Source organism: Triticum urartu, chromosome 3A (genome assembly GCF_056163025.1).
Source record: "Triticum urartu cultivar PI428250 chromosome 3A, HENAU_Tu73, whole genome shotgun sequence".
Classification (NCBI taxonomy): domain Eukaryota; kingdom Viridiplantae; phylum Streptophyta; class Magnoliopsida; order Poales; family Poaceae; genus Triticum; species Triticum urartu.
The window spans coordinates 184,097,340-184,169,428 of record NC_141875.1 but is presented as its reverse complement, the minus strand read 5'-3'; the positions used below and the strand labels follow the sequence as shown (position 1 = coordinate 184,169,428).

Sequence of the window (72,089 nt, the reverse complement as noted above, 5' to 3'; positions counted from 1 at the left end):
ACCCGCCTCGCGAGGGAGGCTGGAGGGATCAGCCTCGCGAGGATCGCCCGCAAGGCAATGTAGGCCTCCCATCGCTGCCGCCGCAGCCAAGGAGAAACGAGGACCGCCACCAGGACGAGGAGGCTGGGGGCTTCCAGGAGCCACGCACAATCGCCTGCATCCTGGGCGGGGCTCAAGCCCCAGCCTCTCAACGCATCTTCAAGCAGTTCGCCCGCGAAGTGAACGCAGCCCTCCCCAGGCTCGAAGCCACGCGCCCTCTCAGGTGGTCGGCGTGCGCCATCACGTTCAGCTCAGCAGATCAGCTCAAGTGTGCGGCTACAGCTGGAGTCCACCCGATGCTTTGTTCCCCAATCATCAGCAACATGGTGGTCACCAAGACCCTCATCGATGGAGGGGCAGGGCTCAACGTCCTGTCCGTGGAGACATTCAACAACCTCCAAGTGCCCTACAGCCAGCTTCAGCCAACCAAGCCTTTCTCAGGTATCACCGACGGCTCCACGGTCCCGATTGGGCAGGTCCGCCTCCCTGTCACCTTCGGGGCACGTGACAAGTACCGCACCGAGCTCATCGACTTTGACGTCGCTCACATTCGCCTGCCGTACAACGCCATCCTTGGGTACCCAGCGCTGGCCAAGTTCATGGTCGTAACTCACCACGGCTACAACGTCCTCAAGATGCTAGGAAGTGGCGGAGTCATCACGGTGAAAAGGACGCGCTGTGTTCCCTGGAACGAGCCTTTCAGGCCGCATCACTGGAAGACCCGGATCGCGGAAGCAGGAGGCTTCCCGAGACCGCCCCCAAGAAGAAGAAGACATCGTCCGGCCCGACCACTCAGGAGGCAGGCCCCTCTGGGCCCGTGCCTGCCCAGGGGGAACCTCCTTCCATCGCATAGGAAAGCGCGCCCGGCGCCCTCCTCAGGCAAGGCTTGGGGGCTCTCCCCTGGAGGGCCACCGACCTAGCTAGGGTCACGAGGGAGGCGCTTGGGCACCACATCGAGGTGTGTTTCAAAGAACGTTTCCCTCAAGAAGGAGCAAGGCAAGGAGATCCAGACCCTCAGGAGTTCGTCAGCAAGGCCATCCAGGAGTTACAGGAGTCAAGAATCATGAAAGGCGGCGGCCGCCTACCGGCAGCGGCTCCCCATCCAGGCGAGGATGGCAGGCTGCGCGTCTGCATCGACATACCAGGGCTCAACCGAGTCGCCTCCCTGGAGCGCCTCTGGCCCTCGCGAGTGGGGAGCTGCGGAGGTCCACCCCACAGCTACGTTCGCATGCCTTACGGCTTGCCGAGCGTGGCTGACACGTACCAGCGCCTCACGAGGGGCACCACGGAGGCACAAGAGGCCAGGTGTTCCGCAGCCCTGGCGGAGATGGAGATGGTCCACGAGGAGCCACCAGCGCCTCCGGAGCCTCCCGAGGCCCCTGGGCCTGGGGGCTCATGAGGATCGGCTTCCGCAGCCCACCGAGTCTGCTACACCAACACCCCTTCGTCTTCGGCGTCATCAGGTGACATCCCTCAAGTTTCACTTCCAGTTGGGAGCGCCCCTAGGGCTGCATTATTCCCAGGCCGCGTGGGTCCGTCCCTGCGGCGTGTATCCCTTTTATTTCGTGTTGTTAGCTTACCTTGTTGGGGGCGCCACTCGGGCTGCATCATCCCCAAGCCGCTCGGGCCAGGCCCAGCGGCACGTATCCCATGTGCGTTTATTTCCGGTTATGCGTTAGAACCACCATGCTCGATTATTTGATGCCGGTCCACGGCACCTCTTCTCCTCCATGCCGACCACTTGCACGTTAAAGGGGGGGTACCTGAGCATCGCGACTCAGGGCTCTTACTGGCTCTCCAGCCCTCACCCTCTGGCCTTGACCACGACATCACGACCTGGCATACCAGCGACGGCTGAGACCAGCTCGAGGGCCAGGACCCGAGGACGTAGAGTGCAGGCATCTAACCAAATTTGCAGGGACACATCACAAGATAAGGCCCAGTGCCAGGCGCAACCCGCCTAGAGGTAGGGCCGCGTGAGTCCCGCGCTGACTCACGGGTGCCCAGATACACCTCGCCAGGCCCTACCGTGCCAGCCACGTGTCAGGGCGGGGCTGTACATGCCCTGGGGGCTCCTCCCGGAGGGGGCCCCCTCCCACGTACCAGTGGAAGCACCATGCTCCGCACTGGCTGATGACACTGCCGAGGAGCGGCTATGCCCGTACAGATACGGAAGCGCTATGCTCCGCGCTAGTGATAAACAACTGAGGGTGGCCCCCGGGACGCATCAACCTCAGGGAGCCCAGAGCTCAGTGTCTATCCTCATCGTAACGCCTCCCCTCGGGAGTGCCGCGCGAGGGGGCTGGACACGGGGGCTGCGCCTGGGTCACGCCCAGACGCACGCCGCCTAGCTAGGCTCCCTCGGGCCTGGTTCGTCGCGCGCCTCTCCCCGAGCGGAGCCAAGGTATGAAGGCCATTTGAGCGTCAAGGGGGACTCCTGAGCATCGTGACTCAGGAGCCTAACTGGTCACGTAGCCCCTCACTCCTTGGTCCCGTCTGGTTTCCGGTCGGGACTATTGCTGGGTGAGGTACGCGCGGGGCTAGGCTCTGCAGATGTAGAATGGTGGATCCACCCACATCATACCTCCCTACTTGCTGTTCGTGCGCCAAGGGGGACTCCTGAGCATCGCGACTCAGGAGCCTAACTTGTCACATAGCCCCTCACTCCTTGGTCCCGTCCTGGTTTCCGGTCGGGACTATTGCTGGGTGAGGTACGCGCGGGGCCGGGCTCTGCCGACGTAGAACATAAGCAAGTAGGAAGGAAAAGTGCAAATTTCAAGGAATTCAAAAGAAAATATTACAGTCTGCACTATTATCCCAATACCAAACGCAAGTTTAAACGCCTCCCCGAGGCATGATACATGTGCAGGAATTGAAAGCAGGACAGGGGCCATGACAGAGTTACTTGTCGGCGGGGGAGCAGCGCGGAGTGGGTTCGCCTCACGGAGCAGCGGGGTCGGCAGCGCCTTGCTCCGGCTTGGTGTTGAAGGCCCGGAACTTCCCCAGCAGAGCCTCCGCGCGACCCTTCACGGCCTCGGCAGCGGCAGCGGCACGCTCACCACTCACTGGCTCCAGCAGGCTGTTGAGGTCGACACGGGGATCGCGAAGGTAGATGTGGGTTAGGACCCGCGTCAGTGCTGCAGAAGACAGGACATGCGCCTCGGCCTCGGCCGTGGGGCCAAGGCCAAGGGCAACATCTTCAAGAGCGTGAACCAGGAAGGGAAGCAGCTTGGCGGGGCCGTCCTCGGTGCCAGCCAGCAGGCTCTCCAGGCCGCTGTCATAAAGTGTCCTCAGCAGGGAGCGAGCCTTCGCCTCCAACTCCGTGAGGGCCGCGCGGTCCTCGGCAAGAACTAGGGCCTTGTCGTCCAGCTCGGCCTTCCTCGCCCCCAACTCCTGCTCCAGTGTGCCTAGGCGGTCGGGGCGCTTCCTGAGCTTGGCCTCCAGGCCCTTGACGGCTGCCTCGCGAGCCTTCACACCTTCTTCCTGCTCTTGGCGAAGGCGGACCTCTTTCGCGAGCTGATCCCGCAGGCCTTGCAGCTCGTCCTCCAGCGCCTTGCAGCGACCACGGACGTCGACCACCTCCCCCAGGGCTGCATCACGAGTAGCCTTCGCCTCAAGGACGGCCTGCTTCTCCTCGTCGCATGCCGTCGAGGCCTGGACCAGTGCTGCCCGAATTGAGGCGTCGGAGCGAACCCATCCAGATGCCAGCTCCAAGCGCCCGGCCACCAAGCGAGGGTCGGCGCCAAGAAGATCCTGCCGCAGTCGGTCCAGCTCAGCAGCAGCACGATCCAGAACGGCAGAAGGAGTCGGAGAGACAGCAGCCGGTGGAGTAGGAGGAGAAGGCGGCAGCGCGGCCACGGCATCCTGAGGCGGAGCCTGCCGCGCCCCGACAGCTATAGTGGCGGCGGCAGGCAAGGACACCTCGGGAGCCACTTGGGCCGTGGGGGCTGAGCTCGCCCCAGCTGGCTCGGCCAGGCCTCGCGAGGACGACCGGGCAAGAGAAGCCTGTGCGTTGCGGTTACCCTCCTTCGCGGGCAGAGGCGCCGCCACGGATGGAACCTCAGGAGCCCCCTTTGGCTTCTTTGCTGCGGGCGCCAGCGTGTCCAAGAGATGCGGACGTCAAGCCTCAGAATCAGAGCAAGAAATAAAGTCAAGAATCGAACACTTACGGGTCGTCGCCAGTGAACTCAAGCGGCCTCCGGCCAAATTTGAAGCCTGAAAGCCAGCTGGAAGGATCAACCTCGGGAAGCTTGGAGGCGGAAGGTGCGTTTGCGGTTCGCCCCGGGGCCGGGGCAGACCCGCGGGAGATCAGCCCGGTCCTGTCCTTCTTCGGGATCGGGGGCGAGCTCCCGCCATCCTGCTCGTCGTCGTCTTCGCCGTCATCCTCGTCATCATCGCTCGGAGAGAGGCGGAGAACGCGGGACCTGCGCCGGGGGAGGGGAGCCCTCGACTCTCCGTCAGTCGCCTCGGAGTCAGGCCCTTTTCCCCGCTCCCCTCCTTCCTCCTCTTCGTTGGAGTCGTCGGAGGGCACGTCCACCGGTTCCTCGGGAGTTTCCATGGGCACGGGCCCATCCCCGTTGAAGACGGGCATGGACTTCACTACCCGCTCCCAGTCATTGCGGAGGCACATGGGCGTAGGAGCGCCCTCCTGCCTCGCCACGTTGCCCCCGACCAGAGACTGGAGAACCGCAGCCAGGTGTCCGTCGGCCAAGGCCGCGGGGCTCGGACGGGGCCTCCACATTGGAAGTGAGTACTGCCGAAGCAGAGCCAGCTGGTGCTCCAGGAACTCCCTCAGCAGCGACGCGCCGGTCAGCTTCGCCGCCGCCATGTTGGTCGGCCTCAGATCCGCGTCCATCTTCTCCAACACATCTTCGCGCGGGGATCCGTGAGCTCCGCTCGACCCCAGTCACTGGAGCTCATGGGCTGCTCCGTGGGCAGGATCAGCCAAGGGTGGATGCGCCCAGCATCCACCAAGATCCACTTGCTCTTGAAGCCCTCAATCCTCTTCCTAGGGTTCGAGATGGCAATGGCACCATCGTACGCGATGAAGCTCGCGCACGCGGAAGCAGGACCGTGAGAGGTCCGAAGGTAGAAGTAGTGGCGCAATAAGGCCACTGAGGGCTGCACCCCAATGTGGGCCTTGCAATAATAAGCAAAGATTGCCAGGAGAAGGACGGAGTTGGGATGGAGATGCAGAGCCTGTATCTTGTAATGGCGGAGGACAGGGAAGAAGAACTCAGAGAAGGGAGGCACCAGGCCAGCAACAATGGCACTTATGAAGAGCGGATAGAAGGTGCTCCTTTGACCCTCAGGGGTGGCGGAGCCGGCCTTGAACCCCTTCGCCCCATCGATGCCCCGTGCCATCGCCATCCGGCGCAACCGGGCAAGGCTCGCCTCCGACACGTTCAGCGAGTCCAGGGCAGACGAGTACCAAGCTGCGGCCGGGGGCTGGCGAGGCGCCATGGCTTCTTAGGTCGCACGATCAGAGCAGATCCGGAAATTTCGGAGGAAGGAAGGAGAGGCGCAAGAAAGGGGATCTGAGCAGCAACCGGGGAAAGCAAGAAGCAGGGCCTAGGTGGATGGCACTCATTTATCAACTCGCGCGGTTGCTAAGGCGCCCACGTCCAGTCAACCGCCACGTGGCGCCCAAGGCCGTAGGCTGTTAGGGCCCACGGCGCTTCGTTCTTGCCCTTCCGCCTCCCTGCACAGCCAAGTACGGGCACGCCTTGGGCCCGGGGGCTACTGTCAGCGTTCTGGGAATGGGGTTCCTCAGACTTGCCTGCCTGCGGCCTGCGGCCTGCGGCGTGGCTCAAAGGGGGGCCCAGCATGGCCCGTCTTCACCAACACAAACCCAAGACCCTCGCGAAGGGCCAAGCCTCGCGGGGCGGACGACGCGGAGCTTCCTCAGGCACGGCCTCGTCAGGATGGCTCACGAGGAGGTGGAGAGATCAAGGCGGGGTACCTCACGAGGTGCCCGTGACGCAAGCCATGACGACTCAGGGCGCCAGGCGGGTGCCAGCCCACGCAGCGTCCTCCTTTCCTCTTTGGTGCAAAGGGGGCAAGCGCAGCCACGGAGGACCGAGGCATCAGGCAAAGGTTGCCATTTCGGTGCAACGAGACCAAGACCAAGAGGACTACGAGACGGAGGTCATCATGGAGCCCAAGACGGCGTCATCACCAGAGCTTTGCGCAGACGAAGACTACTTTTGTCAGGATAGCTGATACTTGTTGTCCCCCATCAAATTAGCACGCAATTGTTGGCTCCCTTCTCGCTCGATATTTGGGAAGAGGACCAGGGCCTCTATAAATAGGACCAGCCACCCATATAGCAAGGGGGCGGCGAGTTGAAGAGGTTGGGAAGTAGGAAGGAAGAGGCTCGTTAGAGAGGGTCTCGATCAGAGAGAGAGAGAGAAAGGTGATTGAACTCTTCCCAGCAGTTCATCCCCCCAGCCAAGTACAGACCCTCGCGAGGCTGTTCTTCCTTGTATTGTTCATCATCATCAGCCCAAGAGTCAATCCACCACACCACACACTAGAGTAGGGTATTACACCACAATGGTGGCCCGAACCAGTATAAACCCTGTGTCTCTTGTGTTGTTCTTTCCGTAGTTTAGATCCTAGCATGGCCGAGGGGTGCAGGTAGGTAGGAGGCGAAATCTCTGCGCGCACCCTAGTGTTCGAACCTCAAGGGTCTGCCGGAACCCGAAATCCGACAGTTATTGAATCATCATTCTAAGATTGATCGTGCTACCTAGTCCTTATTTCCGGTGCATTCTTTGATCAATGAGTTAGGATTGTGTCAGTCCCTCACTCTTTTGATCCTATCGTCTTGTCGTGAAGAGCAAGATTGTTCTCAAGCTTAATAACATAGCGGTGGTTCGTTATTTTCCGAATATCTTCTCGGAAGTATTACCAGGTTATCAACTGACCGCTATGTTGAGTTCCTGATCATGTTGGTTTTCCTCCAAACCACCCATTCTCCAAGATTCTGTGTTGGATACCCTAAACTAGACAGTTGAGCTAAACAACAACTTGGAGAGTTGGAAGATGAAAGCTTGTCCCACTTAGTTCATTTCGGAAGGGATATCCTTGTGTTGTGTGTTTGTTTAAGAAAGATGGTATCTTCATCGATTGATCTTCATGATCAACTGTCGGTGTAATTGTCTTATCCAATCTTTGATTTGAGCATGGACTGTCGTCAAATCAAATCCGAACCAATGATGATCATAATGTTGTCTCACTCATGGTTATCTCCTCGAGCATACACCATTATATCTTTTGGGTCTGACCAATGCTATCACCGTGTTCATTTAATTGTGGAATTCCATCTGTATGAAAACCTGGATGGATAGTTGTTGAGCCCATTGACAACATTTTCATCTTGTCCATGATTCATGTTGAACATCTAAGTAAGAGTTGGAAACTTTTGAGAGAAGTGAATTCCTCTAATTCATGTGCATTTGATGCAAGTTGCCACCGTGAATTCGAGAAAGTCAGTGTTGCTTCCTCTAGAATCATCCCAAGTCAGTCATGCATGTGCAAAGTATACATTGGTTTGTGAGAGTAGCTAACTCCATTCCACATGTATTTCCTAGCACGCCAAGCCACTGATTGATTTGTTCAAGGATAATAAGCTCTAAGTGCGAGTCCTGAAGGTACTAGACGGATTTGTACAAGATTCCGTTATCCTCGATGATGGTTCCCAACCTGAATGCAGTAGTGTTTCGTTGTAAGACTACTATGTGGTCATGCTTGTCTGGGACAGCGTGCTCACATGTGTGTAGGAGAAACAGCTCATGTTTTGGAGCTTGCTATCGTAGTTCACTCCACGAGAATCTCGCAACGCCATCTCGTCGATTCGTGTTGCAAACTTCCATTTTTCTTTCTAGACTTGATGAGTCTGGAATATCCTGACACCAACCAGATCTGAATCTCAGGCAGATATGATGGTTGGAACATTCCAACATTTGCATTTTGTTCCCAGCCTGTACCCGCCATTGTGCCATTTTACTATGGTCTGCCTTCTCAGTAATTATAGTTCAGGATTATCTTCAAAAGTGGGCTTACCATGGGTCCCATCCATTTCCGATGATAAGAAAAAATCATCCATTGTGTTGTCTTCACACTACTTAAAGGGCTATAGCTAATATGGACATTAATGGCGCACCATGTATGTGGTGCACCACTGCTATATAGGTACGCCATTATTGACATATTATTAATGGCGCACCTGGTGTGTGGTACGCCATTACTAGTTTTGAAAAAAAATTGTTAGCAGTGGCGCACCAGGGGACAGTGCGCCATTACTAGTTGACATACTAATGGCGCACATGTACAAAGTGCGCCATTACTATGTGTATGACTGGGTCAAACATAGTAATGGCGCACTTTGCATAGGTGCGCTGTCGGTGTCAAAACCGGCGGATCTCGGGTAGGGGGTCCCGAACTGTGCGTCTAGGCCGGATGGTAACAGCAGACAGGGGACACTTTGTTTTACCCAGGTTCAGGCCCTCTCGATGGAGGTACAACCCTACTCCTGCTTGATTAATATTGATGATATGGGTAGTACAAGAGTAGATCTACCACGAGATCAAGGAGGCTAAACCCTAGAAGCTAGCCTATGGTATGATTGTTGTGTATGGAGTTGATCCTCTATGGACTACAACCCTCCGGTTTATATAGACACCAGATAGGGTTAGGGTTACACAGAGTCGGTTACAATGGTAGGAGATCTTGAATATCGCATCGCCAAGCTTGCCTTCCATGCCAAGGAAAGTCCCATCCGGACACGGGACGAAGTCTTCAATCTTATATCTTCATAGTCCAGGAGTCCGGCTAAAGGTGTAGTCCGGCTATCCGAACACCCCCTAATCTAGGACTCCCTCAGTAGCCCCTGAACTAGGCTTCAATGATGACGAGTCCGGCGCGCAAACTGTCTTCGGCATTGCAAGGCAGGTTCCTCCTCCAAGTCCTTCATAGAAGATTGTAATCACCAAGAGTAGTGTCCGGCTCTGTAAAATAAGTTTCCACATATTTCTATAGAGAGAATAATATTAACACAAATCAAATCTGCTGACGTATTCTGTAGTGCGCCATCACACTACAGCTAAGTCCTTTACTCGAATCGTTTTTACTTTTCCACCTCAGCATGTTTCGTGAGGCGGTTTCCTTGGCACGTCTTGTCAAAGCAGAGATCGTGTACCCTTTTTACGGGATTCTCATTAATACGGATGTGGGTAACCCAACCGCGCCATTTATCACGGCGCTCGGGAGGCAAGCGAGTTTTATTAGGCAAGTCGGGACGCATAACCGCATCCGCCTATATAAGGGGATAAGGATCCACCCTATTTACCTACGCCTTCTTCCTCCCTTGCCTACCCATCTCTCGCGCACCCGAGCTCCAGCGCCTAAGACCGCACTTCCCACCTCAACCTTCTCCAGCAATGTCCGGAGCAGGAGGCAAATGGATGGTCTCCACCGTTACGGAGGGAAAAATCAAGAAGCTAAGGAAGGCCGGGTATCTGTCCAAGGAAATCGCGCACCGGCTTCCCGAGGAGGGACAGCTTATCCCCACCCCAAGGCCCCATGAGAGGGTGGTATCTCTCCTCCACTTCCTCCGCGGACTGGGTTTTCCACTCCACCCATTTGTCCGGGGGCTCATGTTCTACTTGCCTGGATTTCCACGATCTGGCTCCAAACTTCATCCTCAACATCTTGGGTTTATCGTCGTGTGCGAGGCCTTTCTCCGCGTCCACACCCATTTCGGCCTCTGGCTCAAGACTTTCAACGTCAAGCCTAAGGTGGTGAGCAATAGCCAGGTGGAGTGCGGAGGCGCCATGGCGAGCAAGATGGCCAACGCCCTATGGTTCGAGGGCTCTTTCATGGAGACCCTAAAGGGATGGCAATCCGGGAGGTTTTATATCACTGAGCCACGCGATCCGGAATGGACCGCGGTCCCTGAGTTCCGATCCGGACCCCCCACGCGGCTTGTGTCCTGGAAAGAGACGGGCCTGTCATGGGGTGACGAGAGAGAGGTGACCGGATTGCAAACATGCATCCGGTCCCTGGTGAACAAGCCAATCCGGCTTGTCAATATAATCCAGGTTATGCTCGTCCGCCGGATCCTCCCATGCCAACACCGGGATTTCAATCTATGGGAGTTCAACTCGGCGCAGCATCAAACCCTCAGCAGGCTCTTCGACACAACGTACGAAGATGCCTGGAAGATGCTATTCAAGGGCGCCGAGGCTCCCGCATCCGCTTCCGAGGACCACGGATACAGCTCGCAGCGTCACGCTAGCAAGGTACGCCATCTACACCTTTTACAGGATGTTCAAGCTTTTTTCATAGATTGACTCTGTGCGGGATCTAAACTCCCTTACCTTTGACAGGTTTGGCGGGCGGTAGCCGAACCAATTAACTGTCCGGCTCCACTGCCCGAAGACCCAGCCCCAACTCTACTAGTGAGGCTGCTGACTCCGGCGCCTTATGTGGTGCCGGAAAAGGAGGCCAAGAAGAAGAAGACCACGGGGACTCGAAAGAGTACTCGTAATGTGGTGTTGTCAGACTCATCATCCGGCGAGTCCGAGACGCCCTCCTCCCATGAAAACGAGGAGGAGGAAGAAGAAACCTCTCCCCCTCTAGCGGGGGGAGGAAAGAAGAGGGAGGCCGCCCCAACTGGGGAGGCCGAGGGGTACAGGAAGAGGAAGACCCCTCCGCCGAACTATTCCCCCGACGCCGAAGAAGACGAAGAGGAGTGGCCGGACAGGGCCAAGCGTCCGGCAAAATTGTAAGTTCGGATATTAGAGTAACTCGTGATGTTCCTTTGTTGCACAGCTTTACATAATGTCGATGATACTTATGCAGTCCGCCCCGGGTCGAACTCAACGAGTCGTCGAGCGGTTCCCTGCATTCATCGGACGTGAACTCCGTTCTGCCCGCTGTCTCCCCCCGCACTGCGGACGACGCCGAAGTGGCGTCGCGACAAGCTCCGGGGCAGGAGGAGGTGGTCCTGGAGGAGCCGCAAGGCAACCTCCCAGACTCCAGGAGTAAAGGGGACAAGACCCCCCAGGGCTCCAAGTCCGGCCTTAAGCCGAACATCGTGCCGGAATCTTCAACGATTCCGGACCGCGGCAGGCGAGCTCCTTCCAAGAGGAGCAAGCCTTCTGAGCCGGCAACCTCCGTCCAACCAGAGGTGCCGGACAATCTGCTGGAGGTGCTTGAAGGCGCCTCTATCGACGAGGAGCACCGTACTATTATGAGTACGGTGATCCGGAAGGTTCAGTCCGCCAAGAGCGGGCTGAATGAAGCTTGTGCTAGCCTCCTAACAGGCTTCGAGGTAAGTAAAAATATGTAAAAATATTACCGCATAGACAGTAGCCCCTGATGCTCTGTTTGGCGTTCGGAAAGAAAAGCCGAATAGAGGATCTATTAAATTTCGCAGGAGTCTAGCAATAAAGAGTCAATATGCGTATGCAGGCTTCGCTGCTGTCCACCACCGCACTGACTGCGGAGGTGGGTGTCCTGAAACAGGGACTCGAGCGGTCCGAGAAAGAGCTCGGCCTTGCCAAGCGGCAACTCGAGGAGAAAGAAGGTAAGAAATACCTTACAGAAATAAGTGCCTATAGAGAGGCGAGATTGCAAAAAATTAACAGCATTGTACTGCTTATTGTAGGGGCCACGACTGAGGTGGCGACCCTCAAGCAGGCGCTGTCTGAGGCCGAAAAGAAAACGGCCGCGGAGCTCATCGAGCGAGAAAAACTTGGGGCTCAGGTCGGCGAGGTGCAGCAAGAGCTTCAGGCTCTCATGAGAAAACATGAGAGTTTGGAGCTTGAGTCAGAGACCCGAGCGTCCGAGCTCGCGGCGGCCCTTGAGACTGCCAAGTCTGCCAAGGCCGAAGCCCAAAAGGCCCTTCGAGAGTTGGAGGATATAAAGAAGATAGCAGCGGGTAAGGCATTCTTTATGCAAAGCAGAAATGTAAAAGTAAACTACTTGTTACTTACCCGAATCCGGAGTTCTCCAGGGGCATTCGCAGATCTTCCCCGCAGCGTATGCGATGCCGCCGCATTATACCGAGCTGAAGAGGGCAGCTCAACGGAGAAGGTGTTCTGGTCTCAGTATGCTGAGGCCGGACACCCTGTGCCCTTGAGCGACCAGCTGAAACAGCTGGTCGAACTCCACAAGGCGGCCGAACAGGCCATGAAGGGCTTCGTAGTTCAGCTGTGGCCCGGAGAGGCCCTGCCTGGGAGCTACTTCGGGCTGGTGCGGCGGCTGGTGGAGGCCTGTCCAAGGCTCGAGGTCCTCAAGCGCTCTGTCTGCATCGAAGGTGCCCGTAGGGCCCTTGCCCGTGTAAAGGTGCACTGGGGTAAGCTAGACGGTGAGAAGCTTGTGAAGGACGGGCCGCCGCCGGGGAAGGAGCATCGCAAGCCCGAGAACTATTACAAGGATTTTCTTGCGGGTGCTTGCCTTGTGGCAGATGAATGTACCAAGGATGTAATTTTTGAATAAACTTGCTCGTTTTTATCCTGTGCGCTGAAAACTTGTTCATAGGCGCTTAAGCAATGCTTGTTGAATTTAAAATATTATTTTCTGTGCGGCCGTTTATCAAAAAATTGAGAGATGGCCAGTCGTCGGCTTCTGCCCCCATGCCACTAGTGCTGGGGTGTTCGGGGATAAACCTGAGCACTCTTTTTCCCATAGTTGGGTCCTTCGAGGGAGGCGCTCAGCACGGCGAACCAGGCAATCGGACTATAATGCTTGAACACTCTCACTTAGCCATAGAACTTTATAATTTTAAATTTCGGCGAAGCCCCTAGTTCGGAAGACCGAGTTCGGGGCGCTATCCACGCCTTGGCTGGGGTTATCCAGCTCCTCGCTCGAAGCGGCATAGGCCTTTAGGGACCCGAAAAACCTCTCGAACAGCGGCCGGTCTCTCGCCTCATCATTACAGTCAGTTTTAGCTTTCTCCACTGAGGTGCTTAGCCCAGCTCAACCGCGGCACAATCGCAGTGGTTCTCCTAGTGCTACCTTAGCCGATATAGCGGAACGTAAGGCACCAAAACATAGGAGCCGGGCAAACCCAACTATTGACCCAAATCATGATTCGGAGCCGATGCATATAGTGCTATAAGTTCGGGGTGCCGCACTTGTGAAAGTGTACGGACTTCTCACACCATATTAAAGGGTACTGAAGCCCCTGGCGTACTTGTCGTACCATAGTGTACGGGTGCAACATGTCATTAATGAACATATATAAAATAGAGTAATGCAAAAAATAGACAAAAAGCTAAGTATTGTTTATAGAGAGGCTATTTATCAAAGCCGAACGATACAAATAGTGCGATAAGCAAAAGATATTGGACTATTCAGTATGTCCTGACCAGGGGCAGGCCGCGGAATTGTATTTAAAGCAGGTATACCGCTCGTAACAGAGACCACCTGGGTGTTCCATAATGCAGCATGGCTTGTCTGCCTCCCTGGATCTTGCATCGTTTGTGTGGCAGTCGAGTTGTCGAACAGGTCGTCCAAAGTATGGAGTCCTGAAAGTAAGAAAAAATTAAAAAAGAATCTGGCAGCCCCTAGTACGTTTTAAGCCGTATGTTGGGCGTGCCGTTTATTGTGCCCCTTCCCCTGTGCCCATGGTATTTCAAGGGCGTAGTTGTGTACGCGGAGTACTGGTTTCGCTAGGTCGCGAAAGCTGGGGTTGGGGCCGCATTGCTACGCTTGCTCAGAGTGTTCCAGGCGGTCCTGCTGTAGGTTACTCCGGGTGCGCTTGGCAGTGTCTAGCTTTTTAATGGCCGGACTGGGGAATTGCCTAAGAAGGCTACTTTGTACCTCCACTGCAAGAGCCGTCGTATGCTCCTCCGAACGGAGGGAGCGTTCGGTGTTTCCGTTGACCGTGATTAGTCCTCGAGGGCCTGGCATCTTGAGTTTGAGGTATGCGCAGTGCGGCACCGCATTGAATTTTGCGAATGCGGTTCGTCCGAGCAGGGCGTGATAGCCACTGCGAAACAGGACTATATCGAAGATTAACTCTTCGCTTTGGAAATTATCCGGGGATCCGAAGACCACGTCAAGTGTTACTGAGCCTGTACAGTTGGCTTCTACACCTGGTATAACACCTTTAAAGGTCGTTCTTGTGGGTTTGATCCTTGAGGGGTCTATGCCCATTTTCCGCACTGTATCCTGATAAAGCAGGTTCAGGCTACTTCCGCCGTCCATGAGGACTCTTGTGAGGTGAAATCCATCGATGATTGGGTCAATAACCAATGCGGCGAAGCCGCCATGACGGATGCTAGTGGGATGGTCCCTTCGGTCAAAAGTGATCGGGCAGGAGGACCATGGGTTGAATTTTGGGGCGACTGGCTCCATCGCGTATACGTCCCGCAGCGCACGCTTCCGCTCCCGCTTGGGAATGTGGGTTGCGTATATCATGTTCACCATCCGCACTTGTGGGGGAAAGCCCTTCTGTCCATTGTTGTTCGGCGGCTTGGGCTCCTCGTCGTCGCTGTGCAACCCCTTGTCTCTGTTTTCGGCTCTTAATTTGCCTGCCTGCTTGAACACCCAACAATCCCTATTAGTGTGATTGGCTGGCTTTTCAGGGGTGCCATGTATCTGGCACAAGCGATCGAGTATTCGGTCCAAACTGGACGGGCCCTGAGTATTCTTTTTGAATGGCTTTTTCCGCTGACCGAATTTATAGCCTCTGAATCCGGCATTGACTGCCATCTCTTCATTGCTGTCGCTGTTAACGCGGCGTTTTTGTTTGTTCCGATGTGTCCTGCCGCTTTTGTCCTTGGTGTCCGAATTACCAGGGTTCTTTGATAAGTTGTTACTGCGGGCTAGCCAGCTGTCTTCTCCCGCGCAAAAGCGGGTCATGAGTGTCGTGAGGGATGCCATGGACTTCGGCTTTTCCTGTCCCAGGTGCCTGGCAAGCCATTCATCGCGGATATTATGTTTGAAGGCTGCTAGGGCCTCTGCATCCGGACAGTCGACTATCTGGTTTTTCTTTGTTAGGAACCGTGTCCAGAATTGTCTGGCTGATTCTTCTGGCTGCTGAATTATGTGACTTAAGTCATCGGCATCCGGCGCTCGCACGTAAGTGCCCTGGAAGTTATCGAGGAATGCGGCTTCCAGGTCCTCCCAAGAACCGATTGAGTCTGCTGGCAAGCTATTAAGCCAATGCCGGGCTGGTCCTTTAATTTTGAGCGGGAGGTACTTGATGGCGTGTAGATCATCGCCGCGTGCCATGTGGATGTGAAGGAGATAGTCCTCAATCCATACCGCCGGGTCTGTGGTGCCATCGTATGATTCGATGTTTACGGGTTTGAAGCCCTCTGGGATTTAATGATCCATTACTTCATTCGTGAAGCATAGCGGGTGTGCGGCGCCTCTGTACTGGGCTATATCACGACGCAGCTCGGAAGAGCTATGTCTGTTGTGTTCGGCCCGGCCGGATTTGTTGTGTCCGGAGTGAAGATCATTGTCACATGCCGTAGGGCGCCTGCGCGATCCGTAGATCGATCTTGTCTGTCTTGCCATATCCTCCAGTATGTCTCGCAGGTCGGGCGCATTTTCTCGTGCCTTAGTTGTGCGGCGTCGGGGCATGGCTTGGTTGGAGGGCTGAGCGGCCTCTTTGTCACGGCCACGGGGTGGCCGGTCTGCCATGTCATGCGCTGGTGATGTAGGTGCTTCCTCCTCTGATCGGGGTAGCGGCCTGCGCTTCGGGTAGCTCTTGGAGGGGCGTTCGAGTTCATACTCTTCGGCCGCAAGGACTTCAGTCCATCTGTCAGCTAGCAAATCTTGGGCAGCTTTAAGCTATTGCTGCTTTTTCTTGAGGCTGCTTGCCGTGGCTAAAAGCCTGCGTTTAAAACACTCTTGTTCGGCAGGGTTTGATGGTATGACGAATTCGTCGTCATCGAGGCTTGCCTCGTCTTCGGAGGGAGGCGTATAGTTATCGTCCTCGACCTCTCGGTCTGCCGCTCTCTCATGAGGGCTGGCTTCTCCATCTTCCTGTGCCGAATCTTGCTGAGGTGGGTGTTCTTCGGCACTGTCCGGGGTAGTATTATCTCCCGTGCCGGAATCACCATTTTTGCTTTGGCGGGATTTAGAGCGGCGCCGCTGACGCCGGCACTTTGGCTGTTTCTCGGGGGCGTCATCCCCCACTGTTCCATCGCCATCTCCATCTTTTGGAGTATCCACCATGTATATGTCGTATGACGAGGTGGTTTTCCAGCGCCCTACAGGTGCTGGTTCCTGTTCGTCTCCTATATCGTCGTCCATGCCGTCGATGTCTTCGGAACCGAAGTCAAGTATGTCAGTTAAATCATCGATAGTGGCTACAAAATGGGTGGTGGGTGGGTTTTGAATTTCCTCACCGTCTGTATCCCACCCTTGCTGACTGTAGTCCGGCCAGGGCTCTCCTGATAGGGAGAGAGACTTAAGAGAATTCAGGATGTCGCCAAAAGGTGGATGCTGAAAGGTGACCGCTGCGGTGAACTCCATTACCGGCGCCCACTCAGATTCGATTGGCAGGGGCGCGGGGGGCTCGGAGTTCGGAGAGGAATCCGGCTCCTCGGAGTCACGGGCCATGCAGAGTGCGGGGCTGGAGTTCGGCTCGATCGCCTCTGAGATCGCAGCCCTGAGGCAGTGTCCAACCGCTGATCCTCGATCGGTGCAGTAGGTTCCGAATCAATGGTCGAAACCGATGCGTGTGCGGCCTCCAAGGCGCTGTTCGGCGGCAGAGCTATATCATGCCCATCGAGACAGTGCGGCACGCTTGGCTGTGGCTCGAATCCGTTGAAGATCAAGTCTCCGCAGATGTCAGCTGTGTAGTTTAGGCTTCCAAACCTGACCTGATGGCCAGGGGCGTAGCTTCTGATCTGCTCAAGGTGGCCAAGCGAATTGGCCCGCAGTGCGAAGCCGCCGAAGACGAAGATCTGTCCGGGGAGGAAAGTCTCAACCTGGACCGCATCGTTGTTGATGATCGAAGGAGCCATCGGGCCTAAAGGCGACGACACAGAGGAACTCTCAATGAAAGCACCAATGTCGGTGTCAAAACCGGCGGATCTCGGGTAGGGGGTCCCGAACTGTGCATCTAGGCCGGATGGTAACAGGAGACAGGGGACACTTTGTTTTACCCAGGTTCGGGCCCTCTCGATGGAGGTACAACCCTACTCCTGCTTGATTAATATTGATGATATGGGTAGTACAAGAGTAGATCTACCACGAGATCAAGGAGGCTAAACCCTAGAAGCTAGCCTATGGTATGATTGTTGTGTATGGAGTTGATCCTCTACGGACTACAACCCTCCGGTTTATATAGACACCGGATAGGGTTAGGGTTACACAGAGTCGGTTACAATGGTAGGAGATCTTGAATATCGCATCGCCAAGCTTGCCTACCACGCCAAGGAAAGTCCCATCCGGACACGGGACGAAGTCTTCAATCTTATATCTTCATAGTCCAGGAGTCCGGCTGAAGGTATAGTCTGGCTATCCGAACACCCCCTAATCCAGGACTCCCTCATGCGCCATTACTATGTCAAACTTAGTAATGGCGCACCTATACAAAGTGCACCATTACTAACTTTCACCAAGGTTTGACCAAGTCATACACATAGTAATGGCGCACTTTGTGAAGGTGCGCCATTACTAACTTTCTTTGCACCCCCCCCCCCCCGGTGGACCGCCTTTTCAGTTTTAAAAAATGAAAGAAAATGATGGAAATGCCAAAAATATAAAAGAAAATAAGTTTCCCATGTGATATGAGGTCTAGTTGTTGGGAAAATTTACAAATATGAATTTCGACTTTATTTGCAAAATCTCTCTGGAATTTAGTAAAATGGGCATAACTTTTGCATACGAACTCGGATTAAAAAGTTTTTATATGAAAAATCATCTACTCGAAAAGCTACATCCGAATTCAACCGAGGGAACCTTGTTGAAGATTTTCAAAATCCCCAAAAACCTAACAGAACGAAAGATACGGGGCTTTTAAGATCTAGAGGGGGGGGAATGGAAAAAAGTTTCAAACTTAGTAATGGCGCACCATTTGCTAGGTGCGCCACTAGTAACAGAAAAAAATTGGTTTTGAATTTTTTTTGGATTTTTTTCAAAATATGATACGTAATATGACCAGGAAGTTTGAAATATTTTTTAAAAAATTTCATCAGACTCGTGAACATGAACAAAGTCCTAGACATCAACAAGGTTTAATAGGATTCATATGATAGATATATCAACAATTGCCTATTAAGTGAGGTGGTGATGGGGTTGGATAGAACTGCGAAGTTAAGCATGCTCGGGCTAGAGTAGTGTGAGGATGGGTGACCTTCCGGGAAGTTTGACCATGAAGTGCGATTTGACTTGAGATTAAGCATATTGACCCGAGATTAAGCCATAGTGACCCGAGATTAAGGAAAAAATGAAAAAAATTCAAAAAAAATTCAAAAAAAAATTCTCAAAAAAATTGGAAAAAATTTCTTAGTAATGACGCACTTCTATGTGGTGCGCCATTACTAAGTCAGATAGTAATGGCGCACTTCTAGGCATAGTAATGGCGCAGGTGCGCCATTACTATTTGTTACTAGTGGCGTGGTAATAGTGGCGCACCTATAGTATGCCATTAATGGCAAAAATAGGTGCGCAACTAACAAGCCTTTTTCTAGTAGTGTCAATAAGGTAGTCCACATCATCCATTCTAGTCTGGGTATGCCATTCTTTTGAATTCCTTCAAACGATCAATTGTGAGTTGCCTCAGGCTGGTATGAAGAGTTCCAATGATCTACGTATCAAAAGTAATTCTTTTTGCCACTTAAGGGAATATTTCCACGAGCCACCTTCCCTAAGGTGTCCCATTATGGAATCATGGAAATTATCTCCTCGCTACTTTGAAACAATGCACCATCCTAATTAAGCATGGGATTGTTGCCTACCAAATTGAACCTCCGTCATCTATTCCTTCCATCCCTCCTGATCAGCGTCTTGTGTCTCAACTCGAGAGATGTTTCAATGTCTCACTCCATGAGTTGATCTTGAGTGCTCGATCTTTGAGGAGATCGAACCCTGTAGAGTTTCCTTTCTGTCGTATCGTGTTGGATGAAGTTCTCGAAGCAAAGATGCAAAGATCAACATGATGCGATGAATCAACGTCCCCAAGAAATGTAATGGATCATGAAGACTATGTCAGTTCCATGTCCCCTCTGTCTTCTTACCTCACGTCTTGAATCTTGGGACGAGACTCTTGTTTAGTGGGGGTGAGTTGTCACATCCCTAGTTCTGGCAGTGTTTAGTGCTAGCATCTTGTGTTGCATCATGTTTAAGTTTCAATTAAACTTGAAATGGGGAGTGACTAAACCCTATCACCAAACATAATTCAAATAAGTTCAACTACAAACATTTTCAATGAAACCAAGATGCCCTTTAAAAATGTTCATGATCTAGTGAGAAAGGTGAAAACCTTATCCAGTGGTGATGCATATTTTTCATTGGCATTTTTGGTCTTTGAATTAAGTCACTAAGTATTCTAATTGGGGCTATAAATTTATATAAATAATTACCTAGCCCCAATAATTCGGAAACTTTGTGTGGGGCCCTGGAATAATTATTTCAGCATCCACAAAAGATTTTAGCATTAAAAAAATTGATTTGGTCTAGTAACCAAATTCAAACAAACATGCAAAACAGAAAATAGAAACAAAAGAGAAAAACAGAGAAGGGAGAGGAAACTTACCTGTAGCTTACCTGGCAGCCCACTTACCTCGGCCCAGTTCCTGTGCAGCCCAGCCACCTCCCCTGCCAGTTGTCTTCCTCCTCTCCCCAGATGGCAGAGGGGAAGCAGTGCACGGCGCTCGCACGCGGGGGCATGTAGCTGCTTGCCTGGCCCCTTCCTGGCCAGCGCGATGCTGGGATTGTCTCCCCGTGGCCGAGCGCTACCGTCGCCGCCGCTCCCCGCTTGCGCAGCCACCGCCATCCGCTTGCCCTGTGGCCGTGACCCCTAGCTCCGCCTAGGTCCCAAGAACCTCCTCGCCGACGTACTCAAGCCCGAACGACCCCGAGAAGACGTCGCGACCTTTCTTCTCCGACTACGGTCGCCAGATGCCGTCGCCGATTCGCCGTCTCCGACGCGTCCCCGAGCCCGCTGAGACCGCCTCCGTCTTTGCTGTGAGTGTTGATAACCCACAAGTATAGGGGATCGCAACAGTTTTCGGTAAGTAAGAGTGTCGAACCCAACGAGGAGCTAAAGGTAGAACAAATATTCCCTCAAGTTCTATCGACCACCGATACAACTCTACGCACGCTTGTTGTTCGCTTTACCTAGAACAAGTATGAAACTACAAGTACTTTGTAGGTGTTGTTGGATAGGTTTGCAAGGTAATAAAGAGCAAGTAAATAAAAAGTAGGGTTTTTTTAGATAAAGAAACAATAAAGTAAATATAGCGAGTGTGGAAAAGTGGTGGTAGGAGGTGCGGAATTGCCCCTAAGAAATTGACTACTTTACTAGACCGATAGCTAGCATGTCATCCCTGACTTGGAATTCTATGCACTTATGATTGGAACTATTAGCAAGCATCCACAACTACTAACGTTCATTAAGGTAAAACCCAACCATAGCATTAAGATATATTGGTCCCCCTTCAATCATGTATGCATCAATTTCTATGCTAGGTTGAAGCTTCTGTCACTCTTGCCCTCCAATACATAGTCCTATCAACATACAACTAACCCTATGGTGTGATCCACGCGCGCTCTCATATGATGGGCACCAAAGGACAGCAACATAACCGCAAGAAAATTAAATCAATCATAGCAATTCATCAACCACCAATAGGACAACGAAAATATACTCAGACATCATAGGGTGGCAACACATCATTGGATAATAATATGAAGCATAAAGCACCATGTTCAAGTAGAGGGTACAGTGGGTTGCGGGAGAGTGGACCACTGTAGATAGAGGGGGGAAGGTGATGGAGATGTTGGTGAAGATGGCGGAGGTGTTGGAGTAGATCGCGGTGATGATGATGATGGCCACGACAGCGTTCCGGCGCCACCGGAAGAGAAGGGGAGAGGGGGGCCCTTCGTCTTCTTCTTCCTTGGACTCCACCCTAGATGGGAAAAGGGTTTCCCCTCTAGTCCTTGGCCTCCATGGCATGGGATGGGCGAGAGCCCCTCCGAGATTGGATCTGTCTCTCTGTCTCTCTCTGTTTCTGCGTTCCCAGATTTTTTCCCTTTCACCATTTCTTATATTCCCGGAGATCCGTAACTCTGATTGGGCTGAAATTTTAACACGATCTCTATCCGGAAATTAGCTTTCTTGCGGAGAAAGAAGGGCTCCAACCGCCTTACAGGGTGGCCACGAGGGTCAGGGGCGCGCCTGACACCCTGGGGCGCGCCCCCCTACCTCATGGGCCCCTCGAGCATCGTCTCGCGTGGATTCTTCTTTCCAAAAATCATATATATTCCAAAAAAAATCTCTGTCAGTTTTTATTCCGTTTGGACTCCGTTTGATATGGATATTCTGCGAAACAAAAAACATGCAACAAACAGGAACTGGCACTGGGCACTGGATCAATATGTTAGTCCCAAAAATAGTATAAAAAGTTGCCAAATGTATATGAAAGTTTTAGAATATTGGCATGGAACAATAAAAAATTATAGATACGACGGAGACGTATCAGCATCCCCAAGCTTAATTCCTGCTCATCCTCGAGTAGGTAAATGATAAAAAGGATAATTTTTATGTGGAATGCTACCTAGCATAATCTTGATCATATGTCTAATCATGGCATGAATATTAAGATACGAGTGATTCAAAGCAATAATATATCCTTTGACATAAAGACAATAATATTTCAAGCATGCCAACCAAGCAATTATGTCTTATTGAAATAACATAGCCAAAGAAAGCTCATCCCTACAAAATCATATAGTCTGACTATGCTCCATCTTCACCACACAAAGCATTCACATCATGCACAACCCCAATGACAAGCCAAGCAATTGTTTCATACTTTTGATGTTCTCAAACCTTTTCAACTTTCACGCAATACATGAGCGTGAGCCATGGACATAGCACTATAGGTGGAATAGAATATCATGGTGGGGGTTATGTGGAGAAGACAAAAAGGGAGAAAGTCTCACATCAACTAGGCGTATTAACGGGCTATGGAGATGCCCATCAATAGATATCAATGTGAGGAGTAGGGATTGCCATGCAACGGATGCACTAGATCTATAAGTATATGAAAGCTCAAACTGAAACTAAGTGGGTGTGCATCCAACTTGCTTGCTCATGAAGACCTAGGGCATTTGAGGAAGCCAATCGTTGGAATATATAAGCCAAGTTCTATAATGAAAATTCCCACTAGTATATGAAAGTGATAACTCAAGAGACTCTCTATATGAAGAACATGGTGCTACTTTGAAGCACAAGTGTGGTAAAAGGATAGTAACATTGCCCCTTCTCTCTTTTCTCTCATTTTTTGTTTTCTTTTTGTTTTCTTTTTTTTGGGCCTTCTCTTTTTTTGGCCTTTCTCTTTTTTATATAATTTGTTTCGTCCGGAGTCTCATCCCGACTTGTGGGGGAATCATAGTCTCCATCATCCTTTCCTCACTGGGGCAATGCTCTAATAATGATGATCATCACACTTTTATTTACTTACAACTCGATATTACAACTCGATATCTAGAACAAAGATATGACTCTATATGAATGCCTCCGGCAGTGTACCGGGATGTGCAATGATCTAGCGTAGCAATGACATCAAAAAATGGACAATCCATGAAAACATCATGCTAGCTATCTTACTATCATGCAAAGCAATATGACAATAAATGCTCAAGTCATGTATATGATGATGATGGAAGTTGCATGGCAATATATCTCGGAATGGCTATGGAAATGCCATGATAGGTTGGTATGGTGGCTGTTTTGAGGAAGATATAAGGAAGTTTATGTGTGATAGAGCGTATCGTATCACGGGGTTTGGATGCACCAGCGAATTTTGCGCCAACTCTCAATGTGAGAAAGGGCAATGCACGGTACCGAAGAGGCTAGCAAGGATGGAAGGGTGAGAGCGCGTATAATCCATGGACTCAACATTAGTAATAAAGAACTCACATACTTATTACAAAAATCTATTAGTCATCGAAACAAAGTACCACGCGCATGCTCCTAGGGAGATAGATTGGTAGGAAAAGACCATCGCTCGTCCCCGACCGCCACTCATAAGGAAGACAATCAATAAACTCCTCATGCTCCGACTTCGTTACATAACGGTTCACCATACGTGCATGCTACGGGACTTGCAAACCTCAACACAAGTATTTATCAATTTCACAACTACTCAACTAGCACGACTCTAATATCACCATCTTTATATCGCAAAACTATTGCAAGGAATCAAACATATCATATTCAGCGATCTACAAGTTTATGTAGGATTTTATGACTAACCATGTGAGTGACCAGTTCCTGTCATCTCTCTAAATAGATATAAGTGAAGCACGAGAGTTTAATTATTTCTACAAAAGATATGCCCATGCTCTAACAAATATAAGTGAAGCAAAAGAGCATTCTACAAATGGCGGTTGTCTAAGTGAAGAGAAACAGGCAATCCAAACTTCAAATGATATAAGTGAAGCACATGAAGCATTCTATAAAGCCATACTCAAAAGATATAAGTGAAGTGCAATGAGCATTCTATAAATCAACCAAGGACTATCTCATACCAGCATGGTGCATAAAAATAAAAATAAAAACCTAAATGCAAAAGACGCTCCAAGACTTGCACATATCGCATGAACAAAACAAATCCGAAAACATACCGATATTTGTTGAAGAAAGAGGGGATGCCTCCCCAGCATCCCCAAGATTAGATGCTTCAGTCTCCTTGAATATTTACTTGGGGTTCCTCAGTCATCCCGAAGCTTGAGGTCTTGCCTCTCTTCCTTCTTCTCACATCGAAACCTTCTCGATCATCGAACACTTCATCCACACAAAACATCAACAGAAAACTCGGTAAGACCCGTTAGTATAATAAAGCAAATCACTACCCTAGGTACTATTGCAAACCAATTCATATTTTGTTTTTGCATTGTTTCTACTGTAATATAACTTTTTCATGGCTTAATCCACTGATATAAATTGATAGTTTCATCAAAACAAGCAAACTATGCATCAAGAACAGAATCTGTCTAAAACAGAACTGTCTGTAGCAATATGAACATTCACCATACTTATGATACTTGAAAAATTCTACAAAAATTATAAAAAAATAAAAAATTTGTACAGCAAGACAGTCCAAAAAGAATCAGAACCATTTGACCTTCCAGCTAAAAATGTAAAATCGCGCACTACAGCCAAAGTTTCTGTCCTGCACCGTACAAACCATCAAGAAAATGTAAACATCCTAAAGGCAAACCTTGGCACATTATTTTTATTTCTAAACTTTATAAAAGAATACAATATAAATAAATGACTCCCTAAAACTTCCAGGTTGTCTCCCTGGCAGCGCTTTCTTTAAAGCCATTAAGCTAGGCATATAGTGCTCAAGTAGTGAATCCACCCGGATCCCAAGGTATATCAAAGCCAATTTGAATCAACAATGATTTGTAATTTAGTAGTGAGCACAAAGTAACATATATCATGTAATGACGAAGTCTAACTCTCTTCCTATGCATCGACATGTCATAAAATGTAGCGACCCGACCCGAATGGATCAAGTCTACTGTGCTCGGGTGTCATCCCTGGATCAGTAATGCTGACACCACACAGTACATCGAAGGATTTATAGCAGAGTGGCAATCACACACTTATTACATCGTTGTCTCAAAGAGAACTTATTACAATAAAAATGGCTTAAGGCCATCTAATGTCGATAACAGCGGAAGACTCGGAAGATAAATGGGTCCATCAACTCCAACGGCATCACTGAGTATAGAACCACGACCTAAAAGCACCTTACTCGTCGTCTAAAAAGTCTGCAACATGAAAGTTGCAGCCCGAAAACGGGTCAGCACATGGAATATGCTGGCAATGTAACACATAGAGAGTAATGGAATGAAACAGCTATACTACATGCATATATGGCTGGTGGAAAGCTCTATGGTTACAGTTTTGCGTAAAGCTAGTTTTTTCCCTACTGCAAAGGAATAAATTTATTTAACTATCATGGTAGTTGTTAAACATCGAGAATGGTTGACAGCATTCCGATCCCAATTAAGTGAACAATTAAAACCCAACAACATTAATTAGAAGTAACATGATGAGATTCACATGATATTCAAGTACTAGATACTCAAGTTGTCCATAACCGAGGACACGGCTAATCATGATTAGTTTGTACACTCTGCAGAGGTTTGCGCACTTTTCCCCACAAGACTCGATCGCCTCCGTTTGGTTTCTCGCACTACAGGGTGTTTGAGAAGACGGATGACCGAGACACAGTCTTTCAGAAGCGCTAGCACCTTACATGTGGGGTAGACCGTACCACCTACAACCCCTACATCTGCTAGTCCACCCCGTAAGAGTTCGCACAACTTAGTCAACTATGCCAGAGCCCATAATGGCTTGTGGCTGCACACGGAAGTTTCTAGCATGAAAGATCTTATGATCCCTTTGAGCCTGGGTGGCGGTCCGAAAAAAAAACAGGCAAGTCCTGATAGACATCAGGTGCCTCAATCCACCCAGATGTGTGTTTAAGTTGCCACCTTAGATAAACCATTAAAATTATCAACTCACATCTGTCATGGACATCACTCAACCAATCCACGTCTACTAGCATAGCATGGCAATAAGCAAACGTAGAAGTAACTCCCAAAGGTTTCATAATAATACAGGTGATAGGTACTAGCTCATCTACTTCCCATCCCACAGTTTAATTAGATCCTAATCATGCAATGTGAGAGGATTGATCTAATGCAATAAAACATGGGTTGTAGAAAAGGTATGATCAAAGTGTTACTTGCCTTGATGATGATCCGCGAGACCTAGGGTTTCGAAGTAACAAGCGGCGCAATCCGGGTGATCTATCGCAGACAAACAACAAGCACACAATAAGTACTCATCTAATGCACAGGTAAAACTCGAACAAGAGAACGAACCAGAAAGTTCAACTTAAGAACTCCGGTTGCAAAGAAAGAACGAACCGAACAAAGAAACGGAAAACAAACGGCGGAAGAAAACAACTCGGTTCTAGCAAGTTGAAACTAGGTCAAATTTTACCGGGGCAAAAACTTGTTTAAGTTGATTAGACGGAACGGCGGTTTCGAAACGAAACTCCAGGCGCTTGAATCACCTGATTCCGATAAACGAGCGAGAAGAAAGACTAGAACGAAGATCGGATCTGAGATCACGATCGCGGAATAAATCCGACGAAAAGAAAACGAAGAACGGTTAAACGAACGGGCGTCGTTAACCTAGAAGAATCCGGTGATCACGTTCGTTAGGACGAACGGTCCGGCAAACGGTCCAAAGGCAACTAAATCGAAAAAGAAAACGAATCCGATCTAGGGTTTCGGAGAAGAAAACCGAAACGAAAAACCAATCTAGAAAACGAATCAGAAGAGAAGAAAAGAATCGGAACGATTAGAAGAAAACAATGTGAGGAAAAGAGACGCGGGGCAACCTCCGGCGAGGTCTCCGGCGAGGGGCTCCGGCGGCGTGGCGTAGGGCGGCGGCGGCATGGGCAAGGTGCGGCGGCGCGGGTGTGGGGTGGCGCGGCGGCGGTGTAGGGCGCGGGGTGGGGTGCGGTGGAGGGCTTGGGGCTTGATTTGATGGGTTTAGAGGGGGGGTGTTGGGGTATTTATATTGGGGAGGGGAGGAGAAAACTTGGGGTAGGGGGCAAGGAATTAGAATAGGAATAGGAAAGAAGAGAGGAAACGGAGTAGGACTAAAGTCCTACTAAGAATCAAAAAGGGGAGGAGGCGGCTCCTGCCTCTGGCGCCTGGCGCGCGCGATGGCCTGGCGCGGCCGGCTGCCTGCGCTGGGGAGGCGGTGGCTGGTCTGGGCCTTGGCCCGGCTGGCCTGCTGGATTTTTTTTAAACGGTTTCGCGCGCAGAAAAACAGAAAAGAAAACCTAAACGGGCTCCAAAATTTCTAAAGTAAATTTTCCCCGACTCCTAAAAATGAGCCGAACAAAATGAACTTTACTCCGGACCTAGAATGCAATTTTCAAAAACGCGCATTTTTTCCTATCCAAATAAAATGCGAATAAACACCGGAAAACAAAATTTGATTTATCCATTAGATCTTCATTTTTCCTAAATTTTGGGAAAGTCATATTATTCCCTCTCTCATTTTTGATATAGGAAAATAATTGAAGATGAAATATATAAATCAAATGATCCTCTTTTTTCCAATTCGAGAAAACTCTCAAATATGAAAATAACGAAATCTCCAACTCTCTCCGTGGGTCCTTGAGTTGCGTGAAATTTCTAGGATCAACCAAAATGCAAGAAAATATGCTATGCATGATGATCTAGTGTATAACATTCCAAATTGAAAATTTGGGATGTTACAAACCTACCCCCCTTAAGATGAATCTCGCCCTCGAGATTCGGGTTGGCTAGAAAATAGGTGAGGGTGGTCCTTGAGCAAATCTTCTTCTCTCTCCCAGGTGGCTTCATCCTCTGAGTGGTGGTTCCACTGAACTTTGCAAAACTTGATAACCTTGCTGCAGGTAACTCTGCTGGCATAATCGAGAATCTTGACTGGCTTCTCCTCATACGTTAAGTCATCCTTCAACTAAATTGCTTCAAGCGGCACGGTATCTCTTAGCGGTATCTCCGCCATCTCAGCGTGACATTTCTTCAACTGAGAAACATGGAATACATCATGAACTCCTGACAGTCCCTCTGGTAATTCCAACTTATAAGCGACTTCTCCCATACGTTGCAAGATCTTATACGGTCCAACGAAACGCGGTGCTAATTTTCCCTTAACTCCAAAGCGCTTAACTCCTCGAAGTGGGGATACTCGAAGATAAACTCTGTCTCCGGTTTCGTATACTGTCTCCTTGCGTTTAGAATCTGCGTAGCTCTTCTGCCTGGACTGGGCTACCTTGAGCCTATCGCGAATCAACTTAACTTTCCGTTCAGACTCCTTAATCAAATCTGGTCCAAAGAATTGACGGTCTCCAACTTCGTCCCATGACAACGGTGTCCTGCACCTCCTTCCGTATAAAGCTTCGAAAGGTGCCATCTTTAAACTGGTTTGGTAACTGTTGTTATAAGAAAACTCCGCATATGGCAAGTTATCGTCCCAGCTAGATCCATAATCTAGTGCACAAGCTCTCAGCATATCTTCCAAAATCTGATTAACTCTCTCGGTCTGTCCATCTGTCTGCGGATGAAAAGCTGTGCTGAACTCTAGTCTGGTTCCTAAAGTTTCATGCAACTGATTCCAAAACTTTGAGGTAAATTGGGTTCCTCTATCTGATACGATACTCCTAGGAACTCCATGCAAACAAATGATCCTAGTCATGTATATCTTTGCCAACTTAGCACTGGTGTAAGTGGTCTTAACTGGAATGAAATGTGCTATCTTTGTCAAACGATCAACTACTACCCATATCGAGTCATAACCTGCTTTCGTCCTGGGTAGTCCTGTGATAAAATCCATGCCTATCTTATCCCACTTCCACTCGGGTATCGGCAATGGTTGTAGCAATCCTACTGGCTTCTGATGCTCTGCCTTTACTCTCTGACATACGTCACAAACTGCTACATATGCTCCAATATCCTTCTTCATTCCGGTCCACCAGAATGTTTCCTTTAAATCCAAATACATCTTGGTATTCCCTGGGTGAATCGAATACGGTGAATCATGTGCCTCTTGCAAAATTAACTTCCTGATCTCCGGGTCATTGGGCACATAAACACGGTCCTCAAACCATAAGGTATCGTGCTCATCCTCACGAAATCCCTTTGCTTTTCCTTCACTCAATTTCTCTTTTATAGCAGCAATCTCCTTGTCAGATTTCTGAGCTTCTCTGATCTTATCCATCAATGTTGACTGAATCTCCAATGTTGCTACATAGCCTCTCAGAACTATTTCCAAACATAGCTCACGAAGGTTTTCTGCTAACTCCTTGGGTATTTTCCCCGTCATTAGAGTTTTGACATGGCTCTTACGGCTCAATGCGTCAGCTACTACATTAGCTTTTCCGGGATGGTAATGCAATCTCATGTCATAATCCTTGATGAGCTCCAACTATCTCCTTTGTCTGAGGTTCAAATCCTTCTACGTGAAAATGTACTTCAAACTCTTGTGATCCGTGTACACCTCACAATGATTTCCAATGAGGAAATGTCTCCACGTCTTCAATGCATGCACTACGGCTGCTAACTCCAAAACATGCGTGGCATAATTCAACTCATGAGGCTTCAGTTGCCGTGAAGCATACGAAACAACTCTCCCTTCCTGCATAAGCACTGCTCCAAGTCCTCGACGTGAAGCGTCGCAATACACCTCATAATCCTTGGTCTGATCTGGCAAAATCAATACTGGTGAGGTAACCAAGCGTTTCTTCAATTCCTGGAAACTAGCCTCACATTCCTCAGTCCAATTGAACTTAGTATCCTTCTTCAACAATTCAGTCATAGGCTTTGCAATCTTTGAAAAGTTCTCAATGAATCTCTGGTAGTATCCTGCGAGTCCAAGAAAACTCCGGATCTCTCCAACTGTTGTTGGTGCTTCCCATTCGGTTACGGTCTCAACCTTAGTGGGGTCAACTGCTATACCTTCTCCGGATATAACGTGTCCGAGGAATCCAACTTCCTTCAACCAAAACTCACATTTGCTGAATTTGGCATATAATTGATGTTCCCTTAGTTTCTCCAAAACCAAACGCAAATGTTCCTTATGCTCCTCTTCATTCTTTGAATAAACCAGGATGTCATCAATGAACACTACGACGAACTTATCCAAAAACTCCATAAACACTTTGTTCATCAGGTTCATAAAATAGGCAGGTGCATTAGTCAATCCAAATGACATAACGGTATACTCATATAGTCCATATCTCGTGGTGAATGCTATCTTAGGTATGTCCTGCTCCCGAATCTTCAATTGATGGTACCCTGATCACAAATCGATCTTGGAAAACACTTTAGCTCCTTGCAACCGATCAAACAGATCGTTGATCATTGGCAGTGGGTACTTATTCTTGATGGTTACTTCATTCAATCTCCGATAATCTACAACCATCCTTAATGATCCATCCTTCTTTTCCACTAGAAGTACGGGTGATCCCCAAGGCGAAGAACTTGGGCGAATGTAACCTTTATCCAATAACTCCTTAATCTGATTCTTAATTTCCACCAAATCCTTTGCTGGAATCCAGTACGGTCGCTTCGATATTGGGCCTGTACCTGGCAATAACTCAATCAAAAACTCAATGTCTCTATCCGGTGGCATGCCTGGTAATTCCTCAGGAAATACATCAGGAAAATCCTTTACCACTGGTACTTCTTCTTGCACAACTCCTGTTAGGCAGTTTACTTGTGTCCTGTTTGGCACATGCCGGGATACATGCTTGATCCTTCTTCCTTCTGGTGTGGTAAGCAAAATTGTCTTACTGGCACACTCAATATTCCCTTCATACTTTGATAACCAATCCATGCCTAATATCACATCCAATCCTTGAGATTCCAATACTATTAGGTCTGAGGGAAACACATAGTTACCAATCCTTAATGGTAACCGATCACACCATCGTCTAGCCATAAACTCCGCTCCTGGTGAGCTTACTAACATGGGTGATCTAAGGGCTTGGGTTGGCAGGTTATATTTATCCACAAATCCCCTTGATGTGTATGAATGCGATGCACCAGTGTCAAAAAGAACGAGTGCGGTAAATGACTTAACCAGAAACTTACCGATTACTGCATCAGGCTGATCTTCAACCTCCTCCACACTAATGTGGTTCACCTGCCCCCTGTTGAAAGGGTTCGGCTTCTTCCCAGAGCTTCCATTGCCATTTCCATTCTGGCCTTCGGGACATTCATTAGCATAATGTCCGGTCTTGGAACACTTGAAACAGGTGACTTGACTCAGGTCTCTCTTGGTTGGGGTCGATGGGATGGTACGGTTCTGGCCATTGCTTCCTCCATTCCCATTACCATTCTTGTGGCCATTATGGTTGTGCGAACTACCTCCTCCATGGGTATGCTGAAACTGAAATCCCGGTTTAGGGGTAAAACGGTGCTTCTGCTGGGCTCCAGAGTTATTCTTCCCCTGTCCATACTTCCTCTTGCGGTTCTCAATCTGCTGTTGCTTCCCTTCAATCATGATGGCACGATCTACCAACTCCTGGTAGTTGTTGAAACTTGATACCATCAACTGCATGCTTAGCTCATCATTCAATCCTTCCAGAAACTTCTCCTGCTTAGCTGCATCCGTAGCAACGTCATCTAGGGCATAACGTGCTAACTTGCTGAAGTCGTCAACGTACTGGCCAACTGTCCTTCCTCCTTGGCGTAAGTTGCGAAACTCACGCTTCTTTATGGCCATAGCTCCTGCTGAAACATGGGCAGTGCGGAAAGCTTGCTGAAACTGATCCCACGTGACAGTGTCAACTGGGTAAGTGGCTGTGAACTTCTCCCACCATGCTGCCGTGGGTCCGTCAAGCTGGTGAGCGGCAAACTTCACTTTCTCACCATCCGTGCATCCTGCAGTGGTCAACTCCCTTCCTATCTTGTGGAGCCAATCGTCTGCTACTATCGGCTCGGTGCTACTGAAAAACACCAGTGGATTTAGCCTAAGGAAACGAGCTAAGTGGTCAACAGGTGGTGGTGGTGGGTTGTTGTTGTTGTTCTGCTGGTTCTGGACTAACATCTGCATCAATTGATTCTGCTGCTGGATCAACTGAGTGAGCTCCGGTGGAAATCCATTGTCACGTCTCGGAGGCATCTGAGGGTTTAGAAAAGACGAGAATTAAGAATAGAGTGAGGTCTAAAGGGAAAACACTACCCCAATGCACATGAGAAAATGCACACAAAATCACTTCATTCAATCAAACAAGGGCTTACAATCGGTCTAAACTATCGCAAAAGTGCTCGAACTAATGTTTACATAGGGGGGGAAATACTACTACTATCTGGTGGTCATCTAGAAATTTGAACCGGTGGAAGACTCCATGATATCTGCTCTAGCTTCGTCTTCAAAGTCGGGTTCACTTGGATACGAATCAGTGTCGTCGATGATGATGTAGTTGTCCGGACATGCGACGTACTCGTCTTCCTCCGTGGATGCTAACTTCCCCTTGAGTTCTTCAATCTCCTGCTTAAGATCTCCATTGTGCCTTGGTAGAGCTACGGTCTCGTCCATGTAGTCCTTGCGTGTAGACTTCAGTTCTCCTTCTAGCTCGATGATCCTTGCCTTCGCATTCTTCAACTCTATCATATCATTGCACATCTGGTTCTCGTGGCGTCGAATGTGCTGGTTTAACTCCTGGATGAAAGATGCAATGGATCTATCCTTCTTGGTGCTGACTAACTCCCATTGTTCATCTCGGCATCCGCAAATCTAGTAGATAGTGTCCTTGAGGTCTTCTTGGTAAAGTTCTCCAATGCGTCCTATGGTGATATGAGCTGCTATGCTCTTTCCCAGACTCCAGGTTGGTGCATTGAAAACGCTATCTATAGGCTTCGTGATTGGCGCGAATGTTCTTCCCGGAACGTGAGCTTGAATCTTCCAGCGCTCCTCTTCAGGTAGAGTGGCGTTGAAGGTTCCCGTGAAGCTTGGTAATCCAATGTTCAGGTACTTGGTGACTTCCTTCAAGTGCAATCCAAAAGGTGTGCCTTCATCCGGTTGAGCGTACTTAATCTTCGCGTTCGTCATCCTAAAAGAGTAGAAAAGATGAGGAGTTAGAAAATGAGAAGAGAATAGTGATCTATGGCTTTAACTTAGTGGTCGTGTCCTACAGTCAGCGTGTGCTCTGATACCATCTCTGTAGCGACCCGACCCGAATGGATCAAGTCTATTGTGCTCGGGTGTCATCCCTGGATCAGTAATGCTGACACCACACAGTACATCGAAGGATTTATAGCAGAGTGGCAATCACACACTTATTACATCGTTGTCTCAAAGAGAACTTATTACAATAAAAATGGCTTAAGGCCATCTAATGTCGATAACAGCGGAAGACTCGGAAGATAAATGGGTCCATCAACTCCAACGGCATCACTGAGTATAGAACCACGACCTAAAAGCACCTTACTCGTCGTATGAAAAGTCTGCAACATGAAAGTTGCAGCCCGAAAATGGGTCAGCACATGGAATATGCTGGCAATGTAACACATAGAGAGTAATGGAATGAAACAGCTATACTACATGCATATATGGCTGGTGGAAAGCTCTATGGTTACAGTTTTGCGTAAAGCCAGTTTTTTCCCTACTGCAAAGGAATAAATTTATTTAACTATCATGGTAGTTGTTAAACATCGAGAATGGTTGACAGCATTCCGATCCCAATTAAGTGAACAATTAAAACCCAACAACATTAATTAGAAGTAACATGATGAGATTCACATGATATTCAAGTACTAGATACTCAAGTTGTCCATAACCGGGGACACGGCTAATCATGATTAGTTTGTACACTCTGCAGAGGCTTGCGCACTTTTCCCCACAAGACTCGATCGCCTCCGTTTGGTTTCTCGCACTACAGGGTGTTTGAGAAGACGGATGACCGAGACACAGTCTTTCAGAAGCGCTAGCACCTTACATGTGGGGTAGACCGTACCACCTACAACCCCTACAAATGCTAGTCCACCCCGTAAGAGTTCGCACAACTTAGTCAACTATGCCAGAGCCCATAATGGCTTGTGGCTGCACACGGAAGTTTCTAGCATGAAAGATCTTATGATCCCTTTGAGCCTGGGTGGCGGTCCGGAAAAAAACAGGCAAGTCCTGATAGACATCAGGTGCCTCAATCCACCCAGATGTGTGTTTAAGTTGCCACCTTAGATAAACCATTAAAATTATCAACTCACACCTGTCATGGACATCACTCACCCAATCCACGTCTACTAGCATAGCATGGCAATAAGCAAACATAGAAGTAACTCCCAAAGGTTTCATAATAATACAGGTGATAGGTACTACCTCATCTACTTCCCATCCCACAGTTTAATTAGATCCTAATCATGCAATGTGAGAGGATTGATCTAATGCAATAAAACATGGGTTGTAGAAAAGGTATGATCAAAGTGTTACTTGCCTTGCTGATGATCCGCGAGACCTAGGGTTTCGAAGTAACAAGCAGCACAATCCGGGTGATCTATCGCAGACAAACAACAAGCACACAATAAGTACTCATCTAATGCATAGGTAAAACTCGAACAAGAGAACAAACCAGAAAGTTCAACTTAAGAACTCTGGTTGCAAAGAAAGAACGAACCGAACAAAGAAACGGAAAACAAACGGTGGAAGAAAACAACTCGGTTCTAGCAAGTTGAAACTAGGTCAAATTTTACCGGGGCAAAAACTTGTTTAAGTTGATTAGACGGAACGGCGGTTTCGAAACGAAACTCCAGGCGCTTGAATCACCTGATTCTGATAAACGAGCGAGAAGAAAGACTAGAACGAAGATCGGATCTGAGATCACGATCGCGGAATAAATCTGACGAAAAGAAAACGAAGAACGGTTAAACGAACGGGCGTCGTTAACCTAGAAGAATCCGGTGATCACGTTCGTTAGGACGAACGGTCCGGCGAACGGTCCAAAGGCAACTAAATCGGAAAAGAAAACGAATCCGATCTAGGGTTTCGGAGAAGAAAACCGAAATGAAAAACCAATCTAGAAAACGAATCAGAAGAGAAGAAAAGAATCGGAACGATTAGAAGAAAACGATCCGAGGAAAAGAGACGCGGGGCAACCTCCGGCGAGGTCTCCGGCGAGGGGCTCCGGTGGCGTGGCGTAGGGCGGCGGCGGCGTGGGCAAGGTGCGGCGGCGCGGGTGTGGGGTGGCTCGGCGGCGGTGTAAGGGCGCGGGGTGGGGTGCGGTGGAGGGCTTGGGGTTTGATTTGATGGGTTTAGAGGAGGGGGGTGTTGGGGTATTTATATTGGGGAGGGGAGGAGAAAACTTGGGGTAGGGGGCAAGGAATTAGAATAGGAATAGGAAAGAAGAGAGGAAACGGAGTAGGACTAAAGTCCTACTAAGAATCAAAAAGGGGCGGCGGCGGCTCCTGCCTCTGGCGCCTGGCGCGCGCGATGGCCTGGCGTGGCCGGCTGCCTGCGCTGGGGAGGCGGTGGCTGGCCTGGGCCTTGGCCCGGCTGGCCTGCTGGATTTTTTTTAAACGGTTTCGCGCGCAGAAAAACAGAAAAGAAAATCTAAACGGGCTCCAAAATTTCTAAAGTAAATTTTCCCCGACTCCTAAAAATGAGCCGAACAAAATGAACTTTACTCCGGACCTAGAATGCAATTTTCGAAAACGCGCATTTTTCCCTATCCAAATAAAATGCGAATAAACACCGGAAAACAAAATTTGATTTATCCATTAGATCTTCATTTTTCCTAAATTTTGGGAAATTCATATTATTCCCTCTCTCATTTTTGATATAGGAAAATAATTGAAGATGAAATATATAAATCAAATGATCCTCTTTTTTCCAATTCGAGAAAACTCTCAAATATGAAAATAACGAAATCTCCAACTCTCTCCGTGGGTCCTTGAGTTGCGTGAAATTTCTAGGATCAACCAAAATGCAAGAAAATATGCTATGCATGATGATCTAGTGTATAACATTCCAAATTGAAAATTTGGGATGTTACATAAAAGAACAATTCATGCACGCATAGTAAAGGCCAATGCATAGTATAAACAGTTTCTTTCAATTGTATCGTGTTGGAGACATAGAGAGGTGGAGATATAGTTCCTCTCTCATAATAATCTCAAGTAGGAGCAGCAAAACCATGCATATTATATCTATCAAAATCATCATGTGTAACAGTAAAAGGCAACCCATCAATATAATCCTTAATAAGGGCAAACTTCTCTGATATAGTGTAGTTTGGAGAATTCAAAAAGATAATAGGACTATCATGTGTGGGTGCAATACAAACAATTTCATGTTTAACATAAGGAACTATAGCAAGTTCATTTCCATAAGCATAATTCGTATTGGCATCTTGGCCACAAGCATAGCAAGCATCATCAAAATGGGATATTTCAAAAGAATCGACGGGATCATAGCAATTGTCATAATATTCATCCTTCGGTAAGCATGAAGGGGAATTAAACAATGTATGAGTTGAAGAGTTACTCTCATTAGAAGGTGGGCACGGGTGATCAATCCTCTCTTCATCCTTTTGTTCTTCGCTCTCCTCCTCATCTTTTTCATCCAATGAGCTCACAGTGTCATCAATTTCTTCTTCCATAGACTCCTGCAAAATATTAATCTCTTCTTGGGCAGCGGAGTATTCCTCAATATATTGTTTAACATAGGTATTAGAAGCATAATTATCATAGCAATATTTAAGTATAGAAAAATTTTCAGATTTGTGAAAAGTAGCATCATACTTCAATCAAAGAAGCAATTTCATAAGCACCCTCAAAAGCAACAAATTCTTCAATTTGTTGAACATCATAGTAACTATAAACACCTTTAGCATAAGAAGATAAGGTTCCATTATCAATAAACTCACATTGGTAGGGAAGGTGTTTCTTAGGGTTTTCAGAACAACAAGTAAAATCATATAATTCACATAAATTCTAGGCATAGCATTGCAAACGTTGAATTTGACTCCATAATAATTTCCCTTTTTCAGATATACGGTGTCGCACATAACAAGCATGCTCATCTAAAGATTTTCCCTCAACTAAGCTAGTTGGGGTTTCAGCATGAGCACAAAGGGATCAAAGATGATCCAAGTAAAAAGCTTCATCAGTGTGATAGATTTCGAGTGGTTCTTCAACCATTGGTTCAGTAGGTACAACTAATTTTTTTGGTATTTTGCGTTTCCTACCCATAACTAAAGGTAGAAAAAAACTAAGAACAGTAAATAAAAATTACTTAGTGATAAAGCAAACAAGCACACACGGGAATATTCACCCCACGCTGATGCTCCCCGGCAACGGCGCCAGAAAAAGGTCTTGATAACCCACAAGTATAGGGGATCGCAACAGTTTTCCATAAGTAAGAGTGTCGAACCCAACGAGGAGCTAAAGGTAGAACAAATATTCCCTCAAGTTCTATCGACCACCGATACAACTCTACGCACGCTTGATGTTCGCTTTACCTAGAACAAGTATGAAACTAGAAGTACTTTGTAGGTGTTGTTGGATAGGTTTGCAAGGTAATAAAGAGCAAGTAAATAAAAAGTAGGGGCTGTTTAGATAAAGAAACAATAAAGTAAATATAGCGAGTGTGGAAAAGTGGTGGTAGGAGTTGCGGAATTGTCCCTAAGCAATTGACTAATTTACTAGACCGATAGCAAGTATTATGTGGGAGAGGCCACTGCTAGCATGTCATCCCTGACTTGGAATTCTATGCACTTATGATTGGAACTATTAGCAAGCATCCACAACTACTAACGTTCATTAAGGTAAAACCCAACCATAGCATTAAGATATATTGGTCCCCCTTCAATCATGTATGCATCAATTTCTATGCTAGGTTGAAGCTTCTATCACTCTTGCCCTCCAATACATAGTCCTATCAACATACAACTAACCCTATGGTGTGATCCACGCGCGCTCTCATATGATGGGCACCAAAGGACAGCAACATAACCACAAGCAAATTAAATCTACTCAGACATCATAGGATGGCAACACATCATTGGATAATAATATGAAGCATAAAGCACCATGTTCAAGTAGAGGGTATAGCGGGTTGCGAGAGAGTGGACCGCTGTAGATAGAGGGGGGAAGGTGATGGAGATGTTGGTGAAGATGGCGGAGGTGTTGGAGTAGATCGCGGTGATGATGATGATGGCCACGGCAGCGTTCCGGCGCCACCGGAAGAGAAGGGGAGAGGGCGCTCCTTCGTCTTCTTCTTCCTTGGCCTCCTCCCTAGATGGGAGAAGGGTTTCCCCTCTGGTCCTTGGCCTCTATGGCATGGGAGTGGTGAGAGCCCCTCCGAGATTGGATCTGTCTCTCTGTCTCTCTCTGTTTCTGCGTTCGCAGATTCTTCCCTTTCACCGTTTCTTATATTCCCGGAGATCCGTAACTCCGACTGGGCTGAAATTTTAACACGATCTCTATCCAGAAATTAGCTTTCTTGCGGCGAAAGAAGGGCTCCAACCGCCATACGGGGTGGACACGAGGGTCAGGGGCGTGCCCCCCTACCTCATGGGCCCCTCGAGCATTGTTTCGCGTGGATTCTTCTTCCCAAAAATCATATATATATATATATATATTCCAAAAAAAATCTCCATCAGTTTTTATTCCGTTTGGACTCCGTTTGATATGGATATTCTGTGAAACAAAAAATATGCAACAAACAGGAACTGGCACTAGGCACTGCATCAATATGTTATTCCCAAAAATAGTATAAAATGTTGCCAAAAGTATATGAAAATTGTAGAATATTGGCATGGAACAATCAAAAATTATAGATACGACGGAGACGTATCAGTGAGCTCCTCTTCCTTTCCCCTAGCTCACGTGCTCGTTTGGCCGCCGTAGCCGCTGTTACCACCGCGGTCGAGCTCCACCACCGCCTGCCATGTCGCATGCCCCGCTGCAGCTCCTGCTCGTCGCTGCTGAGCACTACAACGTGCTCCTGGAATCTCCAGGAGGCTAACCAGCCACATAGCCGCTCTCATGTGCACTGCAACCTCATGCGCAATCGAGCCCGAGCTCTGGCCGCCCCCTCCGTCGTCGCTGCCGCCTCTGTAGGCCGCCCCGGCTCCTGGCGCTTGCCCGAGAAGATGCGCCGCACCGCGAGTTCGCCGTAGCCGCAAACCATGCGCGAAGCGGTGCTCTGTAGCGTCGTCCGAGCAACTCCGGCGAGTCCCCGCCGTTGCTGTGGTCGCCGGCGTCAACCGCTGACATGGCCAAATTAGTTTAGGCACTAACGACCCCACCCGGTCACTGACAGTGGGCCCCAGGCTCTAAGTTATAGTTAAGATTAGTTTTAACCTTAACTAACCGCGGAGACACTGACTGATGGGTCCCACGCGTCATGTTTGACCCTGGCCGCCCAGTTGACCTGCTGACATCATGCTGATGCAGTGCTGACATCATAAACATTTTCTGGATAATTAATAAATCAGAAATGATTTATGAAATCTAGAAAACTGCCCAAACTTCTAAAAATCATAGAAAATCAACCGTAACTCCAAATGAAAAGATTTATATATGAAAAAAATTCAGAAAAATCCAATCTATCCATCTGTACCTTTTTCATGCATGTTAGAACAACTTATGATTACTGTTTAGGGCAAATCAAATAAATGTCATCTGAACTTTAACATATGGAGTTTGAATTTGAACATAGGGTTCAAACCAACTTCATTTAAATCATTGTTAGCTGCATTATCTCTCTAACCATAGCATATTGCCATGCCACATTCATGCATCATATTATTGCATTGCATTGTTTGTGTTTCTTCTTGGTTGCCGGTATTTGTCCCCTCTCAGTTGACGTGGTTCCACGATGAGATCGATGACACCGATGGAAAACTATACTATCTTCTGAAGTGCCAGGCAAGCAAACCCCCTTGTTCATTCCGATATAACCCCAATCTCTCGCTCATGCTCTCTTTTACTGCATTAGGACTACAACGATTCAACGGTTACATGCTGCGGTAGTTGAACCCCTTTCCTCTGCATGACCTGTCATTGCCATAGTAAATAGATTAAACCCACTATCATGAGTAGGAGTTGTTTGAGCCCTGATGTGCCTACTAATTCATGCTTGTTGTCATGCCTGCTACTTCTTAGAGTTGAGTCGGGTTTGATTCATCGGGGATGAATTGGAATGTGGTGAACATGTCCTACTATTGAGAGGTAAGTGTGTGAACACGATTTGGTAAAGGTAGCGGTGAGAGGCCATGTAGGAGTACATGGTGGGTTGTCTCATTGAAACCGTCCTCAGGAACTGAGTTCTGTGTTTGTGATCCATGAACAGTTACTACCACACATTGGGTTCTGGTAACTCGACCTTTCTCGGCTTATTAATCGCTGACCCTAGGGATGGGCTATGATGCGGTAGAGACACGAGGCACAATGTACCGGGACGCCCGTTTGCTGCCTCGGGAACCCTGCTCTCATCGTTTGGGGCCGTGAGAGAAACCTCGGCCGGATCTCCTTGCGGATGGAACCCGAATAGGCGATAAACCTGGTCTAGAGACTTGTGTGGTTAGTCATGTCATGGCCGACTCCCTCGCCAGGCTTCCGCTTGAAGGTTGCCGAGATACACGACGTGTACATGGTGGTAATTGGTGAGAGCGTGTGTGAAGAAGTACACCCATGTAGGGTTAACATCATCTATTCGAATAGCCGCGTCGGCGGTAAAGGACCTCTAGGTTGCCTATCCAGTTCATAGACAAGTGAAAGTGGATACTCTAAAATGCGCAAGATAAGCGTGAGTGCTATGGATGGCGTTCTCGTAGGGAGACGGAAGCGGATCCATAGTCACTACAAAAAGAATACACTTCCGTGATGATACGTGTTTGTCACAGTAGGTCGCTTTTTTGTCATGCATGTACATCCATGACAAATTTATGACAGAATCAAGATAAATCGCGTGATGATACCTGTGCTGTCGTAGAAGTGTTCCATGACATTACCAAAATTATCATCACGGAAGTGTTCACTTCCATGACGATAAATCGCGTGTCACATAAGTGCTTTCTTCAAGGGTGACCCACACGTGGCATCCACCGTAACGGAACGCCGTTAAGCTATCGGGTCAGGTTTTTGGATCCGATAACCCGTTAACAGCCCTGACTAATGGGGATTTTCCACGTTTAAAATCATCATTGGCTAGAGGAAACACATGTCGGCTCATCGTTGGGACAGATGTCATCCACTCACTGGACAGAAGGCGCCTATGATACGTCGACACGTGGCACGGCCCAACAAGTTTAAATGGGCCGGCCCAACTAAAGGCCCACAAGATTTTGCGGACCATAATAGGTCGGCCCAGCTAAAGGCCCATGAGATTTTGCGGACCATAATGGGCTGGCCCAGCTAAAGGACCACTAGATTTCGCGGGCCATAATGGGCCGGCCCAGGTAAAGGCCCACAAGATTTTTGTGTGCCATAATAGGCCGGTCCAGGTAAAGGCCCACAGTGACTCTAGCCCATAATGAACAGTAATTTTCTTTATACCCGTTAACGGCCCGTGATTTACATGGGCCGATTCCAGCCCGTGTTAGCTTTCGGCCTATTGACGGCCCATACGTTCTTGGGCTCCTTTTCGGCCCTCGATTACTTCCGGCCCATTACTGGCATGTTCCCCTAATGGGCCAAATTCCGCCCATGGCAAGAGTCGGCCCATTACTGGCCTGTTCCATTAATGGGCCAAATTTGGCCCATGGCAAGAGTCGGCCCGTTACTGGCCTGTTACCCTAATGGGCCAAATTCGGCCCATGGCAAGAGTCGGCCCGTTTCTGGCCTGTTAACCCGTTGCGCCGTTTCCAGCCCGCCCTATATTCTGGCCCATTAACGACCCGTTATGCTTGTGACAGAATTAAGCCTTTGTTGTCCTACGGCCTGTTAACGGCCTGTTACCGTGCTGGGCCAATACCAATTACGCCCGATTATGGCCCATGTAGACCCATTTATCCGACGGCCCGAAGCCCACCGATTACATGCCCATTTATCGACGGCCCGTAGGAGACCCATGGATCCTACGGCCCGTATATGGCCCATGGTAGTTGCGGCCACTAGCAAACCAGGGAAAAAGAAGACTAGGAAATAAATAAGGCCGAAACTAACGCTAGGCTATTAAGGCGATTGCACAGATTACCACCCTCGGCATCAAAGATCGCCACCAGTGCAAATATAGGGAACACCCTACACTATACAAAAATGGCTTGCTATTTTCTTCAGGCGGTGGCTGCACGTTAAGAATAAATTTTGTATCGCACCAAAACAAATTACAACTATATAACAAAAGGAAGGTTGGCATAAAACTTAATAGTCTAGCAGATAAATGCACCACCAGAAGTTCAGAAGCTTAGTTCATTTGACCTGACTGTTACGTTTTCATGCTGTATTGTCCGATGGAGCACCATAACCCTCGCCTTCATTTCCCCTAGGCTCCTGAACAACATAGCAAATGTCTGATAGTCTGGTTTCAAAACCATGCATATCTTGACGACATTGAGCAATGTTTCTCCTTGTTCCATAGAGGGTCTCTATTAGGGAATGGACTTGTGTCTGGAGCGCAGATACAACATTGCTTTGAGCTTGCATATCTTGATCATGAGGCAGTTTGGATGATATTGCCTTAACAACCAACCCAGTATTACGCAGGAACGTACTTTTGGCACTGTTAGTGGACAAGTACTGACCCACTGCAGCAAGAGCTGACATTGCGGTTATAGTTGCCTCGCCACCTTCAGAAGGTGGCGGTTCCACCATTTTTTCCATAGCTCGTTGAAAAATTGAGGTTTTACATTAGTAGTACCAGAACAGAAGATATTAAGGAGGCAGCAAAACCAAACAAAATAGCTTTGGTCTATATACAGAACTTATTCTAGTGAACCCATGTAAAATATTAGTTGTATTTTATTGCAAAGTACATAATAAAACCAGGTTCCAAACATATGACCATGTACCATCGCTAATGTATTGTCTATTTCTTCACATTGTATTGAGGGCTAAGGATAAAGAGACGAAGTTTATAATATGGTAAGCATAGTATGATGTCATTCATATCACCAAACAACTGAGAACGGACAAACAGGCAATTGTAACATTGTGTGGGAAAGTCCAGCACAGAACTAGATTACGGGTCAAGATCAAAGGAACATCACTCCTATCTTTTAAACCTTGTTAGGTGCAATGATACGCTAAGACAATTGTGTATAAAATTGAAAAGAGTAATATACATTGGCTGCAAACCATGCAGTTCAAGGCACATGTCAGAGTAAGTAGTAGTTAAAAGGCATGAGGATTAAGGACTTACAACAGCGGCTTTGACTGGTGTAGTCATGCCCTTCTTCTTGCCGGTGTGACAGTCCTTGAAGATTTCCACAGCATTTGGTTCAGGTTCTTTTTGGTCCTTGCGGGCTTTCCTCTGCATTTGGAACAAGTCAATATAGATCTGATAATATGGTACAGCGAAAAGAGTGAAACAACAGCTAATTACAAGAGCCTCGGAGTGTGCAATATAGCTACGAGATCCTGTCGTCTATTGGAATTTCACTTTCGTACAGTTGGCCTTGTTCTTTGAACAGTTCACCTACAAGAAGATAGATTTGTGTGGCACATGCGTAAATAGGACTTCAACATGTGATCTGATGACATATATACAATGTACCTGATACTTCGGATCGGACCAGTGTTTAACGAGGCCTCTCCAGTCTTCATCAGATATATTTTCCACTGGAGATGTTTGGGAAAGTTCACTGTTAGCCTTGCCTTCAAAGTGAGTTTTCCTCAAGTTATAACGATACTGTCGCAGAGCAGACTTGAAAACATGGGTGCAAGCTTGTATGGTTGCATCATCTTGGCTATCCAACTTGAACCTCATCTGTTGAAAATTATGGGAGTCTCATTATCAGCAACCTAGAAAGTATTGGATAGAGCAAGACGATATTACTAGTTTCCATACATAACCATACTTACAGATAAATGGTCGAGGAAGATGTTGAACTGGGTTTCGTCTTTATCATTCCTGTACTGAATCCATGTTGGGAGGATACGTACATGACACCTAACAGCAAGCGCTGCCTCTAATACTAACTTGGCTGACTTTGTAGCATCACGTGGCCTTTTTAAACCTGCCTCAAAACGGATCTCCATTCTTCCTTCTCTAGATTTAGTTAACCTATCGAGCATTATCCCTGATGTTTGTTTCCTCTTGCGCCTAGGTGCTAGTCCAACAACAAACATAGGAAGTGTTAGTGTACATCAAACCATGAGACTACATATAAAGAAGCATGCAACTGTAAGTTGACTCTAGCAACTACCTTCTTGTTGTTCAAGCTCACAAGGTTCATCTGATATTGCCAACTCGTCTTGTGTCAAGAGTGCTTGGGAAGTAGTGTCAGGTGGCAAGGGAGCATGGGAACGTGCTGCTAGCTCAGTTGACGCACGAGTACGTCGTGCAGCTGGTAGTATTGTGGTAGGTGTTGCAAGAACTAGGGTTGTCTCTGCTTGTTTGGTGGCAGCTATTTGTTTCTGTTTGTCTTTTTTTGCAACTCGTGTAGCAAGGGATGCCGTGTTTGTCGAATTTTCTACTGGACTTTGACCTTCTATTGCACCATCAGTACTAGCAGAATCTGCAGGATTCATCCGCTTCTCATTCCCTGCCATTCTGTGTTTCTTCCTCTTTCTCTGTGCCATGTTAAGTCAAGCCGACAAGAAAAACGAATAACAATTTAGTTCTTCAGAACATATTGATGCGTGATGCAGACGAACTGAACTTTGATGTTAGACAACCACATGATAGGAGGATGTAATATGTATGGAAAACAGGACAAAAGAGATAACCAGAACTATGATGTGTTAACTAAGAAGAAGACATTTCACCAAATTAGAAGCAATGCAATGGAAGGTAGACACCATATGAAAGATGCTACAAATATCGCTCTGCCAAGTTAACAGTGTCTCATCATAAATGGCGTTTAAACAAATGTGAAGCAGTACAAGAAATAAATCATTTGCAAGATGCAAACAACATCACACTACCATGTTAGAGGTCTCTCGTCATTAGTGCCATTGCATATTCACAGCATTGCATATTCATAGCTTATGATGTGTAAACTAAGGAGAAGGCATTTCAACAAATTAGAAGCAATGAAAGCTAGACACCATATGAAAGATGCAACGAATATCACACTACCAAGTTAAAACTGTCTCGTCATAAGTGCCATTTCAACAAATTAGTAATACAAGCTAGAAAAGAATGTGACATGTAACCTATATCACACTCCAAAGTCAAATGTTTCTGATGATAAGTGATTGTTGCAGGTTACACAACAGTAGTAATTTGATGTAAGAACATGGTGTGATAGACAGATATTGTATGTTTTAAAAACAGGAACACGTGTCTTATTCAAGTATAATGTGTAAAGTAAGCAGATGGAATTCAACAAAATTAGAAGCAATACAAGCTAGACATAACACATAACATGCAACCACATATAACAGTGCCAAGTTAGAGGAAGCACCGGTGATGCTGCACTAGGGGAGACGTGCTCATCATAAACACAGCTTTGTTGAGTGTCTATGCATGTATTGTCTTGAAAATCTCTACTCCTAATCATAAACAAATTAGTAATTTGCTGGCCACAGACCGTCAAAGATTAACCAGCGAAAAAAACGGCATTGGTCTCGAACGAGTACTCGTGCCCTCGAGCGAGGTCTCGTGTGGATCTTGCGAGTGCCCTCCTTCGCCCGCCGCCGCCCATCGGTCCTTCCCCGCCATCCCTCCATTGCTCCGGCGCTGGTCCGCGGCACAACTCCTTGCTGAGCGCTTCGAGGATCCGGCGCGGATCAAAACCGCCGGTATCCATTGCGCCAGCGCGGATCCCCTTCTGGACCTGACGCTGAACAGGTCCAGGACATGGAGCCAGCTTCAACGGCGTACAAGATCCGCCCTCCAGGTATCACATATCTGAAATTTACATCCAGATCTGGAACTTACATCCATACACAAAGACAATGGTATGAACCTACATAGCAGATCTGAAATTTACATGATTTCATATACAGTCATCACATACACACTGCCAGCACATACACACAGACATATCTGGAATTTACATCCATACACAAATACAATGGTATGAACCTACATAGCAGATGTGAAATTTACATGATTTCATATACACAGCCATCACATACACACTGCCAGCACATACACACAGACATATCTGGAATTTACATCCATACACAAATACAATGGTATGAACCTACATAGCAGATGTGAAATTTACATGATTTCATATACACAGCCATCACATACACACTGCCAGCACATGCACACAGACATATCTGAAATTTACATATATACACAAAGACAATGGTATGAAACTCACAATATACAAATCAATAACATAATAGATGCAAGCCAAAACTACTTCTGAGTAGCAAACCAGTGAACAACTATAAACCGTAGAACTTAGGGAACCACAGCCAAAAAAATGTGACTGCATGTAAAAATAAAAGAAATATTTCTTTGCAGGTAGGACGTGCCAGAGTTCTTCAAAACATTTGATGCAGAAGATTTAGTGCAAAGGAGAATGATATATATTTCACTCTCAAAAATATAACCAAAGGTTATCCCAGAATCAAAAGCTCCCACTTGTTGTGGGGTCCTGGGAAAGGGAATTATTAGGTTCTTACCCAACATTTCCCTTGTTTGATTTTTTAAGGATACTGACTCAAACCCTGGACTTCCAGGATACAAGTGGAGATACTGCCATTCTCTTGAGAAACAAGCCCAATAATAAGGGTTTGGTTCTAAAAGTAATCCTGGACCTCCAGGACACAGATGGAGATAATTTGTTTGTTAATGATAGCTCAACGAGAAATTAAAAAATGATAATCAAATTAACGGTATAAATACGAACCTAGCGTTCCGTATCATGTGCTCTGGTACGGGTCCCAAAACCCTCTCCATCATTGCTATGTGTTCCAGGTTCTCATGTGTCTGAAACATATATCAAGGTAAAAGAGGAAAGACAGGCATCACAAGCAATCTAACCGAGCCTAAGCCTGCCAAAGGAATATTCCGTAACATCAGAACTCAGGATTCCACTCTTGGAGTAGAAACAGTAGCCACTGCTACAGCAGTTGGTCTAACACCAAGGAAAAAGGAGAAAAGATGAGTTCTTATTCAACAAAGAAAGAACAGAGTTCAGTATAATCAATATTTATCGGTAGTTCAGCGGGGTAGAATAAGAGGATCATTGTGCAGGTTTCAGCTTGACATGTATAAAACGCACTGTACAATTTAGACCAATAAATACCCAACTGTAGTAACCACTAACGGGCACTCTACATGTGCCTTTTGCTGAATGTGTTCTATGTTTAGATTAAAGTTCAAGATCTGCTTAAAGTTCAAGATAGAATAAAGTCGAGGAACTCAATGATTGACTGTTGATGCTTTGAATTAAAGTACCTTCTTATTCATGCCTTCAAGTTCGCCATATCTCTTGCGTTCATGTTGCATCCATTATATCCATCTGATCATCTCCCAGGCCTCAAAAACACCAGAGCCAGCGGTCATTTCATTTGCGAATGGGTAATGCAAGAAGCAAAGCCGGTGAACATGAACAAGAAGACGGCATAGCTACAGGTGGTGTTCACTGTACTATGAATACTTGCTTTTCTGCTAATTACGCTTCTTGCATAATGTGTTGCAGATCAGACGAGCGTAAAACATGCTGAAGAATACAACGCAAACTTGATACCCGTTGATGAACAAGTAGATGCTATTCGCGCGATTGAACCAGGTATATAAACTGTGAAAATACTGTGATGTGATGCCTGACGTGCAAGTCTAACAATGACTTGTACCATGCTTAATGTCTTGCAGCACCTACGAGCGTGACAAAAATGAAAGATGGTAATCCAAACATCATATCCATAGCTGCAGATGTTGATCCTTTTTACACGACGGAGACAGGTACATGATTGATTGCGTGCATACCAGACAAATATTGAAGTTGTATTCATGCTTACTATACTCTACAGAAGGATCGGAAAGGGTAAGGCCTGGGTACCATGATGATGGTCAAACATTAACACCTACGGCTAGCCTAACACTCCATCATGCCATTCATAACATGCAGCTACGAGATAATTCTCAAGGTATCCATAGGCATGATATCCACCTTCCCAACCATCGTTTTATTTGTTTTCTTATTTGTATTTATACATGCAGACGACACTGCTTCCGAACATCATGAAACTCTATCATTAAATAATGAATGCAAAAAATACGCGGATAATGCAAGGGCGGAGTACAATGCAAGGAAATGTGCAGCTTATCGGATTAAACGAAATGAGGATATTGTCAGCTTACAAAATGAGAATCGGCCGGTAGTTGCAAAATCTGGTAAGCTTGATGGACACTCTTAGTTTGATGTGCATACGTATGTTGCGTCGTAGGTAATATTGTGCTTATATCCCGGGTAACAGAATATATGATGCACAATAATTTGCCACTTATTAGATCATAGGGATCTTATCAACGCTCGTAGGGACATGATAAGGCTTCTTTCAGCATTGACCAGCCAGACGCTGATGGTAACATTGATGAGATCAAGAGATACGTTGACGCAAGATGGGTCACCCCTCCGGAGGCTATGTGGAGGATATTTGGTTTCCCACTGTGTGCCAATTACCCACCTGTCTTGCAGTTGCCTCTTCATCTCCCGAATATGCACAGGGTTGCATTCAATGCACAGGCTGACTTGAAGAATGTTGTTTCCTCCGAGAATGCTTAAAAATCCATGTTAACGGAATATTTCAAGGCAAACTAAAAACACCCTTGGGCAAGGCATATATTGTACAAGGATTTCCCCGGAAGCTTCACGTGGGAGAAGAAGTTCTGGAAGAAGCGGGTGGAGCGTTTTCAGATAGGTCGTATCGTGTCTGCCAATCCTGCCGAGGGGGAGCGATACTACCTTCGTGTGTTGTTGAACCATGTTACGGGGAAAACATCATTTGAGGACTTGCTCACCGTCAACGGCGTTGTATGTGGGAGCTTTAGAGAGGCCGGTGAAAGGTTGGGACTCATCGAGGCAGACAACACGCTCGACGACTGTCTTACTGAGGCGGAGCAGTGGGCTATGCCATGTTCTCTTAGGAGGCTCTTTGCAACAATATTGGTGCACTGCGGGCCAGGCGATGTGCGCGGTTTATGGGATAGACACCTCGAGCCTATGTCCGATGACTTCCGTCGGACACGCACGTCTCCGAACGAGGTGGAGCAGATGGTGTTGCTTGACATTAGGGGTATGTTGCAGTCTATGGGTAAAGACATTATTGATTTCGCTCTTCCAACGATCGATGATGCGTTTGACCCAACCGAGGGCGAGGCCAGAGAGATCATTGAGGAATCAACTGTTTAGTTTGACGAAAGTGACACTAAATTGTCATCTTCCCTGAATTTTGAGCAAAGGGCTGCATACGATGAAATACTAGCGTCTGTTGAACGTGGTGATGGGGGTATATTCTTTGTTGATGGTCCTGGAGGTACGGGGAAGACCTTCCTCTACAGGGCGATGCTCGCCAAGGTGAGGCGCGAGGGCAAGATTGCTATCGCTACCGCGACGTCGGGTGTCGCTGCTTCTATCATGCCTGGCGGCAGGACTGCCCACTCAAGGTTCAAAATCCCACTGAGTTGCGATTATGGAGCGTCGTGCAACTTCACCAAGCAGAGTGGAACCGCCAAGCTGCTAAGGGTGGCCTCATTGATACTATGGGACGAGGCCAGCATGACTAAGCGACAAGCGGTTGAGGCATTAGACAATAGCATGCGCGACATCATGGGAATACGCGACCGACCCTTTGGAGGAAAGACGGTTGTTTTTGGCGGGGACTTTAGGCAGGTGCTTCTGGTCGTCAGAAGGGGGTCACGGGGCCAGATAATTGATGCAAGCCTCCGAAGTTCTCATCTATGGAAGAGTATGCGGCAGCTTCGGCTCATCACCAACATGAGGGCTGGTAATGACACTTGGTTTGCAGATTACTTGCTCAGGGTCGGTAATGGCACTGAGGAAGCCGACGACCAAGGCAACATAATACTCCCTGATGATATTTGTCTGCCATCAACAGGTGAGGTTGACGACCTGGAGAAGCTGATTGACCACGTGTTTCCAAGTCTAGATGACAACATGGCAGATTCGAGTTACATGACATCTCGCGCAATCCTTTCCACGACAAATGACAACGTCGACAAGATAAACATCCGCTTGATAGAGCGTTTCCAAGGAGATGAAGTAATCTACCATAGCTTTGACAGTGCGGAGGACGACCCATATGGCTACTACGCTCCTGAGTTTCTAAATGGATTGACTCCCAATGGTCTTCCTCCGCATGCACTCAAACTAAAGCTGAACTGCCCTGTGATACTTCTAAGGAACATTGATCCAGCTAATGGTCTGTGTAACGGGACTAGGCTTGTTGTTAGAGGTTTTGAGATGAACACCATTGATGCAGAAATCATGATTGGACAACACGCTGGTAGGAGGGTCTTCCTTCCTCGAATACCTCTATGCCCATCTGACAACGACATGTTTCCTTTCAAGTTTAAGAGGAAGCAATTTCCTATAAGGCTTAGCTTTGCTATGACGATTAACAAGGCTCAAGGGCAGACCATCCCCATTGTTGGTGTGTATCTACCTAATCTAGTGTTCTCTCATGGTCAACTCTATGTTGCTTTGTCTCGAGCCATCGTGAAGAGAAACATTAAAATACTTATTCAGAAGGAGAAGCCAAAGGATAAGGCCAACAAGCAATATAACAACCTGAAGAAGCGTAAAAGACCGACCGTTTCCTTGCTGACTTCAATGAAGAACATCGTCTACAAGGAAGTACTTACAGGATGAAGTTAGGTCGTATAAGACCTGGTGGAATTATATATGCAATTTACTCTTCCGATGGTCAAGAATTGCTGTAATGCGGTTGTATGACATATTTTTTCATTTGGTATCTCGGTTGTTAGAAGTATACACCAATAAGTTAAAGTAATAAATCCATTTCAATAAATTTATACTGTGTTATGTGTAATCTGATTTTGTACATGACACACAGCGTACTGTGTTATGTGTAAGACTAGAATCAGAAATAATGATTGGCTTCATGAAGATCTGCATCATGTTTAATTAATATTTAACCTTTATCACTGTTACTTGCTTTCCACTATCGCAATTTTTCTGGCAATGTATATGTCACACAGCGTACCGTGTTATTTGTAATTTGATATTCCGAAATAATGTTTGGCTTCATATAGAGCCGCTACCTGTTACATTTACTTTGTACAGTTTGATTAAAACCTGTAGCATGCATGTGATGTCATCATTTAGCATGCAGATTATATTTGATACATTGAATTTCAGTGTGTGATAAATTTATTTACATACTCATTAAATGGCTAAAATCTTACATGTTGACCTACTGCCTTGAGCTTTATGAGTGTGTATGACTGTGTAATATATCCTTTGTTCAACCCACTTTTAAATGGTGTGCATTTTTCATGTACAGCTATAGCTATGAAGGTCTCTTTTTATTTAGTTCCCTAATTCTTGTTTATTTTTTGATGTTCTCATCCCTCTTTGAACAAGGAGATGTAAGTAAATGATACAGTTGGCACAAACTTGAATGAAATGTTGATGCATTCAACGTAGACTTGGACATGTTACAGCTGGCACAAACAGTATTCAACGTGGTTCTAATAAAATCCCGTGTATAAGTAAATGTTACAGCTGGCACCATCATCGTTGTTATATCTTTTCTACTATCGCAATGTTTATGGCAGTGTACATGTCACCCACCGTAGTATTTCATGTGTAATATGTGATTCAGATATAATGATTGGCCTGAAAAATACCTGGAACATGCAATGAAACTTTTGTTTTACGGCAAGTGATCATGTCCATTGTTATTATTTTGATATTTTGATATTATGGTTGAATGTAAATTTATTGGCGTCCTTATTATCCCTGTATGTATCTGATAGGTCAGAAGTATAGGATTACGACTGGTCTTAATTATAAGACCAACACACGCAGAACGGAAGTTTGTGCAGCTTTTCAAGATATATTTTCCATATGTACATCTAATAAATAATAAAATGGTAGCCTGCGTTCTTGCAAATATGTTCAAATGCCCGTGCGACTTTGGAAAAAAGATTGATTACTTGTACTTTCATGCGTCTAAACTAATTATTTATTAGTTCAGTTCAAGTTTCATTTTTATTTTTTGCATTGGTTCATGTACCTTCATTAGTTTACTGCGGATCTGAAAGAGTTCTAACCTAAAAAATTGTACAAGGCTGCATTAAACGATTGGTTCAGAGAGCAAGCATCGTTCTACAGTATCTTAAGGACGCTTGTTGGGCTGAGGGTGGTCGACTTATAGGTTGCACCCAGCCAAGACGATTGTCTGTGCAGGTATCAACTGTTTAAATGTTCATCAAAATGTGTATCCTTCTCTAGATGCCATGTAATACTAGGTTTCTCTTTTTACCTTCTGACATGAGCATGCACCAGATTATTCTTTTGGGTACGTCCCTAGCAACTAGCATGGCGAGTAAGGATCTTAGCTAATTATCCAGAGCAAGCTTCTATATTACTTATGGATATGCTGGTGCAACATGAATCAAACCCGGGCAACATGAATCTAAGAAATAAATTATTAGAGATAGATAACTCCTAAAAGATAAGCTTGGAGGACTTTTGCAGAGCTCCCAGCCACGGAGATTTATCCAGCTTCCACTTTGTTACCTAGCCGTTTGTGATGACAGGGTTGCCATGTGGTAGTGGCCATAGTGCCCAAAAGTGTGTCTGTAACAGGAGACTTCATCCTGCAAAATTATTCATGTGCTCCGGCAGTGATTTCTAACATCCTATACGGAGCAGTCATCTGATAGAACCATGTCTGTACTAATTAGAAGATGGTAGCTGAACTTTTGTTTACTGCATTGGTATTACTAATTTCCATATGTTTGAATTTTTTTACAAGGTAGGGGTTGCGTTCTATTTTACATTTGTTGTCAATGTATTTTTTATGTAGTACTATGTCACTACTATATAACACTGATTTTTAGCGTAGATATCCATGAAGCCAGCCTCATGACACTTGACGAAACACGTGCGTACGTCAATGGTGTTGTTCAAGCTAGGAACAATGGAGACTAGAAGTATCTGTGTACACAAGTGCACAATTTGGAGAATGTGACAATGCACGTGTCTGATCGCTGAAGTGTGCAGTATTTTGGAAAAAAGATTTATTATCTGTACTTTCACGTATCTAAACTAATTATTTATCAGTTCAGCTCAAGTTTCATTTTAATTTCTTGCGTTGGCTCATGTACCTTCATGAGTTTAATGCTGATCTGAAAGAGTTCTAACCTAAAAAATTGTAGAAGGCTGCATTAATCTAGGACCTAGCGAGTATTGGTTCAAAGAGGAAGCATCGTTCTGTAGTATTTTAATGACGCTGGTTGGGCTGAGGGTCGTCGACTTAAAGGTTCCACCCAGCCAAGACGTTTGGCTGTGCAGGTATCAACTGTTTAAATGTTCATCAAAATATGTATCCTTTTCTAGATGCCATTTAATACTAGGTTTCTCTATTTACCTTCTGATCATAGCATGCACCAGATTATATTCTTTTGGGTACGTCCGTAGCAACTAGCATGGCGACTAAGGCTCTTAGCTAATTATCTAGAGCAAGCTTCTGTATTACTTATGGATTTTCTGGTGCAACATGATTCAAACCCGGGTAACATGAATCAAATAAATAAATTATTAGAGATTGATAACTCCTAAAAGATAAGCTTGGAGGACTTTCTCTGGCCTCAACCACGGAGATTTATCCAGCTTCCCCTTTGTGACCTACCCGTTTGTGACAGGGTTGCCATGTGGTAGTGGCCATAGTGTCCAAAAGTGTGTCTGTAACAGGAGACTTCAGCCTGCAAAATTATTCATGTGCTCCGGCAGTGATTTCTAACATCCTATACGGAGCAGTCAGCTGATTGAACCATAACTGTACTGCTTAGAAGATGGTAGCTGAAAATGTTTGAATTTGTTTCCTGCTCTTAGGCTACCTTTGTAGATGCATATCCTCTGCTCTCACTTACCTTTTCAACCCATTTTAATAATTTGAACAGACGCTTGCATCTAGAGTAGCTGAAGAAGTTGGTGTGGAACTTGGAGAAGAAGTACGATATACAATAAGATTTGAGGATGAAACAAACCCTGTATGATATAAGTTTTTATCCTTTCACTGATTTTCTTTGTCTGAATTCTACAGCGTGGAACACATTTTTGTACTAATTTGTTTAATGTCATGTACTCTGCTTATGCCTACATCGTTTGACACGGCATGACCATGTTCATATTGCCTACATCCGCGCGTTTGCGTGGCCGCCGAGGCTGGATACCTGGAGCTGCTAGAAGGATGGTGGCATCGGCCGCTGCTGGAGGGGATCAGTTCGTTTCGAGGTGTAGGGAGAGAATAGAGGGACGGATGGAGGAAGGCGAGTCCATGGGCTTGCTGGCTTCTGCTGCTCCTTTCGGGAGAGAGCAAGAGATGAGCCATTTTTTTGACCGAATGATGTCGCTCATGTGCTGCTTCTGCTAATGCATGGACAGAGAGTGGCATCTATCAAATACCGTTGCTGCTAATGCATTGGCATAGATAGACAAAATTATGTTTATCATTTGTACGTATGTGTGTTGTACAGATTGTTATGATGAAAAAGAACAAACAATATGATCTTTTGCAAATCTTTGTTTGACAGAAATATTTGTAGTCCAATAATATTTTTTGATATACATTAGGATCGTAAATTTATTGTGTTATACATGATTTATTTGAAAATACTAAAATTAACATTTGTCCCGTAGCTACGCACGGGCAATAACCTATAACATAATTAAAGATATCATCAAGGTAATGGAAAATAACATAATAGAAGGGAAAACAATAAATAAATTAATGTGATTATCCTAAAGGTTAAGAAATATTCATATAGAAGAAAATTAATTTTTCATAGGCAACTGAAAAATCAGATACGTTTTCATAGGCAAGTGATCATAAATCACAAATTTGCATTAATGAAATATAATATGAATCATTACGAAGGATCATGGCCCGATTTTGAGATGTCTGTTTCCTTGTTTAATAAACAATTTTTAATAGGCTGCCAAATATTAAATATCTTAATATAGATATGCCACCCACGGAGGCGTAGCCAGCCAAAAACAAATTTTCATCACTATTTCGTTTTCCCGCCGCCCTATGATTATATAAAAAAGCCCCGCTGCACCATATTTGTCACCATCTTTATGTAGAGGAGAAGTCATCTCCTCCACGACTACAATGGTAATCTCATACGGATCGTTCACCTCTGAGGGTGATGGCGTCGCCGCCAGTTCCTGTCATCAGTCAACCCATCACCCCTCCGATTAACAGGCAAGATAGAATAATCTTTTTGTACGTATAGTTGCCATCACTAGATAATGTGTTATTTTATTGAAATAATCACCATTGTTTGGCCACTATAATGTTATGTTCGTTGTTTGGTTATTTTTATCCTCCCCTTGCAAAATAATTTTACCTCATCCTTTTGTTTTTATTCTACGCACAGGAACTTGAATTTTCATCGCGTCCAAATGGAGCACATATATCAGAATTGCTAGATTATTCAAGCTAGGGTCATGTGGAAGGCTCACATCAAAGAGAATGCCATGGGAAACTTGTACCTTCAGTTCATACTACTTGATCGGCTGGTAAGGCATTAATCATCTACTTGATAGCCCGCATTTTCAAAATACAATATTGATAAACATGTATTTTTTTGCTCATAGTTGTTATGATTCATAAATATATATTAGGGAACAAAGTTGGAAGCGATTGCGTACAACAGGCAGGTAATCCATTTCAACAGCATACTACAAACCGGTAGGACCTATGATTTCAATCGCGTCCGGTTCAACCCCACAGATTTGCCAGATGGACATTTCTGGTACCTAGCCATGGACTTTGTCACCACACTAACTGCTACGACTGAGGTTAGGATGTCGGCACAGGAAATAACGCCGACAATTTTCCCACCGTGCTTCCCACAGTTTGGAGAAATATTTGAGCTACGGGACAAAACCATCACTGGTGCATCATCTTTATATTTGTTCTTGCATATTAATCCGTACAACTCAGCGTCTCATTGTTATTTCAAATTTGCAATTTCAAATTTGCAGATGTGGTTGCTATCCTTGCCTACGTTGGTCAGATAGAATATAAGTGGGATTCAATATATGAACGCCAGCCTCATGACACTTGACGAAACACGTGCGTACGTCAATGGTGTTGTTCAAGCTAGGAACAATGGAGGCTAGAATTATATTTGTACACAAGTGCACAATTTGTCTTAGATATAAAAATGTATGAACGCTTTGCATGCAACATTTTGTTGCCAATTGTCACATTATGAAGTGTTCGATTATGTCTTGGAGGTTTAATAATATGTGATATTCAATAAAAAAATCTATCTAACAGTGTCGTCATATTTCAGAGCCATATAATGTGAAGTTCTGAACTATATATTTGACTAATATATATTTGATGACCAAACTGTCCATAATGGACTTCAAATGGTAGCCTGTCTACTCTCATTTGAGCTACACGTACGAATCTCTTTCAGTCTAGGTTCAAATTTGTTAATATACAGTGCAGCGCAAAAAGGAAAATATGTTTACCTTGACAGATGCTATCGCATGCTATCATGCATTATGACATTCCAAAGATAATATAATTAATTTTGTACATGGAATCAAGGACTGCCGTATGCCCATGCGTTGAGTTTTTTTCTACACACGGAAACAATAGTTCTTCAAGTGACGCGGGCTTTTTGATCGTGGTGAGGAGGACAAAAATATAAGAAGAAAAACTTTGTGTTTCTTTATATTTCTCAAACGCCCGTGTTTGACGTATATTTGGGAAATAAACTAATTGTTTTTTTATATATCTGGAGGCAAAGTTTGGAAAGGAGTCATAAATTAGGAAATATATAATCCGGCGTTGATACATTTGCCAGGTGGAGCATGCAATGAAAATAATTTTATACCATGTTTTCCTATAGTTTTTGTTATGGAATATTGCCATTACAGAAGGATATGGGCTACCTTCCGAGTACATGCCCACGATTCCTCCCGGCGAGGATATGTCAATTAGAATTATAATTATCATTAGTCATTTCCTTCCAAAATGTTATATTGTCCAATCTCCCGGTCCGGCCTACCATACGTTCAATGGGTTTCCCAGTGTGGCCATTAATATTCCCTTAATCGGATATGTTTCTAAGGAAAGTTATATTAGGCTTCTTCCGATCGGGAAAGAGAGACATATATAATAGATATATAATCCGGCGTATATTTATTTGCCCAGTGGAGTTTGGAAGAAAAATATATGCTTGTCCTTTTATTAGCAAGGATCTATAATGGAAACGTGCATGGATGGAATAATAAAGGGCACCTTCCAATCCATACAACATGCTAATGCGTCACCGACCTGGTGCCGGACACTCATATATACTCATATATATGGTCCGGCTGTGAGTCCACCGTTGTCCACTGCCCCCTCGCTCGCTCGTCTTGGGGCTAAGACGACTTTCTGCCCGTGCCAATGGCTGCAATGCCGATTTTTGATGGAGTGAACGACGCAGTCGAGTACATATACAACTACGTCATGCTTTCCTCAGTCGAGGAGCAGTTAGAGTTTGTTCTGGCATCCCTAAACTCTATCTATAATTTATTTGCAATTATTAGCTGCATATCAGTACCATTATATTATGCATTATCGGCATCTTATTTTGAACCCGAGTAAAAATTTGTTCTTTCACATAACCCACGTCGATGAGTTGGTCACGTTCATAAGTTGTTGCATGGATGCACTGGTTAGGATCATGCGATCCTTTCTAAGTCCATACGGTTCTTAAGATCTAACGTAGTGGTTGCAAAAATCTGTTCATGCGATCCTTTCTAAGTCCATACGGTTCTTAAGATCTAACGTACGGTTCTTAATATTATCCTTTTACATTACGCCATGTTAGTACCATCCACAGCACGTTATTTTAAACTACAAATTTTCAATGAACTGTAGTATATTGCAACGGGTCCTGGTGCATGATACATGTACCATTTGTAGTTTTTATCATATGTGTAATAGGAATAAGTTGCAACCGAACATATCATAATAGATTTGGTTATCTTATGAAATAGTATTTATTTCCTCAAATGACATGACAACTCCAATTTTTAGGTACACACATTTCAGACCTTTCTAGAGTTGTGAATACTAAGTATTGTTTGCCCACATATTGAAGTACAATATTTTTATGATACCCTGATTTTATCATGCCGGTTTATTTGCAGCACAATATGGATAAGGAGCCCTCGTCCATTCGTGATCGAGTTAAGTCTACGGACTATCCAAGACACCATGCGAGGTGATACATGGATCAATCCGAGCTGCTTCGATATTGCAGTGCGTAAGCTTAGTAGCGACGCGATACAGAGGAACGCAGGAACAGACTTTGTTGGCTCCACACATATGTTTGATTTGCAATTCCATGGCCTAGCACGGGTGCTGAGTCAGACTAGCTTATGCCAAGCTGAACGCACCAACTTGTTGATTAACAATGTCATTGTACGGCCTTTGCCGAAATACAACGTGCTCATGACCCCTTCCATTGTAAGGATTTTCCTTTTTAAAATTTGGTGTGTATACTATCTGTTCACCATTAACTTTGTATACTTATTGCAGTACCTATTGCCGTTGTATTTGGTGGATTCCTCGTACGGCCTCCTTGCAATTAATATTGAAAATAGGAGGACTCTCCCGATTGATCATTCTAACAAGTCATTCCTAGGCTCAGAGGACTTTCATGACAAGGAACTTAAGAAGGAAGCCCTGATAGTTCTGCAAGAATTTGGCAGTGTATTGCAACAGGAGAGGCCGAGGCCTGGTTTGAATCCCCAACTCGTGGATTGGCCACAAGATCATACCTATATTACAGCCCCGCGGTAAATGTTTTAATTGGCCATGCACATTATAGCCTCACTGGTATAGGTTCTAACATATGGAGTTTTTTTGTCACAGCCTGGACTCTGGATTCAAACTCCTACAAGAGATGGCTCACCAAGATGATACTCTCGGGCATAACATTTCCAGGACTTCGGTAGGTGCATATATAACAAGTTTCTCTCTTCCATATATTTGTTGAATATAAATTTTTGTTCTTCCACTCACATAGGTTTGTTGTGCAATTCATTCTTCAGCAATTTATTCCCTACATATATATAACAATTCATTTTTTATGTTTTCTAGGATGCAATACAGCTCAGAAAGAACTTGCTGGTCCAGATGCTGACGATCAAAGGCAATGAAGCAGCTGGAAACATCCCAGCTGAAATTACAGCGGCCTTGATGTTTTTGGACGAATGAATATCGTATCCGCGTCGAGCACAACCGAGCGCCTCTATTTCCGGTGAGGCCAACTATCCAGAATCCTCCCGCATCTTAAATCCATTGACGCTTTTCTATTATAGGCTTTGTTCTATGTAGATACCGAATTAGCACCGCTAAACTTTTAATCTGGAAATACCACTATAGAGTACTTTTCCCTGTAATTAGCAAGTCTTCCTTCGTTGCCGCGCAAGTACTTCTCTTGCATTCCCTGAAATATAAAGTATATACTATCTCTACTTCCTAATCAGTTTGAAAGATTAATTCAAACTATGCATGCTCCTAAGAAGGAGAAGTTCTTTATTATCTTGCATGTACTTTCACCAGAATGATTATTTTCGTTATACCTCACTGACCAATGATGTCAGGCTTTACTTCGTCCGAAATCAGCACATACCAGCTAGCGAATATTCAACATAAAAATATGATGGTTATAGGCACATACCTTTCATTGCCTTTAATCTTCAAGTTCTCCTCGATCTGCTCTCTACCCATGTTCGAACATGATCCAAATTTCTCTTTCATGCTCATGAGTTTCTGATAACACACTGAATTACTTTTATGTGTTCCTGAATAGAGTAACCAAATTAAGTGAAAATGGGTTTTCTTCTTGACTACATAAAGTAGAAGACGGTACCAGCATTTTCCGACAAAGAGGGAGGGGAGGAAATAATTTATCATTAAGCTACTCTAAGGGAGTCACATCTTTTAGATTCATCTTTAAATGTAAGGAGAAAGCTGTGATAATGTAGCCATAGAGGAACAAATCCAAAATACACAAAACAAATACATTGTAGCTATCATGAGTTTTGTTGTTGGGGTCAGGCAATTGAAGATTGTGGTCATAAATGCAGTAAAGCATGCCTCTACTTATGAGAGAACAACTAAAATTACAATAAACTCCACACTGATTATAAGTATATTGTTTGTACAAAATGCTAAAAAGGAAAATAGGTCTTCATAAATTGAAGATAGTTCAGCCACATCAGATTCAGCACTACACATAACTCGCGTACATATATGCATTGTTAAATACACTTGCTAATCACATCAATACAAAAATTTCCTTTTGAGGTTTTGCAGCTCTTTGGAAATAAAACAAAATCAACCAAAGGGCAGCTTCGAATACCTTGCCTGCGGAGACCATGCATGTCCAGCAATGAACCTCACCAGGACTCAATCATTTGGCATGAACAGATTGCTGGGCTGCAGCACACAACAAGAAGAACCAGTTCAACACGGAGTTAATTTGAAAAAACCAATGTCCAAGACAGTTTGTAGTTAACAAAAATTAACATTATTGTTTCAGCTAACAACAAAAATTAACATTATTGTTTCAGTTAACAACTCCTTTCTTGCACGGACATGTATTATGTGATCAAGCAGTAAAAAGCATTTAAGGGATTATCTAAGTACAAAATTTAGAGAGAAAAACAAAACTTTCAGACCATGAACCACCGGTCTTCACAAAATAAGTTGTCTGAGGTTACTTATCTGCCTAAGAGAGCGTGTACTGCACGTCGATGATGCCCATTTGCTCTATAGGATCCTGCACAATTTACAGATGTTTTTCCACTATCATGCGCCCATGGACGAGGCACCTTTAGAAGTGTTTGGCATATTATGCATCTCCGAAAATATTTAAATCAGACCCCATGCGTGGAACAACTTGTTCTGCCTGATATATGTGTGCAACATGTCAGATGCAAATAATTCGATCAAATAATTATTTAGTCTAATCAGCATTGTGCTAAGCAATCAATCAATCAATTTATATATTGGTTCATATGCCAACACATCTACAAACATCCCTGGTAAATACTGGAGCCAACACCTCCACAAACCCGTGTGAGCTGCAACCTCCACACACAGAATTGCCTGCTATTGATTGAAGAGGAAGAGTAGCTATACCTGGTACGGCTCTATGAACTGTTCTCATCTGCGTCGACCGCATCCGAAGCCTCGATGGCCACCATCCTTCTCATGTCGCTGGCACGGCAGGCTCGACAAAGGGGCGGGTGTCGATTTGGGGAGAGGAGGACTCGGCCACGAGGCGGTAGAGGCACGGGAAGGACCCGTCGCCGCTGGCGGCGGCGAGGACAAGTCGAGCACTGCCAAGCACGGCCGCGAGATTCGCGAGGTCGGCGCGAGCAGGGCAGTCGGCGAAGACGGCATGGGCAGGGAGGCGGCGAGGTGCTTCCTAGGAGAGCGAGCGGCGGTCGAGGAGGCCGAGGATCAGGGCGAGGCGGAGGCTGCGGCTAGCGGCGGGAGAAGACTGTCCTTCCACCGCCGGCGGTGGCGACCTTTGTGTGATGTTGGTCGCCGGTTGTGTGCGTCTCTAGCCGCCGTCGGATGAGTGGAGGGGAGTTGGGGAGGGGATGAGATGGGGTGGCGGTGCGAGACGAGGTCGCCGGCTGTGGGGGCGAGAGCGGAGGCGGTGGGGTGGGTGACTCGCCGAGATCTGCCATCGTGAGTGGACTGGGAGTCTGGGAGTGGAGAGAGTGAGGGGATCAGGGGAGGTAGTAGATAGGTGCTGGTTGGGCTTGGGTCGTGCGGGGAAGGAGAGGTTGGGTGCTGTTTTTTTTTGGTTTTTTAGGGGGTAGATTGGGTGCTGGTTGGGCCGTGTTGGTAGCTGATTTGGGCATACAAAAACATATGTATTAAAGTGTATACATATATTAATTAAACATGGAGCATACAAAAAATATATTTTTATACTTATTAGATATATTCAAAGTATCACACAAAAAACACAATTTTGAGAGAAGAAACCGAATATACTTGGTTTGTGTTGGATTGCTTGCATGCTTTTATCTTTCGTCGGACAATTTTCCTTAGCCTATATAAATAAACTAAAATGATTCAAGAAATTTCAGATGACTGCTTATTTATATATGAACATTATAGTTGGTTTTTTTCTCCGAGATAAATGCAACGTCTTTTTTTATAATATGAAAAACGGGTTTTCTATTTTACAAAATAAAATAGTTGTGTTAGTTTCACTTTTATTTTTATTATATATATTATATATGTTTCTTTCATCAGAGATAAAAAGTGATGGGTTCTGACATACACACTGATGTAACGATGACTGACCTAACTGAAACACTACGAGAAGAGGTGCATATAGCTAATCTTTGTATGTATGTTATACATGATAATACAAAAGGTGTATTCTTTATGTATTTTTTCAGAATATAGGAGACATAGATATGGAATTTGGAGATGCATAAAAAGAATCCATCGGCAAGGGTTCCGAAGTGACGTCACTAAAATGGGGCTTCATCGAATTTTTTACAACATAATGATGTGGAAGCGGTGTTATCTCATAAAAAATCAAAAAAGGATGCCAATTTAAATGTTACCGCGCAAGGTATTTTTTTTCAATGTTGTTATAGATCTTTCCTTCGTTATATTGCCTAATTCACTCGTTTTTTTATCATGCCGACAGACTATGTTTGTACTTATTGCTAATTTTCCATTTTGTGATCACTTTACATTACAAGTGAAGTGAACTTCAATTATTATGCACTTGTGACCATGTTACATTGTCTCTACATATGGTCTCTACCTGTGAAATATCTTTACATAACTTTAGAAAAATATTTCAGAAGCCCGTGGCAACGCACGGGCATTCTACTAGTCATCTTGGGGGTGTGGAGGAGTAGAAACTGTAGAGGCCCTACGTTCGGAAGGAGCACCTTTATCCGCTGCCTTGCTAACTTCCTTCCGCTTTATTGATTTTGAATTGTCAAGTAAAACCGACAGGAAAAAGCAATAAAATTCTCTCTTCAGAACTCATTCATGCATGATACTGACAATCACTACTTTGATGTAAGGCAAACACATGATACCAGGATGGAATATGTAGAAAAACAGGACGGCATGGCATGTTGACAACTGTTTGTGTAAACTAAGCAGAAACCATTCCAGCAAATAAGAAGCAATCCAAGCTAGACACCACATGAAAGATGCAACCAATATGACTCAACCAAGTTAAAATCGTCCCATCATAAATGGAATATCAACAAATTAGAAGCAGCACATGCTATAAATCATGTGAAAGATGCAACTAATATCGCACTACATATATTAAAGGTGTCTCGTCATGTTGATTGATGCGGGATACAGAAAAACAATAGTTTTATGTAAGGACATGCTAAATAGACAGATGTACTATGTACTAAATACAGGAAGGCATGTCACATTAATAGGTATACTGTATAAGCTAAGCAGAGTAGCACATGCAGTTTAACCAGATTGGAAGAATTACAATCTAGACACCATATGCAACATGCAACCACATATCACGCTGCCAAGTTGGAGCAAGCACCTGTGATGCTAGTGTAGGGGAAATGCTGTAATCAACTACAGAGCTACGTTCACTATCTTCATCTAGCATTTCTGTTTCTTGAGAATCATGTCGGGAGGCTGACGCTGCATTCTTTAAATGAGGAGCAGTCCCATTGCCTGCCTGCCTCGTCATAAGTGATTGATGAGGGATACACAAGAACATTAGTTTGATGTAAGAACATGGTTAATACACAGATGTACTAGTATGTACCAAAAATAGAAAGGAATGTCATATTCAAAGGTATAATGTGTAAGCTAAGCAGATGCAATTTAACCAAATTGGAAGCAATGCAAGCTAGACATCCGGCTAGAGTGGTGAGCATGATCATCTAGGACCTGAGAGCCTGGTGGGAGGCGGGCTGCTTCGCCACCATCGCAGCTTTTTAGTTGGCTTCTAGGTGATGCCTATCTTTGCTGGGCTTGTCACTGGCTCGGCCAGTGCCCTAACTAGCCATTTGTCTTCTGGTGCTCACGGGATGGTGGTTCATGTAAAAAATATCTTTCCTTATCTAACCGACTTCGGCCTTTCGAATACAAGCTTGGAACATGCAACCACATATGACACCGCGAAGTGAAAGCAAGCACCTGGGATGGTGGTTCATTGTGAGCGAGGTCATCAACTCCAGAGTTACGTTTACCATCTCCATCTGCTGACACTGCACCCATTATAGCGCTGAAACATGTCTTGCCTACCCACACACCAAACTGGAGCGACTTCTCTCTTTTCTTTTTGGCTTCTCTCATGGCAGTAGAGTCTGAAATACCCTTGCATAAAAACACAACAGTGAGAGTAAGGGTGAAGTGTGTGCAGAACTAGCACACTGTAAAAGTAGCAGATAGCAGGTGGCTGAAAAATAAATGACAGGAGACATATGATAGCTCTACAACATTGCATGGCAAACAAAATTAGATTCTACTCTGTATGATTTTGTAATATATGAGCACAGGAAATGCAGGTACTCCTCCAGCACACCACCACATGTGGTCATATCTAAGATAACAGTCGACTGAAAATAAATAGGTCAGTCGATTTTTTCAATGAACCGTCCGATCTATAAGGAACGGGTAGATGGCCTTCGTCTACCTCCCGCCAGTCACTGTTGACGATCTTTCTCAAACCGCCAGCGACCACCGGCCCAGACCCCTGCCTCCGCCGCCCCGCCCTCCCATCGACCTCACACCACCGCCGTGCTTGGCAGCGCCCCCAGGCCATCCCTTTAATCCCGGCCGACCTCCAGATCAGGTGCCAGTAGCTCTAGGCCGCACACGCCCCTAAGATAAACACCAAGGCGCTGCTTCCCCGGTGTAATAGGCGTACTAGTGCCTGTTATGCCGGGGAATGCTTCCGTTAATTGGGAATCAAGTGGCCGGAAATTGAAATTCAAGGGGGCGACGGACCTCTAGCTAAGGTGAAATAGTATATGAGGAGAAACCTTGTGCATCGCGAGTTACTAGGAACATCTAGTATCAAGAAGAAGCGGTCAACTAGTGTCTTCTGTGGGATGAATACCGTGCAAGCAGAGACGTAAGATTTGCACGAGTAAGGGAAGAGGAGTACCTTTTTCGGTTGCCGGTGTGGTCACCTCCACAAGTCGCGCCGGTTTTCTTCTTTTTACCGGGGAAACCGATGTCCTGGAGGGTGCAAGCTTGGACGAACCCATGGCCAAATTGTTGACTGTGTTGCCGTGGCCGTATGTCGGCGGAGGGGAAGCAAATCCGAGGCGGCGAAGGACGGCGTAGCAGGAACAACTCTGGTGCGGTGGAGGGTGGCGAAGTTGGAGCGGCAGTGGTGAGGCACAGGACGGCGTGGTTGAACTGGCTCGGGTACGGATGGCTCGGCCTCGGCTTCAACTACTAGCCGTGGAGGGCGTTGCGGTTGAGGTTGCGGTGGACGACGACGTCGGGGTATCGGCTCCGGCGTGATGGAGGAGGGCGGCGGTTGATGGGTGGGATGGGGTGGCGGACGGAGGACGCCGGGGTTTTGCGGCTGGTTGAGTGGTAGTTTTGGCGCCCACGGAGTACGAATGGGGAATCGGACGGGTGGGGGGGAACCATGTTTCAGTCTGGGACACGCTTGTTTTTTGCTTTTTTGAATAGAAATGGGACACGCTTGTTTGAAATTTGGGGAAAGTACAAACTTTGCCCCCATGTTAAATTTCGGACCTACAGCGGGTCGGGGGTAGGATGGTAATCCCAGGTGTCCCAAATAGTGGGCGGGAGCGATTTCAGCCGCGCGCATGTGTGCTTAGGCGGCCATTGTGTATGAATGTTTTTCGGATGCGGTTGCGTGGCGTCTAGATGAAGCTACAAACCTACCCCGGTTTAGACCTTTGGACGTCGGGCCGGTAGGTTTCACGGGTCGGAGTTATTAGAAAAGTAATTTCCTTGTACTACCAAACATTGGTCTCACGCGGTTTCGGGCGAGTAGAGGCTCTTTTGGCACTTCGTTCGAAATTTTGAAACACAAGCATTCACGTTTAGAGTACTCTTGAACTATGAGGATTGACCTAAATATACAACGTTATATTTGACCTTGTATGTTTGAAAAACTCATTAAATTATCCGCTTCTTTTTGAAATTTTGACACTTGAAAATCCTATAACTACGATTATTTTGGAATGGAGGAGCTAAATTTGAATCTATTTTGTACACGACTACATATGCTATTATGTACAAAATCAGAGCAACGATTGGTGCCCCCATAATTTAGGTATGGTTTACAAATGCCATGATATCAAATTCAAATAATTGAATGGACTTCATGTTGAATTCGATTTTTTAAACAACCTTAAGTTGAAATCAAATGTATGCTAGTTCATAGGTAGTAGCTATTTATAATGTCCATTGTGTAACTTTCGTATGTATAATGTGCTTTACACACACAACATGAACTATACTCACGTTTATATTCAATTGCTAAAGTGATGCATTGTCTGAAGTTCAAAATACTAACTATGTGGATCAATTGTGTCGAATAATAACATAGACATGCTCAAATTCGATAGAATCTAGATGTCTGATGGATCAATGACCACTCCTTATGCGAATTGCAAATATCATGATCCCATCCTAATATTTGGATACAATATATATCTTTAATCAATGTGTAGAGCAGTCTTTTATGTGTAGTTTCACTCTCCATCGGTGGTCTCTCACACATGCTCACACACTCTCTCCCGAGGTGTCTTTCTCACACACATGCTCTAGATATAACCCTCCCTCCCTCTCGTAACCATTTACAACTGTTTTCACTAACCTTTATCACAAGCACTCTTCCTCTCGCAAACATACACACGCACAATCCTCATCGACCCTTTCTATATACATGGACCTGCCTACGTGTCTCATGTACTCACATTACCTTTACGCCTATCTCTCACGCATTGTCTCACACCACTCTTCCTAATCGACGAGTATGATTCTAGCAGAGCATTCTGTAGGATGCCAATTAAAGTTAGGTTGGATGAATAGTAATATCAGAGATAAAGGGGTTACCTTAGTCCGAGAACCTAGGGTTACAAATCCTAGCCGGCTTTGTCAGTGGACACAGAGTCCTTCACAATTCTGCTATCTTTGTCTTGTACAACTAGTCATCCATGGGTCTTCCTAAATGCATCACGGGCCGACCAATGTGGCGCCGGACGGAACAGAACGAAGGGACTCACCTCGACCCACCGGACCTCACGCGGTGACACACCCTCTGCCCCCACGTCTCATTATCTTCTCACACCCACACATACCAACACAAACACCACACACACAGAAAATTTCTCCTGGTGCCTCTATTCCCTCCCCCCTTGCATATACACACTCAAGGGAATGGAATCTCTTGTCGTGACGTCATATTTGTCTCTCTCTCTAGACCACTCTCATTTCTCGTGCTATCTCTCCCCCCCCCCCCCCCCCCGCCGGCCCCTCTATCCATGCCTCTCTCGAATACATAATACACACACATACCTCTCTAGGCCCTGCCAAATGCATCAACTCCACATTCACACATGTTATATCACGTACCCCATTGATCTAAAAGCCCTCTCTTCACGTTTATTTCGCATACAACATTCCTTTTTAATAAAGTGTGGCCAAAAAATTATTTTAGAGTTTGTACATATATACAACATTACAAAGTTATATGGAGGAGTACGAACGCTAATTTGCATTGCATGGTGCCACAATGATATTTATTCCGCACTGTGAATTTGTATATTTTTATACTATATACAAAGTTAGTCATAATAAGGAGAAACAAAGAGCATCTCTCTCTCCATCGCATACCCCCCTATACGCCCCTTTCACGTATGCACACAAAACTATCTCCAGGTCCTCTAAAAGTAAGCCCCCAGAAAATTCACGCATGTTTCATCTTCCTCTCGCGATATATGAACTGATGATCATTGTATTTGAAGCGAAAGCACGATACGTACATTGGACTTCAGAATCCACTCATTACGGTCACCATTTACGTTTAGTGGTTATTATGCAATCACGGGCTCACTGTACAACTCTGTATTTGCTCATGACATGACTAGTTGACCAATTAAACGCTCCACGTGGCACCTCTAGTGTTGCATCACATTATCTCACTACCATCGTGCCCACCTATCGACTTGTATCTACTCTACATCTACACTCTTATAAAATACATAAAATACACTCTTATAAAAACAGAGTTGGTGATGATGGTGTGTCTGCCATCCTGCAATATAGGCCGTCCAATTTATATCTGACGGATAGGAAAGAAACTATGGCAATTTTGCAAAAAGGTACCCACACACCTCTCCACATTTGCAAATAAGGCCTTCCCTCGTTCATCCTTTTCTCTCACAAGAGAAACAAGTCATACAAATGCATCTTGATGTTACATGCAACGCACGGGCATCTTGCTAGTAAGAATTAAAACAAACGACAAAAAAATATTTGGACGGTGGTTCGAAGTCATGACCGCGGGCACAGCGGACAAGGTGGCCTTGTATTGGTATGTTGAGCCGTCTGTTTTAACACACAGGAGCTGGGTGTGGTGATTATACACACATGCATGCATGCACACGAACTGCATCCACACAACACTCACACAAACACATGCACCCACGCACGCACGCAACACTCACACATACACACGCAGCCACGCACGCACACAACACTCACACGCACACACGCACGCATGCATCCACACACCAGTACACCACACGACCAACACACTCTCTCACGCTCAAGTGCTCAACCTACACGTGCATGTGCACACATCAGGCTCTGACAGACACATACACAACCAGGTGATTCCCGCGCATGGGTTGGAGCCTTGTCGCGCCTGCGTAAATTTGTGTTTATCTGACCTTTTGCCTATGCGAACTGACAGGTGGGACCCACAACGAACGTGGTCAATTTAATTAGTCAACATGGCGCCACATAGACTATTTGGCCGGTCAACAGAGTGCAATCTGATGCTGAGCTGTGAGCAAGTGACCGTATAATCACCGCAAAATGTATATAGTGACCGTAATCAGCTTATTCTGAAGTTTGGTGACTGTATTACGCTTTTCTCTCTATAGGCCCTCCAAAACTACATCTCTACACGTTCTCGCATGTTACATCTAACAACTATGTAATACAGCACTACTACTACACTCTAACACAATAAATCATATGTGTTTTTAGTTTTACTAGATATCATATTGTTACTTATAATTATTCAGTTTGCATACATTAAAATTCCCTTTGAAATGTATGGCCAGTATCATCTACCGCGCGGGAAAAATCCCGCCCTTTCCTATTTAATCGGGTTTGTATCAATGGATCGTTCGAAACAGCAAAACTATAGTACTATACAGTACAAGTGACAGTTCACTAGGCCGTCGTGTCGTCTACTCCTCCGTCGTAAGAGTGGAGCGCTCGCTTTCATAAATCTTCTAGTCCCTTTCGCCGACATGTGGGACATCAAGCTACTGGGTCCACGTGCCATACCGGAATACAGTGCAGAGCAGCCGAGGTGAAGCACCCTAGTCATGGCGCCGGCGTAGTAATGAGCAATGAGGCGTCAAATCACAAAGCTGCACCTTTCCCGCAGTTAAGTTGGAGGGACGAAGCAACCATCATTTCACTCGTTGCTGAATCCGCTTCTCCCTCATCTTCTTCAACTTAACCATGTGTTGCTTCTGCCGTTGTTCTGCCTCATGTGGGACGCGGATCGGCTTGGTAAAGCACTGACACGTGGGACCGCATGTTAGCAAACCGCCAGGACAATGTCCTCCGAAAATAAGAAACCTCCCCTGCCATCCACGCGGCAAAATCACCTCCTTTTTACTAATCTCGATTCTATAATTTTTTAGATCAATATAATTGAGATTTGTATAGATAGCACACAGGAGCAAAACCAAGTGGTACGGTTAAGGGCATCCACAATGTGTAGCCAAATGTGAAAATAGCTTTTGGCATCGTGGGAACCATTATGGACGGTGTTGTCAAAGCCAAAAAGATGGAACCGAAGCTCCCTGATTGATTGATTGAAGGAATAGAAAAAATGCAACGTCTCTCCTCTTTCTCCCATGCTTGGACACATGTAGTGCAGTATAGAGCACAGAGTCTACTCCCCTGTCCCTTCTATCACAAATCACAAAGAAGTGAGGTGTCAAATCACAAAAGCACGTATGAAGCAACCATCATTTCACTCTTCGCTGACTCCGCTTCTCCATCGTCTTCTTCGAGAAGCCATCTCACCGCATTAGTTATAGTAGTACTAGTAAAGGACTTCCTGGATGAAAATAAGGCGGTTGTCTCAGCTTGCAGGCGGCACTTGCGAACGACTTACCGTGGTCTCCCTCAATGGTGTTCTCCGTCGAACGCACTTTGCCAAACCACAAAAAAAAATATCGTCGACGTCACCGCATTGGGGAAGGAAGTCAAATATAGTTACTACCTCCATTTTTTGTACACAAGGCCAGTATATCAAAATTACAATTTGCAAAGGGCCACTAACACTAACCGAGGCAAAATTGATGGGGTTAGCAACCAAGGACATTAATATCCCCTGCATGCATGCAGAAGTGAGAAGGTTGGTTTGCATGGCGCTGCATTAATCAAGCGATGAGGAGTGAGATGGTTAGCTCTTTGGTCTTTGGAGAAAAAAATACGCATTAATGTACACGTGAAACGAGGATTTGTATCGATTAAATCCCGCGAAGGAAAACCCAGCCTTTCTTCATTAACACTAGTACTCCTAGTACGTACGTACTTATCCTGTTTGGGTCTAGGCCTCGCATTGCCAAACTTCGCCACACATTTTTTCCAAGCTTGCCTAAAGTTTTCAAAATGAGAAGGAGGTACACTTGCGCACGGCTATCGCGGTCGCACCACACCCTCACACGGTCGCTCCTGCACGCTGCGGTCACACCGCACCCTCACACGATCGCTCCTGCACGCCGCAAACCCAACCAAGGGAACGCACCCTCATTGACACGTGCTGTCGCATGGGAACACACCAAACTCAGCCATCCTATCGCAGGTGCAAGATGAAGGTAAACCACGGGATATGGCACCAGCTGTGTACGTCTTAGACAAGGTAAAAAGAAAAGAATTCTGCGAGGTCCTGTCACGTGTGAGATTCCCACATGGATTTGCTTCCAACCCTGAAAGGAGAGTCTGTGTAGATGGAAACAAGGTACAAGGGTTGAAAACTCATGACTGCCACGTCCTACTTCAAAGGGTTTTACCTATTATCCTTAGAGGATTGGGCCGCCCTGACTTATACAGAGCAGTTGCAGAGTTGGGACAATTCTTCAGGGAACTCTGCAGTAGGAATATCAGCATAGATGCTTTGGAGCGTCTTAGAGACAAGATACCAACTATCCTATGCGACCTTGAGAAGATATATCCTCCAGCCTTCTTTGATGTGATGGTGCATTTGGCTGTTCATCTACCTGATGAGGCACTACTTAGAGGTCCAGTACAGTATGGCTGGATGTACCCTATTGAAAGGCGGCTAGGCACTTTCAAGGGCTATGTTAGGAACAGAGCTAGACCCGAGGGTTCCATTGCAGAGGCCTACATTGCTACAGAAGCGTTGACATTCTACTCAAAATACATTGAAACAGCTGATCAGCTTAGCAAAGAGGTGGGTGAAGACAATCCCAGGCTCAATGTTTTCGATTATTCTGTTCGAGTTACAGGGAAGAGTCGACAAGAGGACAAACCTAAAGATTTGGACAAAATGGCTTGGTATGTGTTGAATAACTGTCCTGAGATACTACCTTATATCAAGTAAGTGCAGTACTGCAGCTTATACATCATAATCTACTAAACTTGCAGCACATTCTTATATATTTAGATGTTTGATGCGATCACTATGTTGTGCAGCATCTACAAAGAGGAGT

The 72,089-nt window shown here is 45.9% G+C and overlaps 1 long non-coding RNA gene across 5 annotated transcripts; it reads right to left on the bottom strand.

Annotated features, from left to right (window-relative positions):
* Positions 1 to 46,080: 46,080 nt before the first annotated feature.
* LOC125543555 (uncharacterized) lies at positions 46,081 to 61,911 on the bottom strand. Of its 5 annotated transcripts, XR_007298562.2 has the most exons (5): positions 61,282 to 61,900; positions 60,500 to 61,048; positions 59,816 to 59,939; positions 47,297 to 47,377; positions 46,081 to 46,973 (listed from the first exon to the last, which is right to left on the bottom strand). It is a non-coding gene; the product is annotated as an uncharacterized LOC125543555 (long non-coding RNA). The 5 variants fall into 5 exon arrangements; XR_015618549.1 differs by having other exon boundaries at positions 46,081 to 46,653; positions 46,746 to 59,939; positions 61,282 to 61,911; XR_015618548.1 differs by having other exon boundaries at positions 46,081 to 46,647; positions 46,746 to 59,939; positions 61,282 to 61,911.
* Positions 61,912 to 72,089: the final 10,178 nt, after the last annotated feature.